Source organism: Malus sylvestris, chromosome 15 (assembly GCF_916048215.2).
Source record: "Malus sylvestris chromosome 15, drMalSylv7.2, whole genome shotgun sequence".
Taxonomy (NCBI): Eukaryota; Viridiplantae; Streptophyta; class Magnoliopsida; order Rosales; family Rosaceae; genus Malus; species Malus sylvestris.
Window position 1 is genome coordinate 35,094,798 of NC_062274.1, and position 70,817 is coordinate 35,165,614.

Consider the following 70,817-nt stretch of genomic DNA (forward strand, 5'->3'; position numbering starts at 1 on the left):
ATACCCGGTTTTGTAAGCTGCCACAAACCCAGCACCAACAGCAGCGCTTCCGAGGAAAATTTTGGCACTGGAACCGCCTTTTCCCGGCGGCGGCGGATTGGGTGCACCTCCAGGGTGGTGGGAGGAAGTTCTGGAGGCTGCGGCAGAGAATTCCCTTGTAATCGGCCTCGGAATCCTTCTTCTAAGTCCACGACGAGATGCAATCTACAGAATCGACCTTCGCAACATGGATTTCTGGAGAGAGAGAGAGAGAGGGCGCTGAAGTGAAGATGTTTGATGAGAGGTCGGAGCACGTGAGGAGTCAGCGGACGACGGTCCCGAAAGAAAGGGGTTCGTTCTAGTGGGGCTGGTGGTGGAGGTGGAGGTGAACCGTGAAGGAGCCGAGTGGCAAACTAATAAAGTGGCAAAACGAATCGTTTTGGTCTGGGCCGGGTACGTAAATAAATAAGGAAGAAGCCCTAAGTACATCTCGCGCCCTTCTCTCTCTCTCCCGCCCAACTCCTAATTCTTCCTCAGCGGCTTCTCACTCCCAGCTCGCTCGTCCTCTCCATCTCTGAGCTCGGTAACCCTAACCTAACTACCTCTCTCTCTCTCTCTCTCTCTCTGTGCATTTAATTTTGTGGGTTCTTTCTCTGTCTCTCTCACTTGAATAGTTTCAGAAAAGGTCTGTGTTTTTGGGTAATTTTCTTCCATTCCATATGGGTTTTTGTTAGTTGTTGAGTGTGGTTTGGAGTTGCTTGAATTTAGATGCTTTTGTGTTTCTGCAACTGGGATTTGAGTTTTAGGAGAAACCCAGAACCACTTTTGTGCATTTGTTAGGTAGCTTCAACTTCGAGTATCATTCTTTTTACTGTTTTATGAGGCTTTAATTTCATTTTATTTCATGATTGTGTAGGTGTAACTTTGACAAACTTGGGTAAGAATGGTTGATTTCCTGTTTGATGATATATTTAGCATTGAGAAAGTGGACCCAGATGGCAAAAAATTTGACAAAGGTTTGGTTCTCTCTCTCTCTCGTCATTGCCACTTGCCAGTGCCAGACAATTTCATTCAGTTTTTCCAATCTTCACCAGATGCATTTACCTGCTTCTGAAATTTATTTCCATCTAATCCTCTTTTAGCATAATTATGGTCCTCATATGCATTACTCGAGTCTCGTTGTTGTTAAATGTGTGTGTGGACATTGTATTTCTTTTTTACACGTTGTAGAATTGATTTCTATCGTGTTTATACTTCAATGAACTGAACTGAGGTCTATATTCAAATCAACATAAAAAATGAGAATTCAGTTTTATTTGTTAATTGATTTACTAGAATGAATTTTGCTATTTGTAAATATGTCGAAATTTATTCTCCGTTCCTTTGGGGTTTGGACATTGCCCTCACGTAATTAATTGCCCCACATCGTTGGAAAACGCCTTTTCACACTGTTAGTTTGGCTTGGCAATGGCATGATCTATAAAGCTTTCGACTTGTCTGAAAAATATTCTAATGCTCTTTGGTGCTCTGCTTAATTTTGATATGTGTTTCTTTAGTTTCCCGGATTGTAGCACAGAGTGAGAAGCATGATGTGTTGCTGCTCCTAGATGTGAATACGGAAATATATCCTATGCATGTAAAGGAGAAGTTCTTGATGGTGCTGTCTCCCACACTTGAGTGGAGCGGAGCACCTGTTACTGGAAAACGTGGACAGGTACTCTACTTTGCATTGATTTCTAGTGTCCGATGTTCCTTTTGAAGTGGAAATATATTATAACTTTGAGAATGGGTAGGATTTTTCCTCTCCTCGTACTAATATTTTGACCTCCAAAATTTGAACTCTGATGTAATCTCGCGGGTTGGTAGATTGAAAACTGGGCACATGTGCATGTGTCTTCACATGTTTCAGTAAGGGAAGCAAAGGGCAGAATAGACTAGTGCCAGTAAAATTTCAAATGGCTTGTAGTATACGAAGTTGAGGGCTTATAGTAAAACATTCCATTGACATGTTCATGTCTGATTCTCTTACTTTCCCATGATCTCTGTCAGTAGAGAAGACGAGTAAGAATAATATCCTGTTCCATTTTGTATATTGTGTTAAAATTACCAGATTTGAGCATATTCCTGAATACGGCTACCTTTTGGCAGGTTGAGCAGAAATCTCTTGCTGACAAATTTGAATATATTATGCATGGATTGCTGTACAAAATGTCAACAGCAAGTTCAGAATCTTCAAAAGGAAAACCCAAGGCTTCAGATGAAGGTTCAAAGACTGAGGTCAAAGTGTACGTGATATGTTGTTCAAACTATCTTTTCTTGCAACCTTTGAAGTTTCTTGTTTGCAAGTTGAGCTCATGACACAACATACGCGCACAGACACACTCTCAATTACGCAGAGTGAATGTTACTGACGTGTGTCTGGTTTAGTGGGGGTTCATTTTTTTGGATATCATTTAGGGATTGCTTATGATATATGCAAGTAGCGCTCTTGTTTTAAAAATCACATTTAGGTCGAGATCCATTTGATCTCTGGTATATTGATGTCCTCTTACAAATTGTGAGTAAAAATAGATGAATTTGTTTTAATTGTTTAACGGCCTTGCGGTCATCTTACTAACATGCATTTTGACTGGGTTTATGTGATTGGCTTCAGGGAGGTATACGCTTCATTTGGTGGGCTTCAGATGATGCTGAAAGGAGATCCTTCAAGTTGTACTAAGTTTAAGATTGATCAGAACTTATTTTTGCTTATCAGGAAATTGATGTGAGACTCCTCGCATGATTGAATAGTGTGGCTTTTGAAACCTCTACGTTGCTGTTACTTTATACCCTTTTAAATAGGTCGAATTCAACTTTTGCGTTTCTTTAACGCTGCTAATGTTGCAACTTTGCAATTTTCTGATATATGTTTTTCATGGTGAACCAATTTTTTAAGTTCATATTGCATGCTAGGGAAGCTAAATTTGTAGACAAAATTTTCGAAACTAAAATACATGAAAGTTGATAATTGGTTTATTACTTATTGGCGAGACTTCATTTAGTTTGCAAATTTTGTTTCTTAATTTAGTCTTTCTAGCATTAGTGCAATTGTAAGTTGTAAAACTTCCTATTAGGGCGGCTGGTTTTTCAGTTTTAAATCTAGCCCTTGTTGGTTGTATGTCTTAAAAGACAATCCTTTCACAATCGTTACTAGCATATGCCTACATACTTTGTGTGTGTAAATATATATATTTTTTTTCTAAAAAAAAAAAGGAAATGAGAGAGGGAGAGAACATGGGAGTGGGAGATGAAAGAGAGGTATTTTATTTTTTATTTTTTAAATATATGTTAAGCTTCAATAAAAACAACAAAATTTGGTTTTGTAAAATTACATTATTGCCCATCATTTTTCTTATGTGGTAGAAGACTAAATAGTTTTTCACCTTCTTTTGGTAGGTAGTTTAAATTAATTGGAGATTAAGAAATAATACGAAATAACATCACATAGATAGAAGTAGTCCAAATGAGTTTGGAGGAGAAGCCTTAGAAGTAAACAGAGTAAAAGCAGCAAGCAAATTAAGTTGTGAGTGATAAATTGGTGAAAAGTTTATTAAAGGATTCTTCTCTCCACATGAAACATACAAATCAATTTCTAGTTATTGTTTTTATAAATCATTATGACAATGTCCCAAGCTAATAGTGACACACTAATTAACCCTCAAATTTTCTTAAGTTCAATGAAAATGAACGCTTTGCTCGTCAAATTATTCCTCTCATGACATCTAACTACGATATGTGATAAATATTCATATCAAAGATCATTAAGTTCTATGAAAACCATAAATATTGACAAAGCATTTGTATCTATGACACATGATACACTTGCAAAGAATTTACTTAACTCAATCATGATTAGTGATTTATTATTTGCAAATACAAGTTCATGACGATTATGTGAAATTACCTTGTATTCTAGCATCAATTCCTACATGCAAACTAAGCAACCCTCTTAATAAACATACAAGAATAAGTTATCAATAAACATAGATAATTAAATCACATTCACATTTTTATGAAACAATAACTGGCTGGATGTAACCAATTCATATAAATCATATGTTTATGATTTCGAATTCACCTCTAGCTAAACAGAAAGTAGAAACGGCTTGAATGTATGCAGAGACAGAGAATGATTGTGTGTGGATGAAGGTATATATAGGTTTGTAAGAGAATTTAGATTATAATAGGACTCTAGGTATTCAGCTATATGTTTGTAAGAGAGTTATGGATTATAATAGGACTCCTCTTTCTTGCGTATTTCCTTGTCTTCCAAGCGTCAACTTCAATTCCTTCAGATTTTTGCACAAGCTTAGCACCGTTCAAACTCCAAAAACGTCCAACCCTTGTTCTTTCCATGCATGCTATGCAAACCAACTCTAAAACTGCTCCATTTTGCTCCAATTAACCTCTAATTGTCAACTTTAGTAACTAAACCTATAACAAATAAAAATAAACCAAATAAATAGAGAGAAATAAGATACTTAAGTCACATTAATATACTTCTATCAAATTGGAAATATTTTTTTTCTGTGTGTTCAGAACACAAACGATTCACCACATAGGATAATGTAAGTAATTTTTTTTTTATTCCAGTATCCCAGTGCTTATTTTATAGGGAGTTTTAACGAAAAGTCCACAATACTGTTCACTTTAACGAAAAACCACATTTTTACACTAAAAAGTCAAACCTGATAGTATTTACTTTATCCTTTATTTTGTCTTTATTGTTAAAACTCAAAGTTTTCAAACTTTTTTCATTAATTTTTTTATTTTATAACCCATAACCCGTGTACCGAATGCAATGAAAATTTTCTGGCTAAATAATATAAAAATCTGTTAAAATTTCTCAAAATTCTAATTGAATTCGCAACAAACGAAAAACAAAAGCCCAGCAAGCAAACCAGACGAGCCACCCTAAAACGCTGTCCAAGGAGAGCGCTTGCGCAGATTCCGCAGCAAAAGCAAAAGAAAGCAAAGGAAATGGGTAACAACAAGCGGTTCAAGAACCATAAGCCGCCTCACCGTGACCGTGGGCAATCTAGCCGGACCCATCACCATCTTCCACAGTCTGACGAATCCCTACCGTCCGATCAAGGTCTCCAATTTTGTTTCCATTCTTGCACCCAAGGTGTTTGATATAATTCCCGCCGTGGTTTCATTGGGTTTTTTTTTCTTTTCTTTTTTTCTTTTTGGTTGGTACTGCAGCTACCGAAGAGGAGCCAACAGCAACAGGTCCCAAAATCCAGCTTGCAATGTGGGTATGCATTTCTTTGCCTTTTCTTTTACTACAATCTTTGTTTTTCCCTTTACTTCTCTTTTCTCTTCAAATTGGTGTGCTTTTCTGTCTCTATTTTTTCCTATAATATTCGTCTTAGATTGTTATTTCGATTATAGTTCAATTGCAATGACTTCTGTTCATGTTTAGAGGGTGTTCAAGTCTACTGCATTTGATTTCGACTAATTTGTTTGAGATAACGTCCGAATCCTGTGGCCTTACTCTGTTCAGCTAAAATGAACTTTTCAAATGTTATCCTTAATTTCAGTCCATTCTGTGAACCTCAAATCAATTGGTGCTGTTTTGTTGATTCAGGATTTTGGCCAATGTGATGCAAAAAGATGCACGGGACGCAAGCTTTCAAGATTTGGCTTTTTGAAAGTAAGTGCCTGCTTATTTTTTCCTTTTGAATCACTCGTTCACTTTTAAAATTTGTATGTTACCTAGGTTTTTTTCCCATCTGTTAAATAAGAATTGGCTTGTGGTCATCTCTATAAATTTTTCATCTTTAATGTGGATGGTAAATTGTCATCGTTTGTATGATTTGATCAATTGGCTATAGGGTTAGTGTATTGAAATCTTTGTTCGATATTATGCGTACGACTTTTTTTTTTTTTCAATTGTAAGAGGGAAGTATTGAAATGAGAATTAGGTCGAATTTACATCTTTTAAGTGAAAAACAATAACTCTTTTGTAGAAGCTCTATCTTATATATGTTGTTCTATGACATTACAAGAATTTTTCCTGCATAGTGTTGAAGTTTATCGATTTTTTCTTGACTTTGTCCTGATTAAGTTTTCCTAGTTCGCACTATGAGCACTTGAGCCTATTCATGACCAAATATGTGAAGATTGCCTTTAACTCTTGGTCTATTAAACTATCTATAAAAGTGCCGAGCTAGGATTTAATGTGTGGGAGGGCCTCTCATATATATGGTAATTTGAAACATAAAACATGAGAGAATGGAGTAATTTTCTTAAAAGAGGTACTGAGAGAAAAAGGAGGCTGGCCTGGAATGAAAAAGAGTTTGGATTGAGAACACATCTGAATTTTAAGAGTATTAGACTGATATGCAGCAACACCATCGGTTATAGTAGCAAGAAGAAAAAAAGGCAGGATGGGCCGGAGACCATTCTGGTCCCTTGGTGGCTCTGCCACTGATCTATAATGTTTTGGAGTGTACTGGGTTACAACTATGACACAATTAAGTACATAATATTTAAATGTTGAAAACTTGTTGGGACAAACAAAATTGTGACATAGTACCAAATGCATTTTCCTTAAACTGTAAAACCTGGATATGGAATTTAAGATTTATTATATGGTTTTGCTTTTGCAATTTCTTTAGTGTTAATATTCATACTGTTTCTTGCAGGAATTGCGTGTCAATAATGGTTTTGGAGGCATTGTTTTGAGGTACTTTAAGAAATTATCTTGTATTGAGAGTGAATCTCAGATCGGAAAATTACTTGCATGTGCTTATAAGTAACTGGGCTACTCCCATATTGCCAATTGGTATTATGGTGGAACCTCAACTTTCTTCATTTTGTTTTACCTTACTATACCCATATGTTAATTACATTTTTTTAATAATGTCATGTTGTATTGTGTTAGTTTTATCGGTATCTAGCTGCACTGGAATATTATACAGAAAAAGTTAGATAAATTTTATTCCAAAAATCAAGCGAGCATCACTTGGGAGGTTGAATCATTATAGCCTCCTGTATTACCCTCAAATTATCAATTTGGCTTCATCTACATTTCCACCCTAAATAATATGATAATATCTGAGCTCTAAAGAATGAGTGTTTCAGTTTTTGAAGAATTTTTGCTCTGGTTCTTTAGGAGAGATATTGGGTTAAGCTGAGCTTTAGGAGAGTCTCTTGTTATAGTTCTAATTGAAATTTGTATTCTAATGGAAATTTATAGCAGCACCTTTGTTCCTTCCATTGAACTGTTTATACTTTTAAAATGACATTCATTACTTCATGGTTCATCATAGAAACATGTATGAATTCTGCTGTTCCTTTCACTAAACAGTTTATGCATTTGAAATGACATTATTGCTTCTTGGTTCATTAAGGTGCATATACGCATTCTTTTACTAGTGTTGTTTTCCATTTCTGCAGTCCAGTTGGGATGCTTTGTGTCTCAAGAGAAGATTATAGTTTAATCCAGCGAAAAGGATTGGCTGTTGTGGATTGCTCTTGGGCACGCTTGGATGATGTACCATTTGTGAAGCTGCGTTGCACTGCTCCTCGCCTCTGTATGAGCTTTGGTTCTTCAATCAATTAGCTAGCTTGGAGTAGGTTATTTATAGCATTATATGGGGCTGCAGACAACCAGGAGTGTCCAACATGTCTTTTAAAAAAATGATGTGCACTATGAAAACATTAAATATGAGAATACAAATTTGATATGCCAAAGACAGAGTTTCAAATGTATAACTGGATGGGAGCTTAGTCTTCATGTGTACTCTTACATGAACAAAAAATGAAAAGAGTCTAAGATTACACATGGCGATTCATTATACCATACAAGATATTACCATTAACAAATAAAACCCTGGTCATAAATCTAAGAATAAGGGTAGAAAGTGTATCCTTTGAAGTGTGTGTAAGCCTCTAAAGTCTCCCGCCCACACTGATTCTCTGTGTCTGTAAGTATAGAAAATGAAATTAAAAATTCCTTTAGAGTAACAAATATAAATAAATGCATGAAGAAAATGGAAATAGACTGCCCTAGCAAACTATGAAACTGAAAATACTGACTGTTACTAACTGGGAGAGTGATTGAAGAAATTCCAAAAGAATTTATCATTTTCTAACTAAAGTGTTTAGTTATTTTCATTATTTGTCTGGCTTTTTGCTATGTAATTTTAAAACACAACTGGTTAGCTTCAAGATTAGATCCTGATATGTGCTATGTGCCTTTTTAAAAAGGCCATCAGTATTTGTGTAAGTGGGTGTGACACGGAGCTCTCATTGTAGACTCGTTCTCAGGATAAAATAATTTCCATGTGGTCATTCCTTGTAGATGTTATATTTGTATTGCAATGCAACCTGTTACTGTGACGTTTTTCTTACCAGTCGCATACCGTTAGCAACACTAGAATAGCCTTTCTAAACAGAGACACAGAAAGTTAGCTCACAGAGCTGATATGCATTGCTTCCAGGCTGAGCAACCATGTTTAATTAAAGTTTGTCTACCTAATGTGATAATTATCTGTTCGCTACTAGTCTAAATTGATAGCAACCTTGTTTATCATTTTTATAACGTAATTGATTCTTCTGCTTGTTATAATCATGTTATATGGTGTTATTAATGGATCACAAAATTGAGTGTACATAAGCTACTAGCATTCTCACATGCATGAAGTTGAATTTCTATGTTTGACAGTTTTCTTCTTACCAGCTCACTAACATTTACAAATCATATAATTTGCAGTGCCTTGGCTTGTAGCAGCAAATCCAGTAAATTATGGTCGACCCTGTCAACTATCTTGTGTGGAGGCATTATCTGCGGCTTTGTTCATATGGTACTGGAATCTCTTTTCATTACCTTGCAGAAGCTGATACCTTTTTGGTCCTTAATTACACCAGTGCAATCTCTTATGTTTACTTCTTTCACTTTCTTAAAATAAAACTTATTAAAGTTTTATGACTTTTAGGGTTTTCCGTAGAATAACTTAATTATCACGTGATTGTCAATTTAAGCTCTGAACTATTTTTCAGCCAATTTATTCCCTGAAAATGGGCCAACTTAGGATTTGGCGTCTTTTTGGCTCAACAGTTTGATATGTCATCTGCCAGACATGGAGTTGATTTTTTTTCTTAAATGTTTCTTTTATACGATTTTACAGTGGGGAAGAAGAAACTGCAAATTTGTTGCTTGGAAAGTTCAAATGGGGTCATGCTTTCCTGTCCCTGAATAGGTATGTGATTATCTTTTATTGGGTTTTGTATTTAGTTTTGCATATATGTTCATCAGAAAGCATAGTCCAGGTAAGAAATTAGAGCTGTGTCAATTCAAACACGTAGCTGACGAAGAAAATGTACAACCAATTAACGAAATGATGTCTAACTTTTGATGACATGCCTTTAGTATAATTTGGTCATGTTTGAGTAAAGAAAAACGATCTTAGCTAAATCAATATCTTTTTAGTTTTTTAACTTCCAGATTGATCTAGGTTGTTACTCTCTTCAGGATTTTCTTCCTCGGTCTTTGGCCTCACAGTTTCAGAGGATTTAGCTTATTGTAAATCTAGGAAACAATGTAATTTATGACTGACATCAGGTTAAAAACGAAAGTTCCATACAATCCCAGATTGACTAGTGTTTTCTAATGAGATTAGTGGCTGAAATTCAACTGTATCCAACGGCTTAACATTCAAGTAATGACCACTTTAGTATCATGGTATCAATGCAGGGAACTTCTGAAGGCATACTCCAAATGTGAAAATAGTGCTGAAATAATTTCGGTCCAAAATGATTGGCTTTCACAAAACAGTCAGGTTCCAAAGTCTCCTAGAGAAGTAAAAGGTACTTTTTACTTTTATAAACAGAAAGTAAATTCCTTTTACAAGACATCAGGTTTGATCTGTTGTTTCGACTCATGTCCCATAAGATTTCAGGGGCATTTCATTTGAATCCTTTTCATTTTTGTAGAGTCTTCTATTTTACTTTTATTTGTGGTTGTATGCTGCTCGTCAGCCTGTTCATCTTAATACAGTATTGGGTCGGTGGTTGATGAAGGGCACCCCCTACCTTTTTTTTGGCACTTATTCACAGAGACCTGACCTATCAACCAACATTTGACCCTTTCGTTTGCACAGGATGAGGTGGTTTGGTCTGGTGTTGTAAATATTGCTTAAATTTGTTACCAGGTTTTGTAAGTAGTGAGATTATACACGTTCACCCGGTTTATCTGGGCAACGATTGAGGGTGCCAATTTGCTTAAGTGGCCTTAGCAAGGTGTTTTGCATTTCAATTGAACGGAGGCGATATCTCTCCAAAGAGCATCTTTGTAGAGAAAAGTATGATAATCTCAGCACGTCTGTTTTCTGCTGTTACAGGAGGAGGAGCCGACCTGTCCTCTCTCGGTGAAGATGAGGAGGGCTCTTGTGATTCCGATGATGGGCTTCCGCCACTGGAAAGGAATATGAATCACTTAGACATACAGGAAAGTGATGAAGAAAGTGATTAACAAAGGATAATGATATGTTTAATCAGCGTGTGATTTTGGCTTTTGATTTTAGAATCACATTACCTATTTATATTGCCCGAGGGGCATTTTTTCCTTATATTATTCGGTTTGCGATGGTCCACTTGTGTTATAAGACGCATACCTATTTATTAAATTTATACCTTAAATCTATGAAATATTAATCTTGAATGACTCGTATTATAGCACGTGGATTACAAACTAGCTATTGGCTTGCAATTATCGCACTTGAGAGAGGCATTTGAAATAATGCATAAAGTGGCTCTCAAATTATGATGCTCAGTGAATCATTGACCATAATTCGCACCTAATAAGTGCACAACTGGGGATTAGCTTCAAGGAAAATTTGAGTTTATCTACAGCTTTTAGAGCATTCCCACTCCTAAAAGCCCTCTACGCAATGGTCAATATAATCCACCCAGATGAACAGTAATTAAGTGTAATGAATCGTAATTGATTGTTTTATTTTTTCTGTAATTTTTAACATTTTTTTATAAATTTTTATTAAGTTAAAAAATCTGGACTGTTGGATTTCAAAAAAATTGAAATCCAACAGCCCAAATTTGGACACATGGCCAACGGTAAGATTTCTGACTTTTTTCTTTTTTTTAGGCCAAGAAACTTGGACCCTTGATTTAGAAATTGAATGGTCCAGATTTTGTCACGTCATTAGCTGTTGGTTTTAAAATTCAATTTTTTTTTTTTTACCGCTGGAAATCTAATGGCCATTGTTGCGCCACGTTGCTCCTCTACCGAATCCCTTGAGTGCACTTGCCAGCGCGGCCCCCCATCCCATGCAACCTGTCTGGAATGTGCGTCCACTCGCTCGTGCTTCTCACACGCCTGGCACAAAAGAACAAAGGCTGTGCATGTGGCTGACATCAGCGTCAGATCACCTGGGTATTGGGTTAGTGGATTTTCAACTAGGTGAGAAGGTGGGTATTGGGTTTGTTGGGGGGGGGGGGAATTTCTTAGAGAAAAGATATGAATTTCGGTGTATTACTTTGATTGAATTGTTTACAAGATTCTCACACTTATATACCTAAGTGCTACCTTATCTCCTAAGCTTTTGATGCTAACAACTCTAACTAACTAACTGTCTTTTATAACAATTTTACACATCAACACCATTTTAAACATTTTGACCATACTACCCTTCTTATGCTAGTCAATATCCCCCACCCCCTCAATCTTAACTTGGGTTACCAAGTTTAAGATTGTAACAATGCTTGACGAATAACGGACCATGCAACCCCTTAGTTAGAATATCGGCAGATTGATCTTCAGTGGGAATGTAGGAGACTGCTAAATCACCTTGTTGTACCTTCTCTCTAACGAAATGGTAATCCGTATCCAAGTGCTTGATTCGGGAATGAAACACTGGATTTGCACTTAATGCAATCGCAAACAGGTTATCACAGTGTATAACTGGTGGTGTTGGCAGAAACAACGCCAAATCCTTCAAGACCGCCCTTATCCAAGCTAGATCAGCTACAGTGTGAGCCAAGGCTTTGTATTCCGCTTCAGTAGAGCTTCGAGAGACAGAACTTTGCTTCTTTGACTGCCATGAAATTGGATTATTACCAAGGAAAACAAGTTAACCAGTCATAGACCTTCGAGTGTTTAAATCTGCAACCCAATCCGAGTCTGAAAAAGCATTGATAATCGGTTATGTAGCTGCTGAATACACAATACCATATTGCTCTGTACCTTTTAGATACCTCAAGTTTCTTTTCACAGCTCCAAGATGAACATCAATTGGTGCTTTCATAAATTGGCACACAGAATTAATCGCAAAAGCAATATTTGGCCTAGTAAATGTCAGGTATTGTAGAGAACCTACAATACTTCTGTAAAATGTAGGATCAATCAATGACATGCCTTCAGTGACAAGTAATGAGTTGTGTGGCTTATATGGTGTTGTGGTCGGCTTACAAGAGTCCATTCTAGCTTTATGGATCAAATCTGTTATGTATTTCGACTGGTTTACAAATATATCACCATTTGATTGATATGAAATTTGTAGGCCCAAGAAATAATTGAGTCTTCCCAAATCTTTTAATTCAAACACCTCTGATGATTCATGAATGACTTGTTGAACTTGGACATAATTCGAACTTGTCAAAATTATATCATTCACATAGAGAAGTAGTATGATGATATCAGCACCATTGTTCTTTACAAACAAACTTGTGTTAGACAATGAAGCATGAAACCCCATAACACACAGATAGCTGGTAATCTTAGAGTTCCAGGCCCTTGGTGCTTGTTTAAGGTCGTACAATGATTTACATACATGTGTAGGACAGGTAGGATCAATAAAACCTTGAGGTTGTTGCATATAAATCTCCTCTTGTAAATCCCCATGCAAGAATGCATTTTTAATGTCTAACTGTTTCAACTCCCAGTGATTCATTGTAGCCATAGCAAGAATGATTCTTACTGTTGTGTGTCTAACAACAGGACTAAACATCTCTGAATAATCAATTTCATGCTCCTGTGAAAATACTTGAGCCACCAATCGAGCTTTGTAACTCGATATACTGCCATCAGAATTCTTTTTGACCTTGTAAACCCATTTACTACCAACCACAGATCTGTTACTAGGATATGGAACTAACTGCCAGGTACCTTGAGCCCTAAGGGAGTCATATTCTTCCTAAATTGCTTTCTGCCAATGTGGAATACTTGCAGCTTTTCGAAAATTAGAGGGTTCTTATCAGTTATCTCTATCACAAATGAATAACCACCAGAAAACACCTCATCTTCTATAATTTGTAATGACTTTTGTTTGTACCATACTTGACCAATCCCAAAACTATTGAGCACCGGTCAATGTTATACCGTCAAGGACCTAGAAGAGTCTCCCTCCAACTAGGAGGCCAATCACAGTGCGACACGTGTCGACATCAGAAGCCAATTATAGCGCAACACGTGTCAACATCAGAAGCCAATCACAACACGACAAGTGTCAATGTCAAAATGAAACTAGAAACTCTCTTCTATAAATAGAGATCATTCTTTCACAATATTTCCTAATGTTATTTGTACTAAATCATTCACTTGTACTCACTAAAGGAGAGCTTGAACCTATGTACTTGTGTAAACCCTTCACAATTAATGAGAACTCTTCTACTCCGTGGACGTAGCCAATATGGGTGAACCACGTACATCTTGTGTTTGCTTCCCTGTCTCTATCCATTTACATACTTATCCACACTAGTGACCGGAGCAATCTAGCGAAGGTCACAAACTTAACATTTTCTGTTGTACCAAAGTCCCCACTGATTTTGTGCATCAACAACTTTAATTCTAGAAAAGAAGCCAAGTATGCAACATAATTCTGTCATTGTATAGTCCCACTCTTCAATCTTGTAACCATGGGATGAATAGATAATGCATCTGGGGATATTGAATGATTTTCAGAATGTTCACTTAGTTGTGGAGAAATAGGAAGTAATACCTCCAGTTGGGAAATGTGATGGACAGGCAACAAGGGTTTCATTAACTTCTAAATTGGAGTGATGATGATGGGAAGTTGATGTTGGAGATATGCTTGAACTATTAACAGATGGATCAGATGTTTCCATATCAGCACTTGACTGCACACTTGAAACTTGTTGTTGAGAAACAATCTCTAACACTGAATCTGCTTGTAATTCATGAATAGACACACCACTTGATACTGGTACTGAACTATTAACTGCAGGAATAGGCATTTGGATCATAACCACATCTTCTGTTATCTGCTTAGGCTATTCAAAATGAATATACCTTCGAGATGGTTCCATTTTATATGGAAACACTTCTTCATTGTATATTACATGCCTTCACAAAATCAATTTTGTATTGGTCAGATCATAGCATATTGTTCCTTTGTATCCCAAAGCATAGCCAAGAAAAACACAGTGTGAAGATCGAGCTTGAAACTTGTTGACAATATATGGTCTCAATAAAGGATAGATGGCAATGCCAAAGACTTTAAAATTATGAATCTCTGGTGTTTTCCCAAACAAAAGCTGATATGGAGACTTAAACTCTAAGGTCTGAGATGGCATTCTGTTAATTAAGAAGACTACATGAGAGCAAGCATGATACCAGAACATTTGAGGCAAATTTGCTTCTGTCATTAAAGTGATAGCAGTTTCTACTACATGACGATATCTCCTTTCAGCAATACCATTATGCTGAGGAGTATAGGGACAAGAAATCATGGGCTATTCCTTAAGGGATTAAAATTAGGATGAACTTGCTCTTATGGATGTTCCTATCATTCTTTCATGTTAAATAAAAAATAGAATTGGCACGAAAAATCTTGACCCAACCACAGAAATAATAAGACGAGGGATAAGTTTTCTTCACGTCATTTAAAAGTTGCATTCATTTTATACTTTAACATCCAATTGTAGACATGAAACGAAATCATAATGATATGCATAGTCAGACGTCGGAGATGTTTCATGCTAATTGCTAGCTTAATTGCAAAGAGAGGTAGATGTCTTCAAGAACACATGGTTGATATGTTTTTTGACAAACGACAAGATAACTTACGCTAAATTTATCTGAGAACTGAGAGGATTTGAACCAATGAGTTGATGTCACCACTTCAAATCTGAAAATTCATTGATCCATAAACGCTTCATATCAAATACAAGATATTCCATTAGTAAATACACGATATACCATGAAAAATATGTCCTTATTTTTGCCTCTCCAAATAGTGTACCAAACAGCATTCTTTTAATCATCTTATCACCCAACATGATCCAATCAAATGGTGAAACGTTTAAACAAAACACACAAGAAAATACCATAGACTATCGTTGGATCCGAAATTGCTTCCCAAACATTACTTTCTTTCAGCTTTTACAAACATTCATGACAAGCAGAAATTCTATGGTTCTTTAGGTCTCTTCCTTGCTAGATAGCGTTCTCTCGCTGCAGCCACGTCATCTGCACTTCTTTTATGATGATTAGTACTCGGTTGGTTTTCTGGCGGCTGTTCAACTGACGGTTTTTCCTGTGCTGAAGGATTTGAAGCTTGCTTTTCTTCAGAGAGCTCATCACGACGTTTAGACTTGGTTAAACTTTCATCTAGATGTCCTTCTATCACCCTGGGAGACTCCAACGGCACTGATGCTGCAGTTATTACTCTGTCTTCAAGTTTGTCTGGCTTGCCTGATTCAGTCTGCTTCTCTAGATGCCCCTCTCTCACACTGGAAGGCCCCAATGGCTCCAATGCTACGGCAATTGGTCTATCTCTATCTTCTTCATGTTTATCTGGCCTGCTTAATTCCTCCTGCTTCTCTAGCTTCCTGGACTTCACATTTTCTGCACCAAAAGCAACATTTTTTTGAAGGTTGAAGTAGAAATCAGTCAAGTCTTTCTTCTTGGTAACATCATCTTTCTCCTCCCGAAGTTGACGCAGTCGATCTTCCTCTGCCCATTTTGCTTGCTCTGCAAGTTTCTTTTTGTAAGCACCTGTGACAAAGCGTTCCTTGTCTGCATAGAGGTGATCCTCTTGGTTTCTCTCTTTCTGTAGTTTTCTCTCGTATATTATCTCCTGCTCTCGCTTTCGTTCTTCTGCCTTTCTCTGTATACCAGGAATATACCTTGCCATTCTCTCTTGACGATCTTGCACCCGCGGTTGGATGGCTTTCTGTTTCATCTGGTCATAAACTCCATCATAGTCGAACACCGACGGGTCCTGCTCCAGTGCCTTCCTCTGCTGTTCCTCAATATCCTTGAGAGATTTGTTCTTGGAAGCCTGGCGAGATATTTCCTTCTCAACATCATTGTCGTCGTCATCGTCACCAAAACCCAGAGGTTTAGGGACAGGAGGCCTTGTCGGCTGCTTCTTCTGCTGCCCCCTTAGGTTCAACCCGTACTTAATCATTCTTCTTCTTCTTATTCCCTCTATATGATGTTCTGCTTCCAAATTCAATCCGCAAAAGGCCGTTAGTTAGTTTCGAATAATTTTGTAGGAGGTACGTCGAGAATCAGTTATCGAGGGATTTAAATAGGTGTACAAGCATACACAAACACAATATTCCAAATCACATATGGATTCTAAAAGTTTTCCTAATTCTAAAAGGACAAGGTGGGTTTTTTATGAGTCAACCCGTAACTCTGTAAATTACAAAAGGCTTCTTCATGTAAGATTTATGAGTTAACCCAAAACAATACCTCCTCGATATCTAATCTTTTCTTCGTTTCATTCACTCTAATTTCACAAATTTATGAGTAATCGAAATTGTAGGAGAGAAAACCACATAGCTCAAATCTTATGCAAAAAATAAAAAAATTTGCGAATCATATCAATGTCAATGCATCGGAAGAGTACATACGAAACCCTGAACCCAAAATTTTGATGAAGTCCACAAATCGAATGAAACAGAAAAACCAGAAAAAAGCACGAAACCAAAACCCTAGTAGCAAAAACGCATTGCAGGGGAACGAAGAGGTAAAGTAAGTAAGGACACTTACAGGAATGAGCGCTTGATCGGCAGCCGCGACGAAAGAATCAAAAGGCCTACAAAAAAAGGGGAGTGAACAAATTGAAAACCTTAATTTGACAACGCAAAACCCACCATTAGAGAAAGCATCAGCATCTATGAAGAAGCAAACCTAGAAAACAGATGAGAAAGCTAAATCTGTATAGAGCTTCTCCCAATTGGAACAAAGAGACCCAGTGCTGGGGTCGGTGTTCGTTGTTTCCTGAAAACAACCAAAACAAAAACCAAATTCCAAAAAAATAAAAAGAAAATGTAAAAGCAAGTATGTGAGAGAGAGAACGGAAACAAGAAAAATGCTTTATTCCTTAATTTCTCTTTTGATTTGGGAAATTTGGGGGTTTCTCAGAATTTGGGATTTCTAGGGTTCCTTCCCATCCGTCTATTTTTGTCGTTTAGATTTCTTCTTCGTTTCTTTCTGTTTGGGAAGGGGACGAAGTGGTTTCTTTTAAATATACGATATTTTTTTTATAGAAATTCATAAAAAATAGTCCATACAAATCCATACAAATCTATAATGAAAATTCATACAAATTTGTCAAAATTCATATAGAATTGTAAAATCAATTAAATTTTTTGAAATATGTCACTTAAAAAAAGTCTTTTAAAATACTCTTAATTCTAAATCGACTATACCCCTAACTTTTAAAGGCAACAATTCATCGACACATGATGTTATTAATTTAGACGGATAATGTTACCAATTGAAGGTGGACGATTATACTTATTGACACGCTTATGAATACAACTAAGTTATCCTCAATTTTGTTTGTTTCAAATTAAATATAATTATTGCTACAATTATTTCGTCTTGAAATGAGGATTGTGTAGCTTGACTTTAACATTACGCAATCACATCCATTTTTCCTTTTTTTTATGGTACGTGGTTGTTGATTACTATAGTTTTGGTATCTAGAAGCAATTTTTTTTGTTCTGTACCAACTAGTATCAATACTGGTGGTCTTGTTCGTAATTAAAAAGGAAAACTAATGAAAAATACTTCAAATCTTTACATTTTAATAAAAAAAATCACTTATTAACTTTATTTAATAATAAGGACAAAAAACAAATTTAAAAAAAAAACTAACAAATCCAACTTGCGCTCGGTACATAAACCCCTTCCCCCCCCCCCAAAAAAAAACCTTCAAACACTCCACTTTTTCTCTCACCTTTTTGTCCCATCGTCAGCTATATTAATAGTTTTTTTTTTTAATTTTTGGCTTAGAATAAGAAAAATACTTCGAATTGAATTACATTCTCCTATTTTATTTTTGTGGTGTTGTTTTCCAATAGTAGTCATGATGACAAGAAACTTTTCAATGTGCCCAGAACACGGGATGATATACTCTATACAAGTTGTAAGAGTCTTGTGTTAAAAAATTACTAACATAAAAAATAAATTTTCCACCACTTATATAATAACACATGGTATACAATTTGTGTTACGAGCACAAGGAAAAATTTCTCTAAGATGACACCCAAGCTCAAGAAATTGGATGGAGAACTACATTTATTATTGTAGGTATATGAAAAAAGTGAGGAAATTTTAATTTGGTAATTGAAAACAGTTTTTTAAATATAATTACTGAGAACATAATCTTCTCAAGGTTGTGATTTAAAGAGTCACTTCTGGGTTCATCGTTTTTGGTGTAATGAGTGATTTTACAAGACCAAAAAGGATCTAAGTTTCAAACCTTATGAAATTGAACCAAGAATTAAACATTATTTATAAAACTTCACTAATAAGTCGACAATATTCATGAAACTAGACCAATAAGTAGACACTATTTATGAAACTGAACCAATAAGTAGATGATATTTATGAAACAAAAACAAGAATTAGGCATTATTTCCAAAACCAAACCAATAGGTGGAAACTATTTATGAAACTGGAGTAAGAACTAGACAATATTTATGAAACATGACCAAGAACTAGACACTATTTATGAAAGTGGACCAATAACTAGACATTATTTATGAAACCGAACCAAGAAAGAGACACTATTAATGAAACTGTACCAATTATTATATATTATTTATGAAACTGGACCCAATAACTAGCATTATTTATAAAACATGATTAAGAACTAGATACTATTTATTAAAGTGGACAAAAAACTAGACAATATTTATGAAATTAGACCAATAAATAGTATAGTACCGTTCAGTTTCATAAACAATGCAGTTTCATAAATAGTGTTCAGTTTCATAGATAGTGTTCAGTTTCATAAACAGTGTACAGGTCTTGCGTGTGTTAGGTTTTTTTTTTTTTTTAATTGTGTCATTTTTATTAAAAATTAAGTTTTTTTTGTCCTTTTTATTAAAATTTAAGGGTTTTTCATTGAAATTTTATTCTTTTTCATTAAATAAAGTTATACCATGGTTTTTTTTGTTAAAATAAACTTAGTCCAAACCCTTTTCATGAAAGTTCCCTAATTAAAATAAATATTTAAAAGGTAATCGGTCATCAAATGCAGCGACACGTACCCCTCAAGTTGAAATAGATGTTAAAATTCTAAATTGTCAAGTATATTGCTTCGATGTAAAGATGACACACCCCAACTTCGATACCTAGTAAACACCAAAACCAAGAGGTGTTGCCATCACCCAGATGGGTGATGAAGGCATAATATGCATGAAAGCATAACTAAAATTATCAACTAATAAAATCTACCAAAAATTTGGCACAACTTTTTTCCTAAGATAAGGATAAGCTCAAATTAAAACACATGCAAGTGTTTTAACACATCCCCGAATGGCCACACTTAACGGATCTCTGACCATATATTATATGCATAATAGTATGGGTGGGACCATGATTTTTTCAGGACCGGAGTAAGGTTAGTCCAAATACAATTACCTTAGAAGTTCAATCATGGACTCACCAGTTCCAAGTGAAATTGTATCAAACAGAGTAGTTGTGCAGCCATCACCTTGTTTCAGGGCAATAGGTGGAGTCTAAGTGATTCTAATGGATGGCCATGCTTATCCCGCAAGACATGCGATCTGATTTGGATATGGACTCAATCAGATCCTCTAAGTCTTAGAATTCCTACAATCTAGAAATTGGCCAATAATTGGGCATTATTTATGAAACTGGACCCAATAATTGGGCATTATTTATGAAACATGATTAAAACTAGACACTATTTACTAAAGTGGACAAAAAATAGACACTATTTATGAAATTGGACCAATAAATAGTATAGTACCGTTCAATTTCATAAATAGTGTTCATTTTCATAAACAGTGTACAGGTCCTGCGTGCGGTAGGTTTTATTTTTTTTAATTGTGTCCTTTTCATTAAAAATTAAGTTTTTTTTTGTCATTTTTATTAAAATTTAAGGATTTTCATTAAAATTTAATTCATTTTCTTTAGATAAAATTATAGCATGATTTTTGGTTAAAATAAACTTAGCCTAAACCCTTTTCATGATAGTTCCCTAATTAAAATAAATATTTAAAAGGTAATCGGTCATCAAATGCAGCGACACGTACCCCTCAAGTTGAAATAGATGTTAAAATTCTAAATTGTCAAGTATATTGCTTCGATGTAAAGATGACACACCCCAACTTCGATACCTAGTGAACACCGAAACCAAGGGGTGCTGCCATCACCCGAATGGGTGATGAATGCATAATATGCAAGAAAGCATAACTAAAATTATCAACTAATAAAATCTACCAAAAATTTGGCACAACTTTTTTCCTAAGATAGGGATAAGCCCAAATTAAAACACATGCAAGTGTTTTAACACATTCCTGAATGGCCACACTTAACGGATCTCCGACCCTCTATTATATGCATAATAGTATGGGTGAGACCATGATTTTTTTCAGGACTAGAGTAAGGCTGATCCAAATATAGTTACCTTAGAAGTTCGATCATGGACTCACCAGTTCCGAGCGAAACTGTATCAAACATAGCAGTTGTACCGCCATCACCTTGTTTCGAGGCAATAAGTGGAATTTAAGTGATTCGAATGGATGACCATGCTTATCTCGCAAGACATGCAATTTGATTTGGATATGGACTCAATCAGATCCTATAAGTCTTAGAATTCCTACAATCTAGGAATTGGCCAACACCGCAAGTAATCACAACTCCTAAGAGGATGCAATATTTACTTCTAGGCTCTAGGACTATCCCGGCTGAATGAGGAATCTATCCTAAAAAGGTCTCACTTCCACGATATAAATACACACATCTACGATTCATCTCGGGGTAACACAATCTAAACACTTCAATTCTCTTGCCCACTACTTGAGTCTAAAATCATTCACTAACTTGGCTGTCAAAGAGCCTTTCTCTGGCACACCTCCCCCTCCCCCCTCGAGCCATAAGCTTGTTTACAATTGTTTACTATTTTGCAGGTTACTCGAGTATGTGCACAACCACCATTCACAGAGGTGCGCGAATTTGGTTCCAACAATTTGTGCTTTCATTGAGAGTGAACTCTTGTTCCTCTTGGCCAAATTACCTTACCAACTGACATGTTTGAGAGCTCCGTTAACAATAACGCGTGCAATATCATAGGTTGACACCAAGTATGGTTTGAGCATGCGACTGTTGACCTTGACATCATGACTTGTAACCTCATTTTAATTTCCACAACCTCATGTGAATAAACCTTAGTAACCATATACGGACCAGCTCAGTGAGACTTAAGTTTGCCTGGAAACAACTTTAATCTTGAATTGAAAAACAATACCTTTTGCCCTGTGTAAAATTCCTTGTGAAAGATTTTACTATCATGAAATGCCTTAGTCTTGTCCTTGTAAATCCTTGAACTTTCGTAAGTGTCATTACAAATTTCTCCCAATTCGTTCAATTGCAACTTGCGTTTTTCACCCACTAAACCAGAATCAAAATTTAGCTGCTTAATCACCCAGTAAGCCTTATGCTCTAGTTTCATAGGTAAGTGACACACCTTACCATACACGAGCAGAAATTGGGACATAATAATTGGTGTTTTATATGTTGTTTTGTAAGCTTAAAAAGCATTGTTTAATTTCAGTCTCCAATCCATGCGAGTGGAGTTGGTTGTTTTTTCTAAGATGTGCTTAATTTCTTAGTTGGAGACTTCAACCTACTCAGATGTTTGTGGATGATAAGGAGTGACAATGTGATGGGTTATCCCATATTTGGCGAGCAATGTAGCAAATGACTTATTCAAGAAGTGTTTGCCCTATCAATAAGAATTACTCTCGGTGTTCTAAATCGCTGAAAAATTACTACCTAGAGGAATTTCAGAATTACTGATCCCTGATTAGCAGGTGCTGCAATTGTCTCGACCCATTTAGAAATGTATTCCACAACCACAAGAATATATTGATTCTCATTGGATGATGGGAGAGGCCCCATTAAATCCATACCCCAGACATCTAATAATTCCACAACCAAAATACCTTGTTATGGCATCTCCATCGATCAAAAGATTGATACCAATTGTAAGCATCTTTAAAAATAGAAGGCCAAAAAATCACTTTGCAAAATTTTAGTTGTTGTCCTTTTAGGACCAAAATGCCATTCACACATAAGTTGATGTGCAAACTTTAAAACACCGTCGTGCTCTATCTCTGGAATACGCCGACGAATAATCTGGTCTGGGCAATACTTGTACAAGTATGGCTCATCCAAAAAAATAATGCTTGACATTAGCTAAGAAATTTTTTTTTCTGCTAGAATGTGAAATCAGGATGTACAACCACCTTAGTCAAATAATTTATAATATCTACATACCAAGGTGTACTGTTGTGGGCATCAAAGAGTTGTTCATGTGGAAAGCTTTAACTCAGTGGGTGTGAATCTTCTTCAGCAACAGTCAAAAGAATTAATCTTGACAAGTGATCAGCCATAATATTTTCACTACCCTTTTTATCTCTAATATCCAAATCAAACTCTTGAAGTAGAAGTACCTAACGAATAAACCAAGGCTTAGCATCCTTTTTAGACAACAAATATTTCAAAGCAGCATGATCCATATAAACAATCACATTAGCTCCAACCATGTAGGAACGAAACTTCTCCAATGCAAACACAACAACCAACAATCTTTCTCAGTGGTTGCATAGTTCAACTGTGTGTCATTGAGAGTTCGGCAAGCATAATAAATGACATATGAGAGTTTGTCCCTTCACTATCCAAGAACTGCCTTAACTGTATAATCTGATGCATCACACATAAACTTAAACGGTAAACTATAGTCAGGTGCTGCAATAATAGGTGTTGGAAGTGCGGAGTATCTTCAACTTGTTGAATGACTCCAAACAAGCTTCATCAAAGTTAAAGGTTGCATCCTTAGCCAATAAAATACATAAATGATAGCTAATCTGGGAGAAATCCTTGATGAACCATCGATAAAACCCAACATGGTTAAGAAACCTTCACAGAAGTAGGGGGTGGTAGCTTGGTAATAACATCAATTTTACCCTTATAACTTCAATGCCTTTGGTAGAAACCAAGTGACCGAGAACAATCACATGTTTAACCATAAAGTGCACTTCTCCAATTTAACACCAAGTTTGTCTTTTGGCATTGTTCAAGGACTAAAGACATATTTTGTAAACACTGATCAAAATAATCACCAAATATAGAGAAGTCATCCATAAATACAACATGCTCCACCAAACCTGAAAATATGCTCATCATGCAATGCATTGCATAACCCAAATAACATCCTTCTATATGTAAATGTTCGAAAATGGCAAGTAAAGGTTGTCTTTTCTTGGTCCTCAAGAGCAATTGGAATCTGATTGTATCCTGAATAGCCATCTACATGCCAATCTCTCCAACCTTTGATCAGTGAAAGGTAGCGGGAAGTGATATTTCCTTGTACCATCTTTCAACTTTCGATAACCAACACACATTCGCCAACCCGTAATTAAATGTGTTGGCACCAATTCGTTATTGTCATTTTTTACCACTGTAATTCCAATTTGTTTAGGTTCAACCCTGACAGAACTCAACCATTGACGGTTAGTAATAGGGTAGATCATACCAGCATCAAACAATTTCATCACTTTTGTCTTGACAACTTCCTTCATGATTGGATTAAGGTGACGTTGAGTATCAACTGTTGGTTTCACACCTTTTTCTATTAGAATTCTATGTTACGGCTAGGCTAATTTCCTTGATGTCGGCAATAGTCCAGCCCAATATATCTTGGTATTTCCTCAAGACTCAAATCAAATTTTCCTCTTCAGAATGTGTTAAATTTGCTGCAACAATAATTGGCAGCATCTAGTCAGCCCCTGAATGTGTGTGTTTCAAGTGTTTAGGCAAAGGTTTCAGCTCTAGCCATGGTGGCTGCACTTTGGACGATTGTAATGGTTGTTTTGGCTCTCCCAAGCTCTCGTAAACATGTCTCCATTTAGGCACAAGCTTCGTGGTAAGGTGGTACTCTGGTAATCATGGTGAGAAGCTTTATGAGTACTAAGTTTAGGAGATAATGTTTTTCCTAATCAGCATTACCAATGGCAATAGGGTTTTTGAGCACTGTCCTGGGCCCACAAACTTAATCGTATTCTGCTATGTTCCTTATTTTCTCTAAAAGTTCGTTTACTTTGTAAAAAATTATCGGATCAAGATTTTTTAGCAGAGAATGAGAAAAAAGAGATTTTATACAAACACAAGTTTATCATCAAAAGTCCAAGAAAAGGGCACGACAAAGTACAACAGGTTGGGGGAGAAAAGCCCTCACCCCTGACATGAAAATTTTCCTATAAAAAACTATGAAGCAAACTCATTCGAAATCATCAACTCTGATTAAGTTCAGTCATCATCATCCACTCCCAATATGAGGAAGAAAGCAGTGATGAAGAACCCTCCAAAGAATCTCGACACTTCGTTGAGATTGAACTCATATACCAATACTGCGATGAGGGTATTGCATGGAGATGAATGTTATGAAACAAATTGTGAGAAGTGAGGGATGCTATTTTGGGATTATGACTTAACTTATTCTTGCCTAATCTCGTTTGGCAGGAACTAGCGTGAAGGACATGGTTTTTTGGCTTTAGAATCCTAAATATTAAAGGTTCAAAAAGGAAACTGGGCTCAGAAAATAGACCATGAAATAGAGAAGGAAGTTTCATGGTGCAAAAGAAGAAATGATATATGATGAAGCCCTACTATAGAAGGGGATATTTAAAGGCAAAAGCTATCCAACTGTTGAATACAAAACGTTACTTATCTAACGCATTAAAGATCGAAGTTGCCGGAAGAAATGAATGGCCTCCTTTTGGAAAGTGTTCCCACACAATACAATCATTATGATCTTTATGGCAAGACATTTGAGGTCACAAGTCAGAATCCGAAACGTATCCACTACACCTTAAAGAGTCGGATCATCAAACAAAGAAAGAAGACTAAACTGTACGTATTCCAGCTTACTCCGAAAGGCATGGTCCATCTTCAAGGGGAACAAGCTACCTTTCCGATGCATAGTTAAGGGCAATTGTGGGACAAAATTTTCCAAGGCTAGAGTAAGGCTGATTCTAATATTGTTATCTTAGAAGTATGGTCAGGGACTCAACAGTTCCGAGCGCAGCTAGATCGCATGGAGCAACGTTGCCACCATCACCCTGTTTTGGGGCAATAGGTGAAGTCCGAGCGACACTGCTAGATGACCATGCTTGTTCCACAAGACACGCAATCTCATTTGGATATAGACACAATTAGATCCTCATTAATCTTTGGAGTTCTTGTAATTTAGGAATTGGTGTGCGACACAAGTAATCATAACTCATCTAAGAAGGTGCAATATCTACTTCTAAATATTCTCCCGGCTTAGAACAAGGATTCTATCCTAAAAAGGTATCTCTCCTCACGGTGTAAATACACCCGTCTAGGGGTCGTCTAGGGTAACGCAACCTCAATACTCTAATTCTCTTACCCACTGTTTGAGTCTAAAAACTGCTTACTAACTTGACTGTTGAAGAGTATTTGGCTGGCACACCTCCCTTCGGTTTTAGGCTTGCTAACGATTGTTCTCTGTTTGTAGGTTGCTCGAGTTTGAGCCTCCACCATCCGTGGCGGTGTGCAAATTTTGGTTCTAACATGATTAATATGCATTTAATCCTCACAGGTCCTCAAAATGAGGACCTAAGGAGAGCAGGATTGGTGTGTCAATAAATATAATCATCTATCCTAAATTGTTAACGTCTTCAGTCTAAATTAACAACATTATGTGTCGATGAGATAGTCGTCCTTAAAAGTTAGTCGCATCAAAATGTTTCTCCGTCATCTGTTTGACGGGCCTAATGGGACCGAGTTCTGCCACTTCAGCGTCATTACCCATCCAATCGGATCCCCGGGCTTCGCCACAAAGGATATGGGGGAAGGGTATTTCCGGAAAATCAATAACAAAAAATATCGTATTTTTAGAAGAAACCCACTTCATCTCGTCGTATCAAACAGAGGGAAACAAAGAAGAAATCTAAACGAGCAAAATAGATGGATAGGAAGGAACCCTAGAAATCCCAAATTCTGAGAAAACGCCCAAGTTTCCCGAATCAAAAGAGAGAAATTGAGGAAGAAAGCATTCTTCTTGTTTCCGTTTTCTCTCTCACATACTTGTTTTTACATTTTATTTTTTATTTTTTTGGATTTTGGTTTTTGTTTTGGTTGTTTTCAGGAAACAACGAACACCGACTCCAGCACTGGGTCTCTTTGTTCCAATTGGGAGAAGCTCTATTCGGATTTAGCTTTCTCTTCTGTTTTCTGGGTTTGCTTCTTCATAGATGCTGATGCTTTCTCTAATGGTGGGTTTTGTGTTTTCAAATTAGGGTTTTCAATTTGTCCACTCCCCTTTTTTGTGGGCCTATTGATTCTTTCGTCGTGGCTGCCGATTAAGCATTCGTTCCTGTAAGTGTCCTTACTTACTTTACCTTTTCGTTCCCCTGCAATGCGATTTCGCAACTAGGGTTTCTGTTCTTCCGTTTGGTTCGATTTGCACAAAATTTTGTGTCCAGAGTGTCATATTATATGATTACATTATTTTCTCATTGAGTATAAGCTAATAATTTAGTTAGATTCAACTTTCAAGTATTATTCTTGCAGGAATTGCATTATTAATTTGTACTACGATATCTTTCGTTCTTTATCTTTATTTTTATGGAAGTCTGCAGATTCTGGGACTTTTGTTATTTTTAATTTTTTTTCCCCAATGTGAAGTTTATTCAACTTGTAACCAGTTCAAAGTTGGTTCTATCTGCTTCGTGTTAGTTGATTAGAATAAGTCACATATATTATCTCCTGTCATTTTTTTAATAAGATTATGAATTTTTTTCATGGAGGATTTTTGTTTTTTGTCCTTAATGGCTCAATTGTAAAAGAATTTGAATAGTTATTTAATAGGAAACATATGGTATGCAGAGTGTTCAGAGACGTACATATTTGTTTTCTGATTCTAATGGGGTTTTAAAATATTTGTTTTCTATTACCGTTATTTAAGTTAGCTTTGTTAAATTGAAGCAGTGTTTGACTGAGCTCTTAAACAGGGATTACTTCTATATTGGCATTTTTTTTATCTGAGTTCTCTATATTGGCATTTGGTAGCTGCTTTTTCTTGTTTATGTATTACCAAGGTCCTTTTATTTGTTGTGGTGTGCTTCGCTTTTGTTACTGATTTTGGTGGCATTATTTATTTTTTAAAATGTATTTTTCTTAAATCAGGATTGAAGTGAGTTTTTAGTAGGAAGATGTCATATCAATATCCGAGTCTTGGCAACCGACCAATCAATCTTTTGAAGGTTACAGAATTAAAGGAGGAGCTTAAGAAGCGAAGTTTGACGACCAAGGGTTTGAAGGATGATTTGGTAAAACGCTTAGATGAAGCAATACGAATTGAAAGGGAAAATGCATTGACTGAGGATAACGGACTTTATGGTGAAAAAGTTGTAGAGCCAATTGCAGTTCTTCCTAAGACACCTAGAAGCACTGGTTCTGGTGGGCGTAAAAGGATTGAAAAAGTTGATTTGCCAGTTCAGGTTGACACTAATGACAGCGCTAGAAACTTGGATCAAGGGAGCATTCAAGAAGGTTATGTTCTGGTTGATAAAGATGCTGGTGCCATAGCTGAAGAGGAGCCGGTTGTTCAATCTACTATTGTGGAAACCAATGTTAGGGTCACTGAGACTCTGGTGGCTGAGGCAGCAGTAGTTGGTGATAATTCACAGAACACTGAAGCTAATAAGGGAAATGGGAATTCAGAGTCCCTATTTGACAATGAGATTCCAAAGTCCCTAGTGGAGAATGAGGATCCAAGGCCCGTAGTAGAGAATGAGGATCCAAAGCCTCAGCTGGAGAATGAGGATCCAAAGCCTCAGCTGGAGAATGCGGATCCAAAGCCTCAGCTGGAGAATGAGGATCCAGAGCCCTATCTTGAGAGTGAGGATCCAGTGCCCGAGCTGGAGTGTGAGGATCCAAATCTCCAGCTGGAGAATGTTGATCCTAAGGCCCACCTGGAGGATGAGGATTCAAGGCCCCAACTGGAGGTTGATGATTCAAAGCCCCAACTGGAGAAAGAGGGATTAGAGCCTACAGCCAAGGATGTGATGGTCGACTCTTCTGCTCCAAACTACCAGGTATCTGAGGTCAGCCATTTAGGGTATGAAGTAAAATATGATTCTATTTCTACTGATTCTGTGTCAATTAATGAAAAGATTGAACTAAAGGATAATATAATTGCTGATCATGTCAAATTAGAATTAGATGTTAAGCCGGAGATGGTGGACCCATCATCCAGTACTGTTGTCCCAGTCAGTGGTGATTCACATCCAATGGATGTTGAAGAGCCACACGATGACAAAGCTTCTGTTGGAGAGAAAGATGACAACAATGATATGAATGCTGACATAAGTAAGAAAAATGATAGTGCCGATTTGGGGTATTCAGAAAAATTAAATTTAGAGAGAAGTTCTGGAGATGATTCTATGGAGGAAGATGTGCAGGACAGTAAACAAATTTATTCAAAGTATAATCCTGACGATGTGGGAGATATGCGTGAGAAAAATGTTGTTCCCTTTGTGAAAGAGGAAAGTCATGTTGGTATTGTGGGAGATGATATTTCCCTGGACAAAATGGATGAAAATGTTGAGATCAAGAATCATACTGCTCGTGCTGAAAAAAGAAAGCTTAATGGTGAGCATTACATCTGGAGTTTCTTGATTATTTATATTTTTCAACCCATTTGTTACACTACTAAGTTACTATGAGAACTGCTTTAGTTGGTTTGCATGAAATTTCTGCATTTGGCTTGTGCAACATATGTAATTGCCATCAGCTTCTGATTATTTCCTTTTCTATCTTTTTTTAACTGATCGGTGCCTTAACGTATATCTGATGAAGGAGTATGTATGATACCTACATCGCATCCTTGCAATAATTGCATGTGTATAATTAACTTATGAATAATATCACTTATTTCAGAGAACAAATTAACCTTTGAGGGGAGGGCTTGATGAAACCCAGTGATGACGTTTAATGAAATTGTTCTAGCTGTTTCTAAATTTAATAACTAGGGTCATGGATTACTTCTTTTCAAAAAGAAAAAACGCAGGATCTTGGAATACTGTCACCTAGAAAGATGAGGTTGATATCAATGTTCTATAGGAACCTGGATTACTCTTTCGAAACTGTGTTTTGGGAATAAGTAAGAGGCATTATTAGAGTATGTAAGAGGAACATACCACTTTGTGTGTAGCAACTAATCCTGATGACTTTAATCAGTTTCTAAATTTACCTTGATTTTCCTTTAGAAATCAAGGTTTGATGGACAGTCTTTTAATTATTCTGTAATAGGACTATAGCTACTTTCTATTTACAGATTTATTTTTGCTTTCCGTTTTGTGCATATTCTTGCTTTGCTTGCTGTATCAACAATTTAAGCTTGATTGTTTTGCATTCCTCAGATTGGCATGGATCTTGTATTAGTTTCATATGATATTGCTGGGCTCTGCGCTTCAGTTTTTTCTGTTCTTTCCGTTCCTTTTAAATAATCAGTTATGGCCTTTTGATCGGATAAATTCCCTTTCAGATCAAGCAGCATTTGGAAGCAATGAGCCTATAAAAAAGCGCAGGTGGAACTCTGAAAGTCTTAAAGTTCCAGAGCTCCAAAGCCCTATTCAAACGCCGACGGTCACACCCAAGGAAACTTTCCAGACCAACAGTTTGAAGCGTAACTTTTCGAGGTCAAACTCTACTATGAGTGAGGATGCTCCCAAGGAACGTGTTGGTGAGTCATTGGTCTTTAGTTAATATGGAAATGTGTATAAAACACATGTTTTGACGCTGTATATCTCTATTTGTTGTAGTTCCACCATCACAGAAGGCTCCAACTAATTCTCTGAGAATTGATCGTTTTCTGCGACCTTTCACCCTGAAAGCTGTGCAAGAACTTCTAGGAAAAACTGGGTCCGTTAATGATTTCTGGATGGACCACATCAAAACTCATTGCTATGTTACTGTAATATCTCTCTCTGCACCCACTGGATTTGCTTTTTTGGAACTATGCTTTTACCGTCTGTTTCTGCTTAGTTTCTAAATTACATGAAACTCATCCCTTAATTTGGGTATTACTGTTGTGATGCAGTATTCGTCAGTGGAAGAAGCCTTGGAGACACGGAATGCTGTGTATAACTTACAGTGGCCTCCCAATGGTGGGCGCCTCTTAGCGGCCGAGTTTGTTGATCCCCAGGAAGTGCAAACACGGCTTCAGGTTTCTCAGACTCCTGCTCCACCTGTCGCCAGTGGTCCTTCTGTTCCTGCTGCCCCGTCCACCTCGCAGCTGCAGCCTTCTCCCCGTCAACCTAGGCAGCAGCAGCAGCTTCCACCACCTCCTTCTCTCCCTCCTCCACCACCCTTGCCTACAGCTCCCGTAGCAAGAGAGCAGCTTCCTCTGCCTCCCCCACCTCCTTTACCGGAGAAGCATGATCTTCCAATTGTCACCCTGGATGATCTCTTTCGGAAAACCAAGTCAACTCCTCGAATCTATTACTTGCCTTTGTCAGAGGAACAAGTGGCTGAAAAACTTTCAGCACAACAGGGAAGAAACATCAAGCAGTAGGAACATGGCACAATCCAACCATGGCTGGTGTTCAGATTCTCTTTTGGGTCAGTCGGTCAGCATGTTAGATGTAGGAAATGTCGTGCAATTGCATCGTTAATGGATTTTGGTTTTTATGAAGTATGCTGTCGATTATGTTGAGGGCATGAGGGTTAGTTTTGATGTTTAGAGTACAAGTAGAAACTTTCTAAACTGGGAGCCTTGTATGTTGGCTTTATGGATCCATTTGTATCTTGGCGTTCCAACTTCACTTTAGTTGAACTGATGGGAGTCTATATTATTGGATCAAATCTTTTTTTCGTGCTTTCTCACAGTTAATCGGGGATGTGCTTTCTGCACTTCAATTTCCGGTACATTTGGTACATTTGTATTTTGGTTTAGGCGTTAGCGCTTGTTACGTTAGAGTTACAACTGTCGGGTACGGGTTCTGGTAACGAGGGATTCAACTGCTTAATTAAAGTTCATATGGGTACAAGTTTTGTCCGGACCTCGGACATGCTTCTCAAACGAATGGGGCACTGTTCATGAGCTCGCCAAATACAAGTGTTTAGTTTCCAATCTGCATCACAGTAAGCTCTCAATTGTAACGAGCTTGTGGAGGATAAGAAAACGATGGGCTAAATACAGGTGCGGTACCCTGGGTTTGTCCATCAAACCATATCCAGTCTTGTGATTGTCAAGTATATCAAACGGCCAACGAGCACCAAGAAACCTTGAATCCTGCAATATTTCAAGTGCAACTTTGATTCCTAGGAAATTTTTTAATTTTCATTTCCCCAGGTCCTTGAGTTTGAATCTGCCCGCTAAAATGCGCTTTGTGACTTCAATGCCAATATCACATCATCAACATAAAAAAGCAATGCGGTAAAGTTGTTACCTTTGGATCAGACGAATAAGGAAATGTCGGTTTTTGATTGTTGGTAGCCTGCGGATTTTAGAGCAGAGGAGAGAGAGAGAATGAGGATTACCTGTATGAGAACCAACATGTGAGGCCGATTGTTGCAGGTGGGAGTGGGAAGGTGCACGGGTAGGCCGGCTGCACTCATGAGTAGGTTCTTATGGTCGTTATGCTGTTGTGGATTCAATAGAAGGCTCGATTGCAACGGCGTCTTTGGAAACGAACATTGGTTGTGTTGGTCGGTGACGGTTTAGTAGAATTTGGAGCTTCCATGGTGTATGGATCGTTGTTTACAGAAGTTGGATATGGGGGTGCATTTAAGAGAGTAGGCATGATGGTTGGTTGCGAGGTAGTGGAAGTGTGGTCACAGGGAAAGGTTTCTTCGTGAAAAATAATGTAGTGGGAGATGAAAATTTTAGTTGTGCGACATCGTAGACTTTGTACCATTCCCCATATATCAACATGTAATAACTCAAATGGGGAAGTGCTCGAAATACTTGGTAAAGGAAAACGAGTTCGTGTTTGCTTTGCCAAGGGAAAAACAGTGCATTTATTTGACGCATCTCTAGCAGAAACTGAAATTAGGTGGAGGACTTTATCGGAGAGGTGACCAAGACGATTGTGCCATAAACTAGAATGAGAGGAGGATGTAGGTTTGATGGAGTGGCAGGTAGCGTCAATCATCTTCCCCGAACAAAGGTATTGTATCACACAGAGATTATTTAGAAAAACGGTGATGCATAAAGAATGCTACGTAAGCTTGCTAATGGAAACAAGATTAAGATTAAACGATAGGACACAAAGAACATCCTGTAAGGTTGGTTGACAAGAAAAGACCATGGTGCCTATATGAGTCCAGGAGTAGATGTCCCATCAGCAAGCTCTGCAGTACGATTTTGAACAGGCTTCCAGGATGTAAGAAGTGTGGGTGTGCACAATATGGGCGGTCACACCACTATCCAAGATTCAAGACCAGCGTTGTCCATGTAAACTGAAAGAAAATTTTGCACCTGACAACCTGCTTAGGGAAGAGTTTGTTACCAATGTTGTGAGGTTTGGGCTTGTTCTCATTCAGCATAGCAATGATTTGCTTGCATTGATCCGGCCGGAGTGAATGGAAATGAACTTCCCAATTCTTGTTTCTTCGAAGAGCTTGTCACATTGTTCCCATTGGAGCGTTCATGGTGGGATGGACAGGTCTCTACAGTATGCTAGACTTAGTCGCATGTTTCACACTTCATGGTGGGTGGCTGAGATTGGATAGTTTTTGGATTTTGTGTTTGTCACCAGAAAAGTTGCTCTGGTGCCATGTAAAAAGATTTAACTCGGGAGAATTATATTTCCTTGAATGTGAAAACACTAGGTATAATACATTTATATAGTACAACAAATGCATGCACATATCTAGGCTAGAAATTCTACCACTATAACAAAAATGAGCACTGCACACAATAAATTATTTGTGTCATTGAAGGCCAAAAAGCACCAATAATTGCGCTTATAGACCAATAGCAACAATGCAGCTACTATCTTTGTGTTTGTGCCCTCTATGGGTGTCACCATTGATTAGAGGGCACCATATGGCTATGTGTGCTCAAAGAGTTGAGCACAAATAAGGTTTTTTTTTGTGCCCTGTTCTGACACCTGTGTCAAATGCCATTTCAGATTCAAGTTAGCACAATTTTTGTAATTGTGCCCTATCAATTAAATTAAAAAAGATAATAACAAATTCGAAATACCCTACAATATGAAACAAACATTTGAAAACATATATTCATCCTTTCAGGCAATCATCCTTCCGGTGGAGGTGCCTGTGCTCCACGCGCCATCCACAATAGTACCACACGCAGCGACAGTGCGACCTACAGCCACACCCAGGGTTTCAAAGTCCGTTTTGGTCCAAAACACAACCATTTTCAACAATTCAAAAGCTAAAACAAAGCTACAAAGGTAAGTATTCGAAATTTACCTTCTTCAAGGCCATTGGGTGGCTGGTGATAGCCTAAAATCATAGCCCTTACTGGAAATCAGGGGAATTTGTCCCCTGAGTTAAAATTGCATCCAAACTTAACCAAATTAGGCATGCAGTGCACGAAAACGTCTCTAAACAACTTAAAGAACCTAACTAAGGTGTTTTCAAGACTTACCCATACTAGATTCGATAGAAAATCTCATCGGGGAGTCAAGCCGCGATGGAGTTTGTCATTTTGTCGCGTCGGTTTCGATTTCCATAAAGCAAAAGGTAAAGCGAAGTCTGCAATGAGGAGAGGAAGGTGACTCTGGTGGTTGCCTCGCCAGAGATCCCCAGCTCTATCACTGTCGTTGCTTATGTGTTTCTCTGTGTCAAGGAAGAAGCCGAGAGGGAGAGACAGAAAGATTGTGAGAGAGCGAGGGTGGCAATGTAGTGTTTGGCTGGTGGCAAGGTTCGCCGGAGTGGCTAGTTAGATGGAGATGGATGTTGCTGTTTTCTGTGCAGTGAGCACATAGATGGCGAGGGAGATGACAGAAAAGTGTGAAGAAGTAGAGAGAGAAAGTTAGTGAGAGAGAGGATTGCGTGAAGGTGGGAGACAGAAGAGTAATGGAGTGCATATAGGAGTAGAAGAACGGGTAAGGGTGAAGACCCACGTGGGTGGGTCCCACGAGACACAAAAACTCATCAGAAAATTAATAAAATAATTATATACATAACCAGGAGGGAGATGGAAGATTGTTGGATTAATACTCAACAAATAATTATATATACATAACCAGGTAGGAAGGGTGAAGACCCATGTGGGTGGGTCCCTGCTGCATCTGCCTGCCAGGATAGAAAACAATGAATGAGCATAAAAAGCCATCAAAAAATTAACAAAATAATGATTTAATACTCAATATATATATACACACACAAACACATATAACTAGGGGTGAATTTTTTTGCCAAATTGCCATGCCAACCGAATTACCAACCGTGCCATATCGATTTTGTGCCAAATTTTTTGTGCCAATCGGTAATGGTACGGTATTGTACCGTACCGAAATTTCTTGGTACGGTATTTGTAATGGATATCATTACCACGGTATTACCTTACCGTACCGAACATATAATATAATATATAATTTATAAATTATATAATATATAATTATATAACACATATTTATAATATTCTAATAATTTGATATGATGAAAGAGGCTCAACTTCGGTTCAAGATTCCAACTAGGAAGAAGATTGCGGCCAATGTGTGGGATTTATATGTGTTGGAGAAGTCTATGTTATTTGAAGCAATGCATAATCAAAAGGTAAGTATCACAACCGATACTTGGACATCGGTACAAAACATTAACTACATGGTAGTTACCGCTCACTTCATGGATAGTGAATGAAAGTTGCACAAACGGATCATAAATTTCATAAAGATCATGGGTCATAAGGGAGAAGACATTGGGAAAGTTCTAGAGGTGTGTTTGAACCAATGGAGGATAGAGAAGATCTTTAGCATGGGGGAAACTTCTATTTGTTTTGGTTCGTAACTTCTATTTGGATTGTAAGCTTAATTTTCATCATGAATCTTGATGCATCATTTGAATTATTGTGTGTGTGAATTGTAAATGATGAATAATAGATGAATTTAGGCTACAATGTATGAGATAAAGGTACAATAAAAAAGTTTTGCCCTTGAATTGGGTTAAAAAAGCAAAAACAAATTTTGTCCCAAAACAAAGTGGCAATTACCATTGCTATACAATGCCAACCGAACATTTGGCAATACCGAACTTCGGTATACCGAAAGTTTGGTATGGTAATGGTAATAGATTTTACCAAACCGAAAGTTTGGTACGGTAATTGGTACGGTAATTGGTATGAGGGTTTTGGTACGGTAACCGTACCGAACTCACCCCTACATATAACTAGGTGGGAAGGGTGAAGACCCACATGGGTGGGTCCCTGTTGCATCTGCTTGCTTGGAAAGTAAAATGGGAGAAGCCTTTGGCTTCTAGAATGCTCTCTCCCAAAATTACTTGCCTTCTAACTTTAAAAATTTGTAACTTACTCGTTGTAACTTCGAATTCACATCCGTTTGTGACCACGTGTTCATTACGATAATTATTATTTAAATAACATAAAATATTTATCACCACTAATAATTCAAGTTGATTGCAACTAGATATTTTCACAAATTGTGAATAGGAAAAAAATAGTTGGGAATAGGAAAAAGTAAATGTAAAGTACACAAAAACATAATTTTTTATTTAAATATATTAAAATAGAGGGCACAAAAGCTTTTATTGTGTCTGTGTAAATTAATAAAAAAAATTCCATCTCTGACATGCAAGCTAGACACAAAGTTTTGTGTTCAGTAGGCACAAATACCCGACACAAACTAATGTGCTTTATGTTAGAGGGCACATTTGAGGTATTTTGGTGCTCAATGGAATTTAAAAAGCACAAATATATATTTGTGCTCAATGAAAATGAGAAAGGCACAAATCAATTGTGTTCTTAGCCCATTTTTCTTGTAGTGTACAAATAGGAATTTAATATCTTTCATTCATAGGACTTGGTTGAATTCATTGTGCGATCCAAGTTCATTGTCTTTGACCCTTACGAAAGAAACCGATGAATTGATTTGAAAGAATAAATCTGATTACTTTCGATTATTTATTATAAGCAATTCATGATGAAAGTATTTGTCTATATATGATGCATTATGTATCAGTTTGGTTTTTTGTTATGGTCAAAACTATTCAATAATAAATTTAGATCGAGACATTTCGAGTCGATCTTCACGAACAAAACTAATTGAACAAGGAGGATTATCAAAGTAAAAACTTGCCTAAATCTAAAGCATATAGTTCGCTAAACTATCCGCCACAAAATTCTTTTCTCTATTGACATATCGAGGTTCGCATTGGCAAGATCTTGATTGCAACTCTCAACATCCCAAAACAAAGGAACCGAAGGGATGATGATTTCCAGCAGCATGCATCACCAAATAAAATGTGAGTGCAAAATGACACACCACGTCCCGAAGGAGGGCATGCTGGCCATCACGTGAGAGTGACGTAACCATTTACACAGTTCGGAAGCTTTAAAGAATACAATTACTAAGATGAAACACCCGAGGGTGAGTCCTACTTTTATTAATTCTGTCAGAACACCGTTGGATTCCTCGTGGCCACCAAAGCTCTGTTATCTTAAACCTGGAGGGGCGCAAAACAAAATTGAGTGGGTCAGTAAAACAAACTTTTCAAAACTTTCTTTTCTCTTTGAATATACTAACCCCTCACCGTAAAACAAATATAGTTTCCCAGAAGTAAAGTATATAATCATATACGTAATATATATCAAATCATGCGGAACAATATGATTGTATGCCATGCCAAACATCATAACTGAATGCTCATCATCTATATGTACATATGATGGAGTAACATATACGTAATATATCTCAAATTCATGCTAGGCAATATGAATGTATGTCATGCCAAAGTATCATAACTGAATGCTCATCATCTCTATGTACATATGATAGAATAACATTTAATCAATTCAGCGCTCGGCTATAAACATAGTTCATACTCTTTCATTTTAAATCAACTCAGCACTCGGCTGCATATATATAGTTCATAGCTAACTCATCATAATCAACTCATTCGTAATGATCTCATCATAATCAACTCATTCGTAATTATCTCATCATAATCAACTCAGCCCTTGGCTGTATATATAGCTCATAATCATCTCATCTCAATCAACTCAGCCCTCGGCTGTATATATATATATGTTTAACCTGCACACATTCAATACCACCTCACGTGGTCTACAATTCATCATCGTATATATCATAGTATGCTCTAGTGCTACAATCACATGAAGATTGTGCGATAAATCGCGGGTCACCTACGAGTCGAATCCACATAAGTGGTCTATACGACAGGACTGTGCACCTAACTTGGATCCAAGGTGAGCATGCGGTGCGAGAGGTGAACATCACGAGAAAGACTGTGCCTCTATCTCTAGGCGGGAGCACTAATATACGTGTGCAAGTAAATGAGCTTTCAATCACATCTCAATCATATGATTCATCATATCTCAACTATATCTCATGATCGTTATCAGCATAATATCTCAATAATTGTGTCTCAATTCTATTTCAATCACATTTCAATATATCTCAAACATATCATAAACATATCTCGATCATGTCACAATTGCATCTCAATTATATCTCATTCATACTTCAATCATACCTCAATCGTATAATTCATCATGTTTCAATAGTATTTCCCTCGTATTTCAAACGTATTTCAATCGTATATCGAACGTATTTCAAATGTATCTCATACATATATCAAATGTATTTCGTACGTATCTCAAATGTATTTCAATAGTATTTCGTACGTATATCAAATGTATTTCATACGTATATCAAATGTACTTCGAATGTATATACTTACGTATTTCAAATGTATATTATACGTATTTCAAATGTATATTATACGTATTTCAAATGTATATTTTATACGTATATCAAATGTATTCTATACGTATATCAAATGTACTTCGAATGTATATACTTACGTATTTCAAATGTATATTATACGTATTTCAAATGTATATTATACGTATTTCAAATGTATATTTTATACGTATATCAAATGTATTCTATACGTATATCAAATGTATTTCAATCGTATGTACTCACATGTAACTTACCTGGGCCTCCTCAGCACCATGCAACAATATGCATAATTATAATAATGCACATACTAAAATATGATGCATACATGATAAGTTGCTTAATTCGTATTTCTTTTAAAATACGTTTTCTGGGAAATACGTCAAGTATACGTATATATATACTGAAAAATAACTGCCCACTCACTGATAAGTAGCCGGTTCGTAACCCCCTCGTCTATTTTGGTTACGTTCTTCGTCCATATAATTTTCACCTATACAAAAATAATTATAACATCATTTAAACGCACATACACAAACATTCGTCAATAACTTTCTCATACGTTGCTCAATTTGGGTATGTGAATATAACACGGTGATCTACACGACGTCACGAGCACGTGACAATTTTCAGAACGTAATTTTAATCTTCCACGCGCCCTCACGCGCCATAGGAAGGTCGGACCTACGCGCCCCCACGCGCGTCTTCTTCCTCGGCTCGCCGGACTGGTTCGCCGGTTTCTGGGCAGTTTTTCAAATTGACATAACTTTGTTATTTCTTAACTAAATCAAGTGATTCAAAAACAAAAGTTGTAGCCCTTGAAGAGACAAAGAGAATGGTACCTCAAAAAACACCTATCTCTCCGTGTTTTATCCGGAAACTGCCTCGAAAGCCTCGGAGGTCGCCGGAAACTGGGTATTTTTCAAAACGTCATAACTTCTTCATTTCTTCACCATTTTCAACGTACTTTATATAAAAATGAAGATATTGACGAGACAAACACATTCATACCTACCTAGACCCCTAACTCGTCGTGGATTCGCCAGAAAAAACCTCGAAAACTCCGGCCAAACTTTGAACTTGTCGTTCTCCGTGTTCTTACGTCCAAACACTTCCAACGAACTACTACAAACCTCCTAAGGACCTCCTTAAGCTCCCTATGAGCTTAAAAAAAACTCCTAAAAATTAACCAATACATAGTTGATGAATAGTACCCAAATCGGAGTTCGTATTTTCGACGTGAAAACGTTATAGTTCTTACCTGAAATTGGTATGGTTGGACTCGTAGCGTCGAAACGAAGAAGATGGTGATTTTACTTTCGTTGATCTGTGAAGTTTTTCGAAAAACTTGTGTTTTGCCGTGTGTGTGTGTTGAGGGAGAGGGAGAGAGAATGAGGCTTGACGGGAGAGAATGAGAGTTGAGTGTATCAGGTCTTCAAGGAGAAAGAGAGTGTGAGAGACAGAGTGGAGAGATTCACGGAAAAACAAAAGAAAAAGAAGAAAACGTGAAATCCGTTGAATGCACAGTACTTTGCCTTTAATCATTCTCAATCATAAACAAACGGCCAAAACGTCCGTTTCATCTTTGTCCAAAAATCACCACTTTAAACATTAGGGTAATTTAAACACACTTATGAAAATGTTAATTCGGGACGGGCTGTCACACAAAATCTTATATAAATATATATCAATATATAATCTCCATGCCAATTGGTGCCTTAATTGGCCCAAATCCCATAAATCTATTTACCATAAGAATCTTTTAAAGCACCACCTACTCCAATAGAATTATTATTTTTCTTCTCACAACCATCAATATTAAGCTTAAACTAATACGAAAGAGTAGCTTCCCAATAGAGCAACGATTCAATCCTATGAGGTTTATCAGGCTTGTGAGCAATAATCTTCAACTGTTCACTAAGATAAGCACAAACAGAAACTATAGTCTCATCGATAATTGCAAAAACTTGCTAAAAACAAATTTATTTCGCCAATACTAAATAAACTAGCAAGCAACGGAAATACTAACCCTCACTATAAATCCTCCAATATGAGTGTTTTAGTGGTGAGATTAAAACATGAGTTGGATGACTAATCGATGGGGTCATATTGTTTAAAATGATTCTCTAAGTGCTGGGGGCGCTTCATCTAACAGTTGAGAATTGTCATTCTTAAGATCCATACAAACATTGTCTCAAAGGAGTGACTCAAGATTTTTTGTTGTGTTCATTTAACGATTTAAACCTTATTTTAGAGAGCTACTAGACCCACCCCACAATCCTATTTCTTGACCCCACCTCATATTATCACCCCTAAAAAAAGTTAAAAAATAAAAAAACTCATTCTCCACCCACCAATATTCCTAAAATGACCATCATATATTCTACTGTTTTGCATAAATTGAAAGAAATAAACTGCAAAAATCACTCAACCCAACTACCACCCAACCCCATACAACACAACACAACGCAACTCGACGACAACCCCTTTCATCGTCCACAGTGAACCCACCCTTGAGCATCTTCTGCTTGTTGAGGGCCTTGATGCCACGTTTCGCGTGTGGTACACCTTCGTGAAGGCCTTGCACCCCAGCAACCTCCCGACATTGTAATTCTCGAACAGGTTTATCTTAGCAACTCCGGAGCCGTTGCCATTGTTGGCAACGACCTCAATCTCCGGCATGCCTCCAATTTTTCGGACTAGCAAAAAATATTCCCAATTCTTCATCCTCACATTCATTGTTGATACTTCTTATTTGCGTTTGCCGCTAATATCGACAAAGCTCCAGTAAAGACAAAATACAGAGAATCTTGCATCTTGAAGAAGAAGCGGCAATAGTAAAGCATTAGATCAAACATAACATTAAACACCACCTAGCCTACCATAACCACCATCCTCACTGTTACCACATCCAGCAAAAACATAAATCCCAAAATTAACATATCGGGTGACCAACAAGCATGAAAAAAATTTAGAAACAAAAAATAAATTAGATGGGGAAAAAAGAAAATGAGGATAATATTGTGAGGGAGAAGAGGATGAAAAGGAGATGAGAGAGCAAAGTAGTTCGTTAGAATAATAAAAATCAAAGGTTGAACTTTGAACAACTGCTAGGTCCTTATATGTTATTTCGTCAAGAGGTAAACTTGTAAATAAATTTTTTATTTGGATGTGGGTGGGAAAATAAGACACAGAGATGAGATATCAACACTCTTATTTTATTTGGCAACTTCTGTGTTGATACTTAAATGGGGTTACCTTCAGGATATTTGAATGCTTCACCATTTTAGGATGGGTATTTTTGGTATTATGAATGTTTCACCAAATTGGCCTTATAGAGAAGACAATTAGTATCGGTCACTCTTTGCTCAGTTGACACGTGTCTGTCGGTTTAGATTTTTAGAATGCTAATTGAACTCACAATTTAAGAACCCTACTTTTTCGAATTATGTACCAACTTACCATTTACCGATTTCTCACTTTCCCTTATTTTTTTAAGTGGGCACAGTTCTATTTGGCCTGGTTCACCTCCAAATTTGTGAGCTGAATGATGACACATTTTCGGTTGGATTCAATTTAAAAATAAAAAGTTTCAGAAAGAACCCAAATTGAATCGAACCAACTTGGTTTTGGTTCGGTTAGTTAGGGATCATTTCCGGATCTCTTCTATCAAGGTTACCGGATCAAGTAATCCGTGTATTTGAAATTTCATCCAACTGCCCATCTGTTTTGATCCCTTAAAAGTTATAATAATTTTTTACTGTTGAATGAAATTTCAAATGCTCAGATCACTTGATCCGGTGACCTTCGTGAAAGAAATAATCTATTTCCCTCAATTCTAACATTTTTGCCATAATTTCATTTGCAATTGTCCAATCAACTTTGTCAAAAAAACTGAATCGACATGTCTGTAAAAGTCCATGATAGTCTACAAAATGAGAATCCTGAATCTTTGAAAGTCCATAGTCCTTGCGGAAGTCTAATAACCATAAAGCGACAATTGGTTTTTAGAGTGAAACTTCTTTTTGGTTTAGTTTTTGTTACTCCTTGAAACTAGACCTGACATTCGTATCGTATTTTCTGTATTCGTGTCGTTTTCATGTCATATCCGATATCTTAACGGGTCGTATTGTGTAACACTCATTAAAATAAACGGGTAAAATAACCTGACCTGAAATCGACCTAATAATATTAACAGGTAATATGATCCGACCCCTTACCGGTTAAGGAAAATATATTTTAAACCAATAAATAATCAAATGAAAAACATAATACTAAATAAGTATATACATATCATATTGTCACATCCAAAACATAAAAATGCATTTTTCTTTTAAGTATATTTTCACTTACCTAAAGTCTTTAATAGTTTCTTAATTAATGTAGAAGTGTAAAAAAATATAGAAAAAAATATATAAATGCTCGTAATGACAAGCTTTACAACTTTCATGAAGAGCTTAACTTCGAAATTCGCCATTATAATCATATAAATCATAGATCAAAATTTAACTGTTGATTGTTGTTTACATTTACGCTTCATTGTTCTCATCAAATTTTGTTTTTTCAGATTTTGTTTTTTGAAAACTTGATCTATTAGAGGATGCAGGAAGATGAACGGTATGGATCATTGTTATTATATTCAAAGTTTTACGATTAGTGAAAATATTGCTTGATGTTTATAAAGTTTCTACAAACTATATGACATCGACTTATATTTCAGTTAACCGTAAATATCGAAACGTGATATCAAAGATCTAAACCGTTCATCTTCTTACATCCGCCAGATGATCATGTTTTCAAAAAAGAAAATTTAAAAAATGAAATTCAGTAAAAAGAATAAAGCGTAAATGACAATCGACGGTTAAATATAAATTTAAGGTTTATGAATTATAGTGTTGGATTTTGAAGCTGACCCTTTCATGAAAGTTGTAAAGTTTGTCATTATGAGTGATTGTATTTTTTTTCTTTCATTTTTTACACTTCTACAATAATTATTATTAATTTTTCCCTCAAATAAAAAACATTATTCATGAAATTGGAGGATTTTAAAAATCTAAACGATAATGTAAGTATAACCATTATCTACTTGTGGAAGAATAATGATAAATCACGAGTGTTTATATATTCTTTCACATTTTTCATACTTGTATGTATATCTTCTTAGTTCTTGCCTATACAAATACTATATTAGTTTATTTTAATTTTGGACAACAACATGTTAAGTAAAATTTATCCTAGTAATGAAAATAAGAAACTCTCATAATAAAAATAAATAATGACTAAAACTTTTTTTTTAAAACTTATATAGAATAATAATACAAAACTATATATTTAATATAGAATATATTGTATATATTAATATGGTTATTGTATTTTATAATAAATCTTTTAGTAATTAAATTTTAAAATTATCAAAATAAATTTTTTCTTAACGGGTCGAAACGGGTTACCCACGTGTATACCATTTAAGAACCCGTTCTTAATGGGTCACCCGATAATGACCCGATAAGTTATCGTGTTGACCCGAAACCCGTTATTTTCTTGTCGTTTTCGTGTCGTGTAAAAAACTGCCGGTTCTACTTGAAACTCAACTTTAATTTTACTTTGCTCATTAAAACTTAATTTGCACAACTTTGCCTTCAGAAACTCAATTTTTGTGCCATTATGACATTTTCCGTCAATTCACCAAGTGATGTGAAAATTGAGTTTTAGGGAGTAAAGTACAATTAAATGGAGTTTAACGGTGCATTGCCAAATAAAAAAAAAAAGTCTCTTTATGGTATAGTAGCAAGTGATTATTTTTTTAGACAAATGATGACATAATAAACTAAATTTATCCAAATTGTTAAAAGGAAAAAAATTGAATCTAGAAAGCAATAACTTGAAAATAAATAACACGGTTAAAGACTTTAAAATTAACCATTGAAATCCCTTTGCATTGCTGTGTGCGCGCGCTCGCAAAAATGTCCCTCAAATAACGATTGAACCTGGCCAAAATGGTAGTCCATTCCATTGTATTCCAACGGATGAGACTGGTAGATCAGAAACTGTTTAACAACCTCTGGTCTTTTAATTTCCATTTTCTCATAATTAGTGATTTCTTTTAAAATATATTTACTAAATTAGTTTGAACTTTATTTACAAAATTCAAACTCAAAACTTCCGACTTATAAATAATAAAAAAAAATTTTAAGCAAGTCGGAGATCTGTTTTTTTTTTTTTTCTGACCAAATGATATTTTTATAAAAAAAATGTGAGGTAATAGGTTAAATCTTATAATAAACTAGCAAAAATATAATTTAAGCTTGCTTTTAACAAGAATTGAACCAAGACTTCTCATGAAGAATACTTTAAGCAGCGGTTAGGGACAGAACCTCAGTTCTTCACTCTTTCTCTTGGCTTGGGCCCCTGCAACTGAAATATAGAAAACCGTTTCTAGGGTTTTGCAAATTCAGCAATTCTTCTCTTTAAATCATATCCCGCTTTAACCTCCCTTACAAATTCGGGATTCTGTAATTTGCTCAAGGTGGTCGTATTCCCCAGTACATCTACTCTCAACTCTGATTCTCTCTTTCTCTACATTTGTTCCAATCCTCTTGCTGCCTTCCGCTAACTGGAGCTGTTTCGTCGTCGATTTTAGGGTTTTCAGTTGAAAAATTTGTGGGGTTTTTGTGAATTTTTCTGCCAAAGTTTTATCTTTTTTCGAATGGTTTTTGGGTGTTTTGTTTAGTATAAATTGTTGGAGGGAGGGGTGGGTGGTGAAAAGTGCATTGTTGGAATAGGATATGAATAGTGTATTCACAGAGCAGATACTTGCAGACAAGCTCTCCAAGCTCAACAGCACCCAGCAATGCATTGAAAGTATCCTTTTTTTCTTTTATTTATTTATTTTTTTCCGAAGATTTCGCAATGCCCTTTTAATTTTCTCTGGATGATACTTGCTCGTTATTTGATCTAATTGATGAAATATGTTATGTAATTGGTAGTTTGGGTTATCTGGTTTTCTGTTTGGGTTATGCTTGCTTGATGGGGATTGAATTCGAGTTCTTTCTCTCGACGTAGTTTTTTTAAAGTTTGAAATGTAAACAATAGCTGATACGAAATTCTGTGTTGCTGATATGAAACCGAATAGGGATTGATTTCCCAAATTTATTGCTACTCCACCGTCAAGTGGTTCAATGGTTCAACGAGATGGTTTGATACTTAAGACAAAGTAGGCACACAACCATTCAATTAACTCTATCAGTGTCATTAACAAGCCTCTCAAGCTTAGTGGGATGATGACTTCAGTAGCAAGGATGAAATGAGTTGTGGGAAAATGTATATACTGTTGATTTGATTAAAGTACTTTTCTTTCTGTAACTTTTTTTAAGGATGAGTTAAGAACAATGTCCAGGTGTATATTTCTTGTTATCTTGTATGCATTCTGAGGAAATGATGTTTACTGTCTGTGTTGCCTTGACTTTCTAATAAGCTTTGTCACATTGGTGTATATTTCACCGGAGCAAAGCAGAACTGGTTGTTGCAACATGGGATAAACAATTCCGTAGTGCACAGATGGTTCAGAAAGTTCCTCTCTTGTATCTTGCAAATGACATCCTGCAGAACAGTAAGCGGAAAGGAAATGAATTTGTTACTGAGTTTTGGAAGGTTCTTCCAGCAGCTCTCAAAGTTGTTCACGACGAAGGTGATAATCATGGAAAGAATGTTGTATCTAGATTGGTAAGCCCCTCCTTTTATTTTGTTTCATATAAGCAGTCCAGCTACTGCTAGCATGACCTGTAACTGTAAATAAAAATTAAAGTTCCGAGGAATTTGGAGTTGGGTATTAGATTTGGTCACTATTCTCTTTTAAATCATCTTCCCTTCCTCGTGGCTCAAGGAATGGTATGTTAATCATGTGAACCAATTTAAGATTTTTTTACCAACTGGTTTATTATTCTCTTTTAAGTTGTGAAGCAGAATGGCTTAACTTTGTTGTTGCTTACAAAATTGCTAGGTTGGTATTTGGGAAGAGAGACGAGTATTTGGGTCTCATGCAAGGAGCCTAAAAGAAGTAATGCTTGGGGAAGAAGTGCCTCCACCATTGGAATTCAGTGGCAAAAAGCGCCCTCGTTCAGTCAGAATTGTTAAAAGAGATTCACGCTCTATCAGAACGGTGAGATAAAGGGCCTTCACATACTTTTCTCATTTTGCTTCATTTTATTTTTTTTGGACTACCATCTCTGTTGAAAAAAGTCTTTGCTCAATTTGATACGTATTTATCTTGTACATTTGTACTTATTTTTGTCTAGAGATTTCTAACTTCATGTTATTAGGAAAATAGAAACTTTCTATTGGAGGTCCAGCTGAGAAGATTGTATCCGCATTTCACTTGGTGATCAGTGAACATCCCACTGAAGATGCTGAGATGAGTAAATGCAAGTCTGCAGCTCACCGTGTAAGGAAGTTGGAGAAAGATGTTGACGTTGCCTGTACTAATGGTAAACTAACAATTCTATACAGTTAACATTTATCGTATTAACTAGAGTATTGACAGGAAATATTTTTAGCTGTTTCCCAATTACATCCTTTTACATTAGGGAATGGAAGTCTTGCTTTGATTTTTAAGAGAGTTGTTTCTTATGCATATTTTCTTTTATCTTCAGCTAAAGATCCAAAGCGGGAAACTTTAGCGAAAGAACTAGAGGAGGAGGAAAATATTTTGAAGCAGTGTATCGATAAACTTAAATCAGTCGAAACCAGTAGACTAGCACTTTTATCTCAATTAAAAGAAGCTCTGCATGATCAGGTATCGAACCGTACCACTGTTTTCTTTAACTATTGAGTAAGTTTTCAATACTGAAACATGCAAATAAGCAAGCATGTAGTGCTCCTTAAACAAGACACTTTGTTTCATGGTGTATGCTTTTGCTGACTTAATAGAATCTTTTTTTTTTCAGGAATCTGAACTGGAGAATATTCGAACTCATATGCAGGTATGCCTCTAATGATTTTATATTTGAAAGCGTTGTATTTTTGCTTTTCAACTCTTATGTTTTTAAGTGATGTCAGACCACAAAAAAAAAAAAAAAGTTTTAAGAGAAGGGAATATTAGCATATTATAAATTTCACCATACGATCACCATTCTATAGTATTTTTTAGGGCAATCATGGTGGTTAGGGCCTTCCTCTTCAATCCACTGCTTAGTGTAGAATATCACTTGTATAGTAGTTCTTTCGAGATTGTTTGATGGATCTGCTGGACATTGTATTTTCATGTTTTAGAATGCTATAAAACCTCATCTGTCACAAGGTCGCAACCGTAGCATCCACTTAACCACGAAACTGTTACAAGAAGTGGCAGCAAAAAATTCCTAGACCCAGTTGTGGTCATGGACCTGAATCAGTTGATCATTTTAACTCCATTTAAGATGTAATATAAATGGGTGGATGCTTAGGACTCATTTATGAGCTGCGTAAGACCCAAATGAAAAACACAATGAGTTACTGCCCTCTTCCACAGGTAGGAGCAAGTTCTGAGAAGACTGAAATGAAAACAGAATAGAACCTCTCATCAGTATCCTTATTTTGGAACTATTCATTTGGTTAGTATGAGTTGTGATCTCCGGAAATCTCTGAGATATTCTTGATTAAGTGTTTTACTGTCACACTTCCTAGTGCAAGAAAGTGGCTTTCTAATGGGCTTTCGGCTTTATCAATTACTGTGCCTTGCTTGAATTTTCTATTCTGGTACATGGCTTGACTTCAATTTTAAACGATTTGTAAGTGTTATCATAGTTCTCGAAATGAAAAGATTCTGGAGCACCAAGTATTTCTTGGTGAGCTGAATTTTATGTATTTGTTCCTCTAATGATTGCAGCATGAAGTATTTCTTGGGGACCTCTAATATGATCAGATTTATAAGTAGCATCTGTTGCAAAATATGAGCAACACCAAATCCCTCCAGAGCAATCAACTATGGAGAAGAATTTTGACATTAGGACTTTTTTGCATAACGATCTCTCTCGTTACTCTTGTTACTGTTCTGAGAAAGAACTTTGTTGTCGTATACTCCAATTCATAACCTGTTTTGTTTTCCAAATCACAACCTGTTGAGTTATTCATGGGCGAAAGATGTAGGCTATGTTAGGGTGAGGGATTTTCAAGTTTCAAGGGGTTGAGGCCAAACTAACAAGGAAATGGACTAAAAAAATGTTAGATAGAGGGGATTAGAAATGCACCATGAGAAATACAAAGGCATGTATGAGGGATTTGTAAATGATTCCTTCCAAGTAGTCATTTGCAAATCCTTCTCACATGCCTTTGCGATACTCATGAAAAGCATATCTAATCCCCACTGTCTAATTCTGTAGTCTATTTCTTACTAACTGGGCCTCAATTCCTTTGGACTTGGAAGTCACCCAATTGGGTCGTTTATAGTTGGCCTGGTCTGATTGTATCATGTCTAGTTTTCAGTGAACTTTGTGGTAATAGATGCATTCAATTCGCATTCATGGAAGTTCTCTTATATATCGTGTTAGCAAGCTTTGCACCGATCTCAGGCTAGTTTTCAGTACCTTGGTTGTGATTATGAGGTCATGCAAACCATCCAGTAAATCAAGACAGTTGACATGCTGATGTAGCAATTTCTTCAAAGCATGCTATCTTTTGAGCCTTCAGTTTATTTGATGTTGAAATAATTTAACACGCGGGCTTTGTTGTGTTCTGCCAAAATATTTAGAACACGGGTCTCTCTCAAAGTCACTAGTGATTGTTTGCAGTCGGTACAGAGATCTGGAACACCATTGTTTAGCTTTATTATTAGGGAATTGTTATTAGCACTTCAAAAATCTCATTCTATGCTCCAAACTTTCTATATTTGGAAAGAAAAATACACTTGTGAGGAGTGTAGAATGAGATTTTTGGAGTGCCAATAACATTTCCCTATTATTATAACAATAGTGCAATGTATCATCTAACTGTGAAGTTGATATGTTATGTTTTGATGAGTGTAGGTAGCACAGGCACAGGTAGAAGAAGCCACCAACATGCGGAAGCGGCTCAATGATGATGATTATGTGTTTAAACCATCTAGTGCGACCAGTCCATCAACTGATGCAAATTCTAAAGGCGGACAAACACCTAGGAAATCAGCTGCAGCCATTGCAGCTTTGGTTGCAGACAAGCTTGCTGCTTCTAGTTCTTCTCAATCGATCATGACTTCAGTTCTTTCAACATTTGCTGCTGAAGAAGCGAAGAATGCTGGTCTGACAAAGCCCTCCACATCTATGCCCCAGAGTTCGGGCACTGATTCAATATCCAAACCTGAGAGGTCCATGCCTGTATCAGATGCCAATGTTTTTATGTCATCACAAGCACCTTCTGTGCAGCCAAGCCATTCGTACCAATCAGCATTGGTTCCCCAACCGCAGAATCAAGCCCCAACCTCTCAAGGTCAATTTCACATGCTTCCAAACCCACCCTCCCAACAATATTTACAGCCATCAGGAGGGGCCATGAGCCCATATGTTTACGGTAGCATTCCACCTTTGCCTCTAGGGCCACCACCTCGCCCACCTCATATGGTGACTTCAATGGTGCCTTTGGCTCAGCAGCCATTGCAAATGAATCAGCAACCTGTACAAATTAGCCAGCAGCAACCAGTACCCTCAACTCAGCAGCCTCCTCCTGCACCTAGTTTCCGGCCACTTCAGCCACCCAGTATGGTGTATTATACTTATCATCATTCTCAGTAAATTTGATAACTTACGTAGACAGTATAACCAACGTGAAATTTTGAGGAAAAGCATTCTGTAGCGAGATCAAATTTTTGTTTATTCATTTGGTGTCAGTGTTTTGACATTTTTCTTCTCTTGGAGTTGGCATTTCGGCTCTCGTTTTTGCTCTTTTCAGATCCGATATAAACTTTTAAATGTCGGTTTTGTAACGTTAATCTTGAGTGGTGTGTATAAGATGATGTTTGCAAACTTTTCTGAAGAGGTTGATTTAGGACCTTGTAAGAGAGTGGCTCTAGCGCGAATTGCTGCTTCAAAAGGCTTGTATAATTTCCATCCGGGCATCTGTTACCGGACGATATTTTCAGATACATTATTCCCCGCAAACAGATTATATCATGGGCACTGTTCTAAAAATCCCCGCCTAGGGGTTAGGCTGTTGACCACCATCCCAATAATATTGAGGGCTTTGAAAATTAAGAAAGGGCGTCAAGATTTGCTTAGGCACCCACCTAAACTCACCTAGGTTGCAAGTCTCACTTAGATAAAAAGTAGATAACTTGCATTTTATTTTATTTTTCAATATATTTTAAGAGATTTGTTGAATACTTGAATGAGTGCTCATTATACACTTGGTCCCTTGTTTTTAATATGTTCTAATACTTTATAATATATACGTAATTCTATTTTGCAATTTATGTATCCTAATACAATTATGTTTTTTTTTAAAATAAAAAAATATAAGCAGACACTTTTTTGTAAGATATATAATAAATTTATTTAAATACGCCTAGTCTGCCTAGGCCTCACCTAGATCCCGCCTAGCCGCCTAGGGGCTAGGCCCCAGCTCGCCGCTCGACTAGCGTCTAGCGTCTTTTAGAACCTTGATCTTCAGATACAGATTATAAATTGAGCGTAACACAAAGCACAAACCTTAAAGAATTAGTGTGTGTAACCATGAAGAGCAGTTTTGAGTGTTGTGAAAGCAATATCATAACATCAAGGTGTTGTAGCCTTGGGGTTATTTTTCTCTCTCTCGATCTCTCTTGTGTTTATCTGAGTATTACATTGGATGGTATTGCACTTGGTTTGATGTTGTTCTGGTCGACAATGCAAGGATACAAGAACACAAAGAGGTGCGGTTACACGGAAGGAAGAAATTGTCATTCTTCTCTCGAAGAATGGATGTCGGGTGTGAAGAAGCAATCAAGAGAGAATGACCTGTTGGAACCAAATTTGCGCATCACTGTACATGGAGAAGATGCACAAACTCACCTACCTGCAAAACAATAGACAATCGTGAGCAAGCCCAAGTCTGAGTTGGGGTAAGGGTGGGGTGGGGGTGGGGTTGTGCCAGCCAAAGGTTCTCCGACAGTCAAGTTAGTGAACTATTTTAACTCATGTAGTGCACAAGAGAATTAGTGTATAGAGATTGTGTTACCAAAGATGAACACTAGATGGGTGTATTTATAATGTGGGGAAATAGGCATTTTTAGGATAGATTCCTTGTTTTAAACCGGGAGAATCCTAGAGGCACTACTACAAAATAGACTTATTGTGTCACTAGGTGATGTCCCTTTAATATAATATAGTGGCGACAAGACATTTGCGACACCTACTAAATATGACGTCAGATTTACTGTTACTTGTAAGTGTCATAAACTGTCTATGTCGCTTTTAACTGACGTAAACATTTAATGTCGCTTATAACCGACATACATTTTAATAATTTTTAAATAATAGTGTTATTTAAAAAAAAAATAGTGTCACTTTTAAGCGACATAAAGTATTGGTGTCGCTTTTAAGCGACACCAATTATTGTTTTTAAATATTTTAAAACCTGCGTCGGTTCTAAGCGACATAGATTTTTTTTTTTAATATTTTGAAACTTGATTTCGGTTGTAAGTGACAGATTGATGGTCTTTATACACTATCCCCTGTGTTTTATTCTTCCTCTCTTGCATCTTTCTTAAGGATGAGTTTATGAGGTGCCTCGCAACTAGGCTTGGCAAACGGGTCGTGTTTATCGTTTTCGTGTAACACCTGTTATCTTAACATGTAGTGTCATGTCTCATCCATTAAAACTAGTTTCGCAAAATGCATATCCCATCAAAACAATAGATTCACTAACACTTAGAGTTTATTTATACTTTCATTCAGTATAACATAAGATTTTGTGGTTCCACTAGTGTAAATATTTTAAATTGAAGATCAAATTCATTTATTGTATTCATATTGGGTCAAGGAGTGTAGCTGTAAAAAAATCATCAAATTCGGAGTTAAAATAACCGTTAAATCATAATTTTTCATTTATACCCGTCGAAAAGTTTTGTCCCATTACTTGATATCTGAATGTTTGTTTTTTGCAATTTTTGGCGTATGCGATCTCGAAACATATATAAAGAAGTTTGATGGTTGGATCGTTGAAATTAGTGTCGTAGAATGTGTATCCCATCAAAACAAGTTTGGCGTATATATATACCATTGAACTTGATGGGATACGAATTCTACGAAACTAATTTCAACGATCCAACCGTCAAATTTGTTTGTATATGCTTTGAGATCGCATATGCCAAAAATTTCAAAAAAAAGAAGAAAAATTCAGAGATTAAATAACGGAACAAAACTTTTCAACGGTTATAAACGAAAAATCACTATTTAACTGTTATTTTAACTCCGATTTTGATGATTTTTTACAACTACACTCCTTGATCTTATATGAATACAATGAATGAACTCGATCTTCAATTTAAAATATTTACACTAGTGGATACCACAAAATCTTATGTTATACTTAATGAAAGTATGAATAAACTCTTAAGTGTTAGTAAATCTATTGTTTTGATGGGATACGCATTCTACGAAACTAGTTTCAACGATTCAACCGTCAAACATGTTTGTATATACTTCGAGATCGCATACGCCAAAAATTGCAAAAAACAAACATTCAAAGATCAAGTAACGGGACAAAACTTTTCGACGGTTATAAAACAAAAAATCACGATTTAATGGTTATTTTAACTCCGATTTTGATTAATTTTTATAGCTACACTCCTTGACCCTATATGAATACAATGAATGAATTCGATCTTTAATTTAAAAGATTTACACTACTGGATACCACAAAATCTTAGTTATACTTAATGAAAGTATAAATAAACTCCAACTGTTAGTCAATCTATCGTTTTGATGGGATACGCATTCTACGAAACTAATTTCAACGATCCAACTGTCAAAATTGTTTGTATATGCTTCGAGATCGCATACACCAAAAATCGCAAAAAACAAACATTCAGCGATCAAGTAACGGGACAAAACTTTTCGACGGTTATAAACGAAAAATCATGATTTAACGGTTATTTTAACTCCGATTTTGATGATTTTTTTTACAGCTACACTCCTTGACCCTATATGAATACAATGAATGAATTTGATCTGCAATTTAAAATATTTACACTAGTGAATCTTATGTTATACTTAATGAAAGTATAAATAAACTCTAAGTATTAGTGAATCTTATCGTTTTGATGATTTGGAATAAATATATTAATTATTTTATATATTTTAAGTGTTAATTAGACTATGTTTCAATTAGTATGTGATGATATTTTATAATAAAATTATATTTATGTTTTTTATTACGTATAAATAAACTCTAACTTAACACTTTCTGTTGTAACAAAGTTCTCATTGATTTTGTGCATCAACAACAATTACTTACACGGAATAGAAGTTTGAAATTTCAAGTGTTTGTTCACTTTAGAATTCTAAATTTTGATGTTTATGAATCCAAATAAAAGAATTAGCACATACTAATTATATATTGTGACTTTTTTCAAATTTCATATTTATTTCTCTCATTTAAATAGGAATTGATGATAAAATCATAAGAGTCTTAACATATTTTTTGTTCAATATACACACACGATCGAGGTGAAATGGAAGAAGCTAATTAACTTGGAAACTTGGAAAATAGAAGTTACACGAGAACACTCGGAAGATTAAGCAAGCAACAAGCATGCATAATGATTTATACAAATTTAAAAACTCCCATCGATCCCACACAGTCACACATGCATGCTTAGGAGTTGTTATGGCCTTCTTCCACTGGACCTGCAGTGCTAGTGGTGTTGGGGACCTGCAAATGTCCAGGATGGATCTTCTTGTTATTATTCCTACCATGACCATGAACTGCAGAGACTTTACTGGTCTCTTCAACAAGTTCCTCTTGCTGCTTATTCTTCTTCTCCATTTTCTCCTTCTGCCGCTTCTGCATCACATAAACCCCTGCATAGCTAGCACCAATCGAAGACATGCCTGGGCCTGGGAGTTCGAAAGAAGCTATTGGTGAAGTAAGAGACTCCAGATTATGTGAGTATTTATAGGAGAACATTCACACTAATATGTTTGTGTGTTTCAAGGCTGACTTTTTTTGGTATTATCATAAGAACCCATGAATGATTAAACTGGCATTATCCTTTTTGTTCAAAGATGAACACAGATACATAGAGGGAATAGTGGTGGCCACACCACATTTTTCTCACCACCAGAAGGGTGTGTGGATGCGTATGTGTTGCATATTTTTAAATGTCGGTTTATTAAAATTAGTGTTACCACTCTTGTGGCAAAGCCATTAGTGCCACAAAGACGCCACATCAGCTGTGCTTATTTTGGGGAAGAAATGGAGGGCGCCTAGTTGGACATTAAATCTAATTAAAGGTTATTCAAGCTAAGCTGCCAATTAAATCCTTCACCTACACCTAAAATATAATATAGGGAAATACCCCAAAATGGGAGAATTTCTTAATCTTGAGACAAAAATAAGACAAACGGGCTATGCACAAGCCATGCACAACATGCATAAAACCGAAATTACAAAACATATAAATGGGTTATTTGCTCCCATTTTCTGATTTCTCTCTCTACTCTCCCTCCCTCCCGCTCTCTCTTTTCTCACTTTCTTCCTCACGCACTTTCTCTCCCCTTCTCACTGTGCACACACGGTGCACTGTCATCCCGACCAACACTGTCCAAATCGAAGCCACCACCAATTTCATCTCGTCCTCATGAGTCCAGAACACCTAGCCTTGTCACGAATCTTATCCCCGATCATTGGGATCGAAACTCAAGCAAGTCGCGAGTTTTCCGGTCATTTTTCGACAACACATCAAATAACCGAGGCTCGAGACCACCACCGCTGGACTCGCATCGAGGGTGGGATCCAAGCACAGTCATTAAATGTTGGTGTTTAGTTGGATGAATTTTTCAGGATTTGCCCACTGTATGTACGCAACATGCACATGATATGCTCATAGATCTAAGTCAACTCAAAAACCCAGATGAATTAATACTTAGAAGTTAAATTAGGGTTTGTGTTTCATGTTGGGGCCTATGGGTTGTGGAATAAATTTCAAGTTTTGACGTGCTACAAACCTGGGATGAAACAATTTCTAGTTCAAGTGCCCAATTGTAGAAATTTTGTGAATTTGTTTCCATAATGTGCATGTGGTGTGCATATGGTGTGCATGGCTAACTTCATAATAATATTCCAATTCCAAAAACCCAGAGTCCACAACTCTCTTTTCGAAATTAGAAAAATGACGTCATCACCTGCGACGTCACCACCATATACACTATATGCACACCTCATGCACATCATATGTACATTACATGCACATGATATGCACATAATTGGAGATCAAGCAACGAGTTGCTTTTCGCATTAATAAAAACTTTAACGGCAACCTATCGGTATAATGGATACAATTAAAACATAATTGTTATGTATATAAGGTTACAATGGCAGTTTGAAAAGTCTTGTTATGTATATCAATCACCGCTTAACCGTACACATGGAAAACATGATACTTGTTGTTGTTAGTTCATGGACATGCATGATCCTTAACATCCTCTAAGCTTTTTCTTAATTATTTTTTTGGCCGAGGCCAACTAGGTTGTGGTCATACTCGCTAAATTTCGGGGCACAACATACGTGCATCATAACTAGTGAACATTCTCGCTTCTCATTTTAAGATGTAGCCGTGCACATTATATGCACACCACATGCACATTACGGAAATTTTTTTATCAAATTTATGCAATTTGACACTTGAACCAGAAATTGTTCCATCCCAATTTTATTGCACGTCAAAACTTAAAATTTATTCCACAACCCATAGGCCTCAACATGAAACACAAACCCTAATTTAACTTCTAAGTATTAATTCATTTGGATTTTTGGGTTAGCTTAGATATGTGAGCATATCATGTGCATGTTGTGTACATACAGTGGGCAAATCTTGAAAAATTAATCAAACAAAACACCAATATTTAATGACTGGGCTTTGTTCTCACCCTTGATGCGAGTCCAGTGGTGGTGGTCTCGAGCCTCGGTTGTTTGCCATGTTGCTGGCAAATGACCAGAAAACTCGTGGCATGCTTGAGTTTCAATCCCAACGATCGAGGTTGAGATTCGTGACAAGGGTAGGTGTTTTGGACTCATGAAGACGAGATGAAATTGGTGGTGGCTTCGATTTGGACGGTGTTGGTTGGGATGATAGTGCACCGTATGTGCACAGTGAAAAGGAGAGAGAATGTGTGAGGGAGAAAGTGAGAGAAGAAAGAGGAGGGGGAGAGAGTAGCAAGAGAGAAATAAGAAAATGGGAGCAAATAACCCATTTATATACAAGGGCAATTAAGTCATTTCAAGGTGTAGGAAAATCCTATTTCTGTCCGATTTTTGTGCATAGCGTGTGCATGGTGTGTGGATATTTGAAATGTCTTATTTATGTCCCAAGATTAAGAAACTATCTTATTTCTGGGTATTTCCCAATAAATGGCTTCAACCGTATATATTCATAACTCCAACTAGTCCCTAGGCTATTGCTATTTATCTCCCTTGAAAGTGAATCTCATGTCGAAAAAAATAAGGGATCTTGCATGTACTTATAAGAAGTTGGGCTACTCCTAATATTTATAATTAGTTATATGGTGGAACCCCAAGTTCGTTCATCGTATCAAAGCAGGTTGACCCAAGTGAAGCTCAACGCTACATATGTTTCATGTTACCTAATTTGTGTTGTCCACGTGTTAGGCTTAAATGGTCACCACACCTGATGACACGTTTTGTGAGTAAATCCCACATTAGAGACCTTGCATGTTCTTATAAGGAGTTTGGCTACTCCTCGTATTGCCAATTGGTTTTATGGTGGAACCTTAATTTCTTCACCACTTACAACTTTGCAAGTTCGACTCATATCGATTGTGAGGACGGTATTTGTTTGTGATAATTTTAATACCTAACTGTGGCTAGTGATCCTCGTGTTACCCAAACGTAGTTAAGGATGGGCACATGTCGGGTAATGGAATTTTTGAACTTGAAATTGGTCTGAACCGGCTCATTTGAAACAAGCTGGTTCGGACCCAGTCCATAGAAGGAAACAACGTCATTCAAGTTGTCTTCCCTTATCGTCGAGCTCGAATTGTTTCCTTTTTAACAACCTAGATGCTTAAATAAGAAAATACCCAAAACCCACCTTCAACACCATCTTCTCCGAGACCAGTGCCAGAAGGCACGTCCCTCACCCCATCTTCGTCAACTTGGAGACCACCGTCATCGACGTGGTCTACTATCATCGTCGCACCACCTTCATTTATCTTCGATATCCGTTATCCTGAAGGTTTCTCGGATCCCCGTGCCATCTTCGATTTGAAGTTTGAGATTTTGATCTGGAGCCTCACGCCATCGTTTATCTGAGTATGAGATTATGATATGGAGCATCACGCCATCTTCGTCGATCGAAGTCAGGAGATATAGATCTCGAGTTGGGATTGGGAGATATGAGTGAGAGACAAAGAAAGAGGAGGAAGTTCGACTATGATATGGCTGGGCCACTACGTTGCTATGAATGTGAGTGTGATGCGAGTCTAAGAGATTGAGACTGAAAGGGAGACAGTATGACACACCCCGACCTAAATCAGGGCATGCTGGCCGTCACGTGGGAGTGATGTAACCATGTGCACAGTGCGGAAACAATAAAGATATAATGGAATTGCAAAGGAATAAAAAACCAAACTACTAGCAGAACTAGCTAAGATAGAGTGTTAGTGAGAGATTAAACGTGAAATACACAACCAGAGCATAAATATACTAAGTGCAGTCAAGCAGGACAAGTGCTAATTATACAACACTCAACGGTAATCCTACATTATGATGTTCTTGTTGGAAGTATGCCCACAAAGCCACTCATTTGATGTAATAGCTTTTTGGAATACTTATTGTGTTAAACTATTATATGTTTAATGGAGGGCAATCTTATTGTTAATCACTATTTATTTGTATCATGTGTTTAAGCAATAAGGGAATCCAAGGAATGTATTTGTTCTAAGAGATAAGTGATCTAATGAGTTAGATTATCGAGACCTTTCTCTTATGTTCATTCCTAAAACGTTCCTAGCCATAGGATTGCTAATTGGGCATTGACAATCCGCTAAGGCTAGTATGTGTTATGTTGACTCAATCGTGAGTATAACTAGTCTCAAGTCATTTGGTGTTGGACACTAAGACAAACACATAGGTGCTCGAAAGAGTACTCGAGTACACTGAACTACGATCAAAAGAGAGTTCGAACATACATGTCATGTATGAACTCTAAGGTTGCAAAATGCAAAGTAGTCCTTTGACCTGAGGCATCATCGATGTCTAATGGTTAGGTCCTTGATCTTTGATCCTGTCAACGGCATTCCTTTGGAGTGTCCACGGCATTGTTGGGGTCAAGCTATCTAGTCATGTAGGCATATGAATGTACAACAAGGGATCTCTAACCTTCCATGGTGGAGGGAGAATACTCTAAGATATGATTCTAAAGTCTTTGGCCAAAGCAAATGAATATGACTTAGGAAGTTTGTTCCAAATCATATTCAAGGGAATCATATAGGAAAGTATCACATTGGATAGTAGACATGAAACCAACTATCACTTAAACAATGTGATTAAGAGTATTGTATTAGAGAAGGACCGTATTGCATTGTAATTGTAACTGGATAGGTTCTCCAACCAATTCTACTTAGCTTGGGTAACCATGACATACTGCTAGGTGTCACTCATGGTTTGTGGAAGCCCAAATGATTAGGTAACACTAATCATTAAAGGGAGAATTGAAATGTGGTTTCAATTCACAATCGATAGTTAAGAGTAACATCGCCCACTGCCTCGCTAATTGGAACCTAATGGATCGTACACCGAGTAAGGATGTATGTGAAGAAATTATATGAAATGGATAAGCAATTAAATGGTTTAATTGAAGAATGGTCAAGATTAATTAATTAGTTAATTAATTATACGAAAGGTTCGTATTGGGCTTATATGTTGGTTTTGGGTTACGGGGCCCAAAAGCGTTTTGGTCCAAAAGGCCCATTATGTTTAAGTTGTATGACAACTAAAACAAAATGGGCAAATAGCCCAATAACAATAAGGAGGGCCGGCCATTAGGGTGAATTGCAAGTTTGCTTAATTGCAAGCTTGCCACTCACCAAAGAAATGAAGTATAAAAGGAATTTTATAGCTTTATTTTCATTAAGGTGTTTTCTAATTGAAATTGGGTGAAACGTTCTCTCCATTTTCTTCCAAGAGGGCAGCCACTAAAGGAAGGGACATCTAGCAATCTCTTCTTCCTTAAGTCATCCATATCATCTTCATAAAATACATCCTTGGTGTAGAGAATTAGAGACATCAAGCTTTTGGTGTTTTGGAGAACAAATCCTTATTTCTCAAATCTTCAAAGGAGCACCAAAGGGAGGATAACACAAGGAGGATTCAAGGAGCTTGGAGGTGACTTGAAGGCCCTCCACTTGGGTGAATCCCTTGTGTAAACAAGGATGATGTTCAAGGGTAAAGAAACTCTAAATCTTTACTTCTCTTTAATGTTGTTAAAGAGTTTATTTTGGTTCACCATATACTAGGCTTTGAAAGTCATGGGTTTTATGAATTGTTTTTGGATGCATGCCTACTTTAAAGTGTTAATTGCTAGCATATGTATTCAAATGTTCATACTTGTTCTTAGTTAGGACAAAATTTTTCCTTCAAGTGGTATCAGAGCCTAGGCCTAGTTTATGGTGAATCCTTTTGGGTTTTGTGATGTTCATGTTTTGTGATTTAAATGTTGTAAATGTTACAAGCTTTGTTCTTGCTTTTGAATATATAAATTTTGCTAGAAAATTTAGCATCTCAAATGTTGTAGATGTATTTCATTTAAGCATGAATATTGGAACTAAAATTTGGTGCCATGTGTTTTGGGAAATTCGGCCAAATCCAAAGGGTGATTTTTAGGGTTCATGTTTGGCTTGTTAAAATGGTTTTAAAGTGACTTATGGAACCCCTAAGTACCCTAGGATATAAGCCCTCTTTTGAGTGGTGAAAAATTGAGTTTTGATGAGTGAAAACATTCATGGGGCTATTATGAGTTTTCATGAGTGTTCTTCAATGTTCTTGAAGTTCTTGCCAAGAACATAAAGTTTTGAAGTTTTGATTCAAAAGTTTTATGTTTTTCATAAAGTTTTGGTTTATATTTGATGGGTGATGATTATTGATGAAGGATAATAAATATATTAATTGTTAGACAAAATTTCATTATTGTTTGACAAAAATTTCTTACAAACTTATCCTTATCACATTTACATCACCTAATAAAATCAACTTGCAAAACTTTTAGAAATTTTTCATTTATCTTATCTCCTTGGCCGGCCACCCCATCAAGTGGGGTATTTTTGGGTCTTTTGTGCAATTACATAAAGTTTTGATACTTTTGTGTATTTGCATTTTGGCCCAAAAATTTACGTTTTTACGTTAAGGCCCAAAAACTCTAAAGGACAAATTGTTTTGATCCTTTAATGATGGTTTTGCATTATTAAAATTTTGGGATCTAGTTGTAATTACATGAAGTTGTGGACTATTGTGTTTTTACAAAGTGACCCCAAAAGTTTTTGTATTTGCATTATGGCCCAATTGTTGTGGTCATAGTTTCCTATTGGCCCAAAAGGATGAGAACAAAATTGTTTTGTCTCTTTAATGAGAATTGGATTTTCATTTCATTTAGTTCCATTTAAATCAATTCTATGGATCCAAAAACCAATTGTTTAAAATTGTTTTCTTAGTTAATATGATTGATTAAGAAAAGGGTGATTATGAACCAAAGGCCACGATAATTGAGCTATGTGATTGGCCGATAAACATTATGAATGTTTGGGTTTTAGTAGTGTAGATTTGAATGTAATTTGATTAATTCAAGTTGTTGTAAATGGACATAAGTCCATTATTTGATTTGTGTTGTAAAAGGGCATAAGCCCTTATTATTATTTCATGTATTCCTTTTGTTTATTTGTATGCAAAATGGAATAGTTGGGTCCAACGCCCAATAGGAAATAACGGTTTAATTGGATTAAACGCGTAACTAAAATCAACAACTATCTACCTTAAACCCAAGGTCCAACACAAGGCTCGTGTTGGATCAAATCGAACGGTTCATAATCATCCTAAAAACCTAATATGACTATATAGTCCATATGAGGATGCAATGCGTTCGTTAGTAGTTCCATATAGTCTCGCTTGTTTCAACGAAACAGTGGGAGTATTATATGCTACTAATTCATATTAACTTGGACCAATGGTTGTGATAGGCCCAAGTTCTTTTAATGTGATTAAAATGTTTTGATGTAGCCCAAAACTATTCCCTCAAAATGAAGATTTAAGTTGATAAGCGAGAGATGTTTAGAACATCTCTTCGTAGGCCTTCCACCGTGGTGGGCTCCAAGCGTTTGTGACTCATACACCGGCTTCACCCTATCATGGGGGAGTACAAAGTATGCGCTTACATCCAGGAGGAGTCCATAAACATACGATGAGGTGAGTGTAGGCAACGAGGATAGCCGATATCATATCATTGTGAGGCTATTCTTGAACCCCTTCACACACTAAGCATGGTGGGAATAACTTAAACTAAGTGCAATGGTGCCGATATCGTATCATCGTGAGGCAACATTCTCTAGAGGCCAAACGGATGGGTAATTACAAAAGTTGTAAATGAATAATGCGTTATTCTCTCATCATTATTTTTGCTAACCAATATCGTATCATCGTGAGGTGGGCTTGGTAATGGTGAGTCTCCCATAACCCGCTAAGAGTTCAATATAACTCTCGAATTCTATTGAGGGATGTGGAATTTGCCAAAAATAGTGGGTGGTACTATTTGATTTAAAGACCCAATCAAATAGTTTTAAACAAACAATCTAATACGATTTCTGTTATGTTATGTAGTGAACGACATGCCTAAAATTATACCCACCATTATACTTGACAAAAGGGGCCTTAAGGGCCAACGTTTCCTTGCTTGGTATCGCCATATTGAGAATGTCTCAAAAGTGAAAGACATATTGTATGTGCTTAAGCAATCCCCTCCTCATGTACCTCCTACGAAACTAGCTTCAAAGGAGGAGTGTCAAAATTATATTAGACACTATGAGGATGACTTACAAGCCAAATGCTTAATCCTTACTTCACTTAGTGAGGAGCTTATGAAGCTACATAAGCACATGGACACTTCTTGTGCCATGGTTGAAAGTTTGCATAAGATGCATGACATTGAGACTAGTAATGTACGATTCTCAAATGTTTGTAGTCTAATGAATGCCAAGATGGCAAAGGGGGCATCGGTTCATAAACATGGACAAAAGATGGAAAAGATATTTAAAGATCTTAAAAGTTTAGGAACTTCCATCGATGGGAAAATGGCCCAAGACTTTTTCCTTGCATCTCTCTCGGATGATTTCACTAAGTTTATTGTAAACTATAAAGTGAATAGATTCGATCATTCTTTGAAAGAGATGATTGACATGTGCTGTAGATTTGAAAAAGGTTTCAAAATGGACAGTGGGAGTGAGAATGCAAACATAAGGAAAAGGTTGCATAAGAAGAAGGCAAAGAAATCCAAAGGAACATGCTTTCATTGTGGAAAGGATGAACGTTGGAAGAAGAAATACAGGGTGCGCATTGCGAGCCTTATGACACGAACTTTTGAAGAGACTATTTCTGTCATAGAGAGTTCTTTTACAGTGGGCTCCAATTCCTGGATATTTGATTCAGGCGCTAGTCAACATATCTGTAATACGATGCAGGGACTAGTAGGGAGCAAGTCACTGAGCAATGGGGAGATGATTGTGCGAGTTGGGAACGGCACTAAAATCTCAGTAAAAGCAATAGGCACCTATATGCTTAACCTACCCTCTGGGGAAGTCCTGGAACTTAAAAATTGTTTATATTTTCCTTCATGTATAAAGAATTTGATTTCCATCTCTAAGCTTTTACGAGATGGGCACTCAGTATTGTTTGACAAAATGAGTTGCACTTTATACTTGAATGGTCGTATTATCTCTCATGGTAATATGATAGAGGGACTTTTTCACCTAGAGACGAATAGTGGGTTGCACTGTATTGAAAGCGGGAATACCTCAAAACCCAAAAGGGCTAGAGAAGGTGTTAACCAAGAAAAGATGTGGCATCTAAACTTGGACATGTGAACCTTGATAAGATTCGCAAGATGTCGAAAGACGGATATTTCCGCCCATTAGGTAATGACCAGATGGGTACTTGTGAATGTTGCTTGAAAGGGAAAATGACCAAATCTCCATTTACTGGAAAAGGAGAGCGTGCCACTGAAATTCTAGGGTTAATCCACACTGACGTTTGTGGACCTATGTCTACTACGTCGAGAGGAGGCTTCTCCTACTATATCACATTCACCGACGATCACTCTCGGTTTGGCTATGTGTATCTTATGAAGTGCAAGTCAGAATCCTTTGAAAGGTTCAAAGAATTCAAGAATGAAGTTGAGAAGCAAACTGGGAAACAGATAAAGACCCTAAGATCAGATCGAGGGGGTGAATATCTGAGTAATGAGTTCCTAGATTATCTCAAAGAGTGTGGAATAATATCACAGTGGACTCCTCCAGGAACTCCTCAACTTAATGGAGTTTCTGAAAGGAGAAATCGAACCTTGATGAACATGGTTCGTTCTATGATGAGTTCCGCTGATCTACCAGTAACATTCTGGGGATATGCTCTATATACAGCAGCTTACTTGCTTAATAGAGTACCTTCCAAGTCAGTTCCACAAACGCCCTATGAGATATGGCATGGAAGAAAGCCAAGTCTTAAACATGTTAAGATTTGGGGTTGTGAAGCATATGTCAAGAAGCTTGAAGCTACTAAGCTTGAAGCGAGATCAGTAAGATGTTATTTTGTGGGATATCCTAAAGAAACTATGGGATATGAGTTCTACCATCCTGACGACCAGAAAGTCTTTGTCGCCAGAAATGCTATGTTTCTTGAAGAACAATTTGTTCTCAAAGGAACTATAAGCAAACAGATGGAAATTAATGAGATTAATAATGAACCACAAATGAGCACTCGACATATTGACAATCCTGTTCCTAAACCCCTAGCTCCACGTAGATCTGAACGGGTTAGTAAGCCACCTGAAAGGTATGGCTTAGACAATGACTTTGATGAATTGTGCCTTCTAGGTGACAATGAAACAAAGGAGGACCCTAGAGACTACACTGAAGCAATGTCCGACATTGATTCAAAGAGATGGCAAGAGGCTATGAAATCCGAGATGGATTCCATGTATCAAAATCAGGTCTGGACTCTTGTAGACCCTCCAGAAGGTATTGTACCTGTTGGAAACAAATGGGTCTTCAAGAGGAAGATAGGCGTTGATGGGAACGTGGAGACTTATAAGGCTAGACTAGTAGCCAAGGGTTATAGGCAAAGAGAAGGGATTGACTATGAAGAAACCTTCTCTCCTGTAGCCATGATTAAGTCCATTCGGATTTTGCTTGCGATAGCTGCGTACCATGATTATGAGATATGGCAAATGGACGTGAAGACGGCCTTTCTGAACGGCTACCTAGAGGAAGAGCTCTATATGACTCAACCCGAAGGTTTCGTGTCCAAGTCTGAAAAGACTAAGGTATGCAAGCTCCAAAGGTCCATTTATGGACTTAAGCAAGCCTCCAGGAGCTGGAACATTCGTTTCGACACTGAAATCAAAACGTTTGGTTTTACTCAAAACGAAGACGACAATTGTGTTTATCAAAAGGTCGTTGGGGATGCAGTAGTATTCCTAGTGTTATATGTAGATGACATATTACTATTCGGGAATGACACTGCAATACTTTCTTCTGTAAAAGTGTGGTTGTCCAAAACCTTCCACATGAAAGATTTGGGAGATGCATCTTATGTACTTGGGATAAAGCTCTATCGTGATAGATCTAGAAAATTAATTGGATTATCCCAATCTATGTACATTGATAAGGTGCTAAGTAGGTTCCAGATGGAACAATCTAAGAAAGGTTTTCTTCCTGTTGGACATGGAATTCACCTTTCTAAATCCATGGAACCTAAAACTCCTGAAGAGATACGGCAAATGAGTTGTGTTCCTTATGCTTCAGCCATAGGAAGTCTTATGTATGCCATGATATGCACAAGGCCAGATATTGCATATGCTGTGAGCATTACTAGTCGATATCAATCTAACCCAGGATCAGAACACTGGGGAGCTGTCAAGACGGTCCTTAAGTACTTAAGAAGAACTAAGGACATGTTCCTCGTGTATGGAGGAGCATCAGAGTTGCGAGTGGAAGGCTATACAGACGCAGATTTCCAATCTGACGTCGATGATAGAAGTTCCAACTCCGGATATGTATTCACTCTGAATGGTGGGGCTGTCAGTTGGAAAAGCAAGAAGCAAAGTGTAATTGCTGATTCCACGACAGAGGCTGAATATGTCGCTGCAGCTGAAGCCGGCAAAGAAGCGTTCTGGATGAAGAAGTTCATCGCTGAACTTGGGGTGGTTCCAACCATTACATCACCAGTAACTTTGTACTGTGATAATAGTGGGGCGATAGCTCAAGCCAAGGAACCCAGGGCACATCAAAAGAACAAGCATATTGACAGACGCTTTAATATCATTAGAAGATATGCTGCCGAGGGGAAAATCAATATCCTCAAAGTTGCTTCAGCCGATAACGTAGCAGATCCACTGACAAAGCCAATGTCTCAGATCCAGCTTGACCGTCATATGGAAAAGATGGGTATTAGATACATGGGAAGGTGGCTTTGAGTGCAAGTGGGAGATTGTTGGAAGTATGCCCACAAAGCCACTCATTTGATGTAATAGCTTTTTGGAATACTTATTGTGTTAAACTATTATATGTTTAATGGAGGGCAATCTTATTGTTAATCACTATTTATTTGTATCATGTGTTTAAGCAATAAGGGAATCCAAGGAATGTATTTGTTCTAAGAGATAAGTGATCTAATGAGTTAGATTATCGAGACCTTTCTCTTATGTTCATTCCTAAAACGTTCCTAGCCATAGGATTGCTAATTGGGCATTGACAATCCGCTAAGGCTAGTATGTGTTATGTTGACTCAATCGTGAGTATAACTAGTCTCAAGTCATTTGGTGTTGGACACTAAGACAAACACATAGGTGCTCGAAAGAGTACTCGAGTACACTGAACTACGATCAAAAGAGAGTTCGAACATACATGTCATGTATGAACTCTAAGGTTGCAAAATGCAAAGTAGTCCTTTGACCTGAGGCATCATCGATGTCTAATGGTTAGGTCCTTGATCTTTGATCCTGTCAACGGCATTCCTTTGGAGTGTCCACGGCATTGTTGGGGTCAAGCTATCTAGTCATGTAGGCATATGAATGTACAACAAGGGATCTCTAACCTTCCATGGTGGAGGGAGAATACTCTAAGATATGATTCTAAAGTCTTTGGCCAAAGCAAATGAATATGACTTAGGAAGTTTGTTCCAAATCATATTCAAGGGAATCATATAGGAAAGTATCACATTGGATAGTAGACATGAAACCAACTATCACTTAAACAATGTGATTAAGAGTATTGTATTAGAGAAGGACCGTATTGCATTGTAATTGTAACTGGATAGGTTCTCCAACCAATTCTACTTAGCTTGGGTAACCATGACATACTGCTAGGTGTCACTCATGGTTTGTGGAAGCCCAAATGATTAGGTAACACTAATCATTAAAGGGAGAATTGAAATGTGGTTTCAATTCACAATCGATAGTTAAGAGTAACATCGCCCACTGCCTCGCTAATTGGAACCTAATGGATCGTACACCGAGTAAGGATGTATGTGAAGAAATTATATGAAATGGATAAGCAATTAAATGGTTTAATTGAAGAATGGTCAAGATTAATTAATTAGTTAATTAATTATACGAAAGGTTCGTATTGGGCTTATATGTTGGTTTTGGGTTACGGGGCCCAAAAGCGTTTTGGTCCAAAAGGCCCATTATGTTTAAGTTGTATGACAACTAAAACAAAATGGGCAAATAGCCCAATAACAATAAGGAGGGCCGGCCATTAGGGTGAATTGCAAGTTTGCTTAATTGCAAGCTTGCCACTCACCAAAGAAATGAAGTATAAAAGGAATTTTATAGCTTTATTTTCATTAAGGTGTTTTCTAATTGAAATTGGGTGAAACGTTCTCTCCATTTTCTTCCAAGAGGGCAGCCACTAAAGGAAGGGACATCTAGCAATCTCTTCTTCCTTAAGTCATCCATATCATCTTCATAAAATACATCCTTGGTGTAGAGAATTAGAGACATCAAGCTTTTGGTGTTTTGGAGAACAAATCCTTATTTCTCAAATCTTCAAAGGAGCACCAAAGGGAGGATAACACAAGGAGGATTCAAGGAGCTTGGAGGTGACTTGAAGGCCCTCCACTTGGGTGAATCCCTTGTGTAAACAAGGATGATGTTCAAGGGTAAAGAAACTCTAAATCTTTACTTCTCTTTAATGTTGTTAAAGAGTTTATTTTGGTTCACCATATACTAGGCTTTGAAAGTCATGGGTTTTATGAATTGTTTTTGGATGCATGCCTACTTTAAAGTGTTAATTGCTAGCATATGTATTCAAATGTTCATACTTGTTCTTAGTTAGGACAAAATTTTTCCTTCAGTTCTGTCAGAACCACTGTCGAAATCCTCGTGATCCACCAAGCACTTATACTTAAAACCTGGAGGGGCGCAAAACAGAAAGTGTGAGTGAGCAAAAACAAAGCTTTTCAAAATCATTTCATTTCTTAAAAGTTCTAACCCTTCGCCGTAAAACCTGTATAACTTCCCAGAAAATAATAATAATAATCTAAATCAGAAATTATAGTCAAGATGAAAATCCATAGAAGTATACCATGCCAAAGTATCTTAATGCAATGCTATAGGTAAACTAGGCAAAATATATCAATGTTAAATATCGCATTAGCCAAATCTCTCTAACTCAAATTGCACTGCTGAGTATATAGCTCATAACCAATCTCAATCATATCAAATCAAATCCTGTACACGAGTCGGAACCACCTACAGTGGTCTGTATGACAAGACTAGGTGTAAAGTAAATATGCTTTAGTGCTATGATCACGTGAAGGCTATGCGAATAATCGCGGGTCACCTACGAGTCGGAACCACCTAAAGTGGTCTGTACATTAAGACTATGCACCTAACTTGGATCCAAGGTGAGCATATGGTGCGGGAGGTGAACATCACGTGAAGGACTGTGCCCTAACTCTGGGCAGGAACACTAACACCGGGTGCAAGTTTATGAGCTCTCATCACATCACATCATAACTCGCATAATTGAAGTAATCTCACATCTTTAATTTATGAACTTACCTGGCACTTACCTGTGCGTCCGCAACACCAATCATAATTATATGCAACTACTAATGCATAAATAAAATAGGTAGATACTTTGCATGACATTTCAAAACGTATAATCATTCAAATTCATTTCCTGGAAAAATCTCAAGTATATAGGTATATACGGAAATCCAAAAGCCTATTCACTGATATGTCGAAGGGTCGTAGCCCTCGAGCCTCGATTGATGGTGCTCGTCCTCAAGATAGGTCTCACCTATATGCGAAATAACTGAATAAACGTTATTTAAAGCATATACACAAAACTAGGAATTAACTTCTCATACAATGCTTAAATGGGGCATTTGAATATACCACCATGACCTACTCAACCTCAGGAACACCCTGATATTTTTAGAAAAAAATTTCGATGCTTCATGCGCCTCCACGCGCCGGCAAGGGCATGGCCAGACAAACCCCCACGCGCAGCCACGTGCCTGGCACGCCTAACAGAATCTTTAACGCGTTAGGGAATATTCCGTCAAATAACAACATATTTCGTTAAAACTAACTTGACGCCGTCGTCGTCTTCAACCTTCGAACTCCGGTGACCGACGTCGTCATTGGAAAACTGAAAAACTTCAAATTGTCATTTCCCGCTCATTTCTCAACCAAATTTCATGAAATTTGTATCAAAATGAAGCTTAGGATGAGAGGAACAAATCCTTACCACTTTCAAGCCCGAGGAACCTTGATAATCCGGCCAACCTTGAAACTCGCCAAACTTGACTTCCCGACGTCCAATTCACTTCGTTTTTCTTATCCGAGCTTTGTGAAGATGTCCTAAAGCTCACTAGTAGCTTTAAATCTCTTAAAAACTTCGATAACACGAGTGCATGAACAGGGACCCAAAACTGGGTTCTCAGGCAAATGAGATCTTCACGTTCTAAAAATAGTATAGATGAGTGTGTGACGATGAGATGAAGATGATGATGCTAACCATGAGCTCAATCTGTGCGTGAAATGGAGGGTTCAAGGTTTGTCTGTACAATTGTACGGACATGGAAGAAAATGCGAGAGGGAGGAGAGAGAGTCAATGGGATAAGGGGAGGGTATGTGTGTGTGGTCCAGTTTGCAGTCAACCAACCAAAATCTTAAGTCTTTAGTTCTAATTAGGTCCAAATAATAAGGGATAGAACCTATTGGTCCAAAACCTTAGTTAATACACACACACACACAACTCAATAATAACAAGGGTATAATAGAAATTCCCATGCTCTCGAGGATAAATAATATATACGTCCGGAACGGGCTGTCACATAGTGTGTTGTGATAGGGTTAGGAATCAATGGTGTAGATTTAAGCAAGATTAAATCAATGGTGGAAATGGTCCGGGCCAACAACCTGCTTCCTCAAAATTTTGGACCCACCCCACACTGTTTTGTGTTTAGAATTTTTGGACTTGCCTGGAACCCACCCCAACCCGCAAGTCCAGTGCCTGTTTGCCCACCCTTAAACCTAGTTGTGGAGTTGTGGTGCATTCTAAATTTTTTTTCAAAATATCCTATTGTTTATAAAAGAAAAAAATCTATATTATTAACAACACTAGCACTTTTAATAAGGAGCTGTTTAATAACCATTTCAATTTTAGTTTTTTCTTTTTTGAAATCTGAAAATTAAAATTTTGTTTGGTAACTTACATTCAGTTTTTAATTTTCAAAAAAAATGAAAACTAAAATCTACTTCCTTGAGTTTTCAAAATTTGGCCTTGAGTTTTTAGTATTTGGTTTTTAGTTTTCATTTTTTTTTAACTTGAAAATTGAAAATAGTTATTAAACAAGATTTCAATTTTCAACTTTCAAAAAGTAAAAACTAAAAAGAAATAATAATAGTTATCAAACAGCCATAAGTTGTCACTATTTATCTTCTCCTGTTA

General features: G+C 36.9%; 6 protein-coding genes and 2 long non-coding RNA genes across 16 annotated transcripts in view; 4 read left to right on the top strand and 4 right to left on the bottom strand.

Annotated features, from left to right (window-relative positions):
* The window catches only part of LOC126604041 (uncharacterized), a 3,122-nt gene extending 2,741 nt beyond the window's left edge, over positions 1–381 (bottom strand). For 2 of the 5 annotated variants that reach the window (XM_050271099.1, XM_050271098.1), the window contains exon 1: positions 1–375. This exon is cut by the window's left edge and continues 585 nt beyond it. The gene's annotated coding sequence lies outside the window, so the exon portion shown is untranslated. The other 3 variants (XR_007616466.1, XR_007616467.1, XR_007616468.1) reach the window with 3 other exon arrangements.
* A 40-nt stretch (positions 382–421) lies between these two features.
* Positions 422–2,901, top strand: LOC126604042 (DNA-directed RNA polymerases II and V subunit 8A-like). The gene is made up of 5 exons (XM_050271100.1): positions 422–562; positions 896–995; positions 1,536–1,693; positions 2,128–2,264; positions 2,633–2,901. The coding sequence occupies exons 2-5, from the start codon at positions 923–925 to the stop codon at positions 2,745–2,747; spliced, it is 483 nt and encodes a 160-aa protein (XP_050127057.1). The 5' UTR covers positions 422–562; positions 896–922; the 3' UTR covers positions 2,748–2,901.
* Positions 2,902–4,850: 1,949 nt separating this feature from the next.
* LOC126604040 (uncharacterized) lies at positions 4,851–10,690 on the top strand. The gene is made up of 9 exons (XM_050271097.1): positions 4,851–5,113; positions 5,224–5,276; positions 5,609–5,674; positions 6,669–6,709; positions 7,423–7,559; positions 8,741–8,831; positions 9,156–9,227; positions 9,722–9,834; positions 10,368–10,690. The coding sequence occupies exons 1-9, from the start codon at positions 4,999–5,001 to the stop codon at positions 10,496–10,498; spliced, it is 819 nt and encodes a 272-aa protein (XP_050127054.1). The 5' UTR covers positions 4,851–4,998; the 3' UTR covers positions 10,499–10,690.
* Positions 10,691–15,196: 4,506 nt separating this feature from the next.
* On the bottom strand, positions 15,197–17,462 carry LOC126604039 (uncharacterized). Of its 4 annotated transcripts, none has more exons than XM_050271093.1 (3): positions 17,144–17,462; positions 17,003–17,048; positions 15,197–16,444 (listed from the first exon to the last, which is right to left on the bottom strand). In XM_050271093.1, the coding sequence occupies exon 3, from the start codon at positions 16,410–16,412 to the stop codon at positions 15,411–15,413; it is 1,002 nt and encodes a 333-aa protein (XP_050127050.1). In that variant the 5' UTR covers positions 16,413–16,444; positions 17,003–17,048; positions 17,144–17,462; the 3' UTR covers positions 15,197–15,410. The 4 variants fall into 4 exon arrangements, with proteins under 4 accessions (XP_050127050.1, XP_050127051.1, XP_050127049.1 ...); XM_050271094.1 differs by having other exon boundaries at positions 15,197–16,447; XM_050271092.1 differs by having other exon boundaries at positions 17,003–17,462.
* Positions 17,463–26,432: 8,970 nt separating this feature from the next.
* Positions 26,433–31,396, top strand: LOC126604037 (uncharacterized). Its single transcript, XM_050271090.1, has 5 exons — positions 26,433–26,896; positions 27,707–29,173; positions 30,069–30,266; positions 30,346–30,497; positions 30,624–31,396. The coding sequence occupies exons 2-5, from the start codon at positions 27,733–27,735 to the stop codon at positions 31,095–31,097; spliced, it is 2,265 nt and encodes a 754-aa protein (XP_050127047.1). The 5' UTR covers positions 26,433–26,896; positions 27,707–27,732; the 3' UTR covers positions 31,098–31,396.
* Positions 31,397–31,892: 496 nt separating this feature from the next.
* On the bottom strand, positions 31,893–34,618 carry LOC126604043 (uncharacterized). 2 transcript variants are annotated; one of them, XR_007616470.1, is made up of 3 exons: positions 34,143–34,618; positions 33,965–34,061; positions 31,893–33,857 (listed from the first exon to the last, which is right to left on the bottom strand). It is a non-coding gene; the product is annotated as an uncharacterized LOC126604043 (long non-coding RNA). The 2 variants fall into 2 exon arrangements; XR_007616469.1 differs by having other exon boundaries at positions 33,965–34,039; positions 34,143–34,613.
* Positions 34,619–36,977: 2,359 nt separating this feature from the next.
* On the bottom strand, positions 36,978–39,790 carry LOC126604044 (uncharacterized). Its single transcript, XR_007616471.1, has 5 exons — positions 39,698–39,790; positions 39,452–39,611; positions 39,279–39,347; positions 38,863–39,176; positions 36,978–37,177 (listed from the first exon to the last, which is right to left on the bottom strand). It is a non-coding gene; the product is annotated as an uncharacterized LOC126604044 (long non-coding RNA).
* A 4,988-nt stretch (positions 39,791–44,778) lies between these two features.
* Positions 44,779–50,405, top strand: LOC126604038 (uncharacterized). Its single transcript, XM_050271091.1, has 7 exons — positions 44,779–45,297; positions 45,911–46,158; positions 46,436–46,594; positions 46,763–46,919; positions 47,085–47,227; positions 47,379–47,414; positions 49,434–50,405. Exons 1-7 carry the CDS (start codon positions 45,222–45,224, stop codon positions 50,172–50,174), a joined length of 1,560 nt encoding a protein of 519 aa, XP_050127048.1. The 5' UTR covers positions 44,779–45,221; the 3' UTR covers positions 50,175–50,405.
* The last annotated feature ends 20,412 nt before the right edge of the window (positions 50,406–70,817 follow it).

What these genes read in the sequence shown, in the direction of transcription:
- LOC126604037 (XM_050271090.1), top strand. Translation starts at nt 27,733, where the DNA reads ATGTCATATCAATATCCGAGTCTTGGCAACCGACCAATCAATCTTTTG. An exon ending in TGAAAAAAGAAAGCTTAATG is followed by an intron (nt 29,174 to 30,068) that starts GTGAGCATTACA and finishes ATTCCCTTTCAG; the next exon opens with ATCAAGCAGCATTTGGAAGC. An exon ending in AAACTCATTGCTATGTTACT is followed by an intron (nt 30,498 to 30,623) that starts GTAATATCTCTC and finishes GTTGTGATGCAG; the next exon opens with TATTCGTCAGTGGAAGAAGC.
- LOC126604038 (XM_050271091.1), top strand. Translation starts at nt 45,222, where the DNA reads ATGAATAGTGTATTCACAGAGCAGATACTTGCAGACAAGCTCTCCAAG. An exon ending in AGAATGTTGTATCTAGATTG is followed by an intron (nt 46,159 to 46,435) that starts GTAAGCCCCTCC and finishes CAAAATTGCTAG; the next exon opens with GTTGGTATTTGGGAAGAGAG. An exon ending in ATTCACGCTCTATCAGAACG is followed by an intron (nt 46,595 to 46,762) that starts GTGAGATAAAGG and finishes TTAGGAAAATAG; the next exon opens with AAACTTTCTATTGGAGGTCC.
- LOC126604040 (XM_050271097.1), top strand. Translation starts at nt 4,999, where the DNA reads ATGGGTAACAACAAGCGGTTCAAGAACCATAAGCCGCCTCACCGTGAC. An exon ending in TTTGGAGGCATTGTTTTGAG is followed by an intron (nt 6,710 to 7,422) that starts GTACTTTAAGAA and finishes CCATTTCTGCAG; the next exon opens with TCCAGTTGGGATGCTTTGTG. An exon ending in TTGCACTGCTCCTCGCCTCT is followed by an intron (nt 7,560 to 8,740) that starts GTATGAGCTTTG and finishes TATAATTTGCAG; the next exon opens with TGCCTTGGCTTGTAGCAGCA.
- LOC126604039 (XM_050271093.1), bottom strand. Translation starts at nt 16,412, where the DNA reads ATGATTAAGTACGGGTTGAACCTAAGGGGGCAGCAGAAGAAGCAGCCG.
- LOC126604042 (XM_050271100.1), top strand. Translation starts at nt 923, where the DNA reads ATGGTTGATTTCCTGTTTGATGATATATTTAGCATTGAGAAAGTGGAC. An exon ending in TGGCAAAAAATTTGACAAAG is followed by an intron (nt 996 to 1,535) that starts GTTTGGTTCTCT and finishes GTGTTTCTTTAG; the next exon opens with TTTCCCGGATTGTAGCACAG. An exon ending in TTACTGGAAAACGTGGACAG is followed by an intron (nt 1,694 to 2,127) that starts GTACTCTACTTT and finishes ACCTTTTGGCAG; the next exon opens with GTTGAGCAGAAATCTCTTGC.